Source organism: Platalea leucorodia, assembly GCF_965183815.1.
Source record: "Platalea leucorodia genome assembly, chromosome: 9".
In the NCBI taxonomy this organism is placed as follows: domain Eukaryota; kingdom Metazoa; phylum Chordata; class Aves; order Pelecaniformes; family Threskiornithidae; genus Platalea; species Platalea leucorodia.
This window is the reverse complement of record NC_138831.1, coordinates 23,837,493-23,909,581: the sequence shown is the minus strand read 5'-3', so window position 1 is coordinate 23,909,581 and position 72,089 is coordinate 23,837,493. Positions and strand designations below refer to the sequence as shown.

At 39.7% G+C, this 72,089-nt stretch overlaps 1 protein-coding gene across 2 annotated transcripts; it reads left to right on the top strand.

Moving 5' to 3' along the window:
• The first annotated feature begins 14,855 nt into the window (after positions 1–14,855).
• EFCC1 (EF-hand and coiled-coil domain containing 1) lies at positions 14,856–71,691 on the top strand. 2 transcript variants are annotated; one of them, XM_082322809.1, is made up of 8 exons: positions 14,856–15,573; positions 16,964–17,370; positions 55,943–56,088; positions 59,705–59,837; positions 60,139–60,304; positions 66,799–66,957; positions 69,273–69,342; positions 71,132–71,691. In XM_082322809.1, exons 1-8 carry the CDS (start codon positions 14,878–14,880, stop codon positions 71,263–71,265), a joined length of 1,911 nt encoding a protein of 636 aa, XP_082178935.1. In that variant the 5' UTR covers positions 14,856–14,877; the 3' UTR covers positions 71,266–71,691. The 2 variants fall into 2 exon arrangements, with proteins under 2 accessions (XP_082178935.1, XP_082178936.1); XM_082322810.1 differs by lacking the exons at positions 66,799–66,957; positions 69,273–69,342 and having other exon boundaries at positions 71,132–71,268.
• The last annotated feature ends 398 nt before the right edge of the window (positions 71,692–72,089 follow it).

The window sequence follows — 72,089 nt, the reverse complement described above, 5'->3', positions numbered from 1 at the left end:
CAGTAGTTAACCACTTCTGAAACCGCAGTATAATTATAAAATGTTAAAAAAACATAGATACTGAAAAACAATTACATATCTTCAACTGTATTTTTAACACATGAACATTTCCCAATGCAAGTGCAACATTCTTGCCTCACTGTGCATAAGTCATCTGTCCTTGATGGATGTGGCAAATCACAATTAGATGTTGCTAGTCCATTCAGATCAGTTTCTTCTGATGAATGAAAACACGCTCTACATGTGTTATTAAGTCTTTCTATGTTTTGGTAAATCCCATAAGACTAACAAAATGCATCTGTAAAGCTCTAGGAAAATGTGGTGAGAAGTCCTATGCAAGCTTTATTTGTAACTCAAAACCACAATCCATTTCATTTTTGTCCCTGTGTCAAGGATGAGTTTGAATAAGCCTAAAATGCATAAAATATTTTTTGAGGGACTTCGAGAGATCATGCAGAGAAACTAAAATATTATGAAGTCATACTTTATTTCCTAGAAAAATACGTTCCATGGTAATTATCATGCTGCAATTTAAAACAAAACTAGGAATTAACAAGTAATTTAAATGAAGTGAGAATACCCAAATAATATTTTAACACTGAATGTCCTATCTATACTTAAGTAGGTACTGAAGTCAATAACATATCTTAATGCATGAAAGACTGCATACATAAGAAGTAATACATTACTTTTGCTTATTTATTTTACTAAACTGTTCCAATTCCTACTCTAGTGAATACTCATTAAAAAAAGGTAATGTTAATACTGTCTAGCTCTCTTACACAATATGTAGAAAAGTCCAGACATTTAGTCAATGTTTTATATGTTCCCTAAGTATGGTATACTACACCTAACCATCTTCAAATGTCATTTAATTACAGAAAAGCACTCTACAGTCACAGATTTCAGTGTTAATTACTCAACACTTAGCTTCACAATGTATCAGCCTTAATTACAGTGAGATGTAGGTCTTAATTACAGTGAGATTAGAGCAAATCAACAGTGTACGAATGGCAGGGAGAATTTGCACTTGAATAGCTGAATATGTTCCACACAATAAAGAACAAAATTTGCCATTATCTGGAAGGAGGCAAAGATGAAGCAATGCAATATTATGTTTTCATCTGGCTATAAGCAGGATACTGACAAACTGTAACGACTTACCTGTTTTACAGAGCACAAGTACTGGTATACCCAATAGTGCACATGGTTTTTCAGAGTCAATGAAAAGAAACATAAGGAGACCTTCAGGACATTCCTTTCTTCCTTAACACAGAATGGGTTAGCATGTAGGCAAAACACTGGCATTTTTCCATTAATCTGAACTGGAAGCTGTGTTCCTGTCCTTTATCTCCTCAAGGAGTGTTCAACCACACTTTCTACCTTTTCAGGCTTCAATATTTGGTCCATCAATCCTCTCTGGGCCCATCACTAGATGGCACTACGACCTAAACACAGATGCATTCTGCCAGCCTAATTACACCAGGAATTCATCTACTCCTACTTCGATGGTGCATGTCATTAATCATTAGAAAAAATGAAAAAATTTTAAAAGATAACCAACCAAAGCTGGTGACACAGTGCTCCCTAACATCATGTAAGCAGCCCTGCATCAGATACTAATATAGGAGGAAATCACATTATCTGCTGAATCCCCAGTACCTTACTGCAGTAACAAGGTTTCCCTTCGGATAATTCTATCTAAATATTTGGCAAGTCCAAGATTTTTGTTTGCACATCTAATAAAATCACAGACATAACACAGAGGAAGGACCTAGCTGTTAGTTTTGTTTTCACCATAAAAATCTAAAATTAAGGAAAAAAAACAAACATTTTGTTTGCATTTTCACAAGATTACTGAAGTCAAAATATAGGGTTTCATAATAGTTACTTTCCAGTATTTTTTGGACATTTTTTATTCATAAAAACAACTGTTAAATTGTAAGGCCAACCACGTAAAAGCAGAAATTTTCAAAATAAAAGGTTTATGCTGCTTGAATTCAGCCCTTTGGTACATATATGCACCTGAGACTGCAGATGATGATTAAACACCTTTTGCCGTGGTCCTCTGCCCCAGGTAGCACACTATTGTTCATTGTGTTGCTCAATTAAAGAGTATTTCAAAAGTTAGCTTTTTTCTTACAATGCAGGTCTTGGTGTCAGTTCTTACAAAATATCCAAGCAGTAACCCTGCTGTAGCAAAAGAATTACCAAAGTCCTGAGTTCCATAACACTCATTGCTAGAGTATCTTTGTGCTTTCTCAACTTTAACATTTTCTGTAACATGTCAAATATTACCTCCATTGTGGAGACTGAAAATTGAAGTATGAAAAGAAAAAAAAAAAGACACAAGGTTTCCACTAACCTTGGTGGCCCAGCTGGAAAGCCAAGGACCTAATTTTTTAAGAATTCTTAGCATTATATATTTATTTTAATTTTCATTAATTAATTTTTCGTTCATTTGCTATTGACTTCAGTTGCTGTTGTGAGCTCTCAACCCCCATGATCTCCAGCCGGGCACTGTAACGTGGTGCCACGTGCTTTCTGAGCTCACAGCACAGCACTCCGCACGGCTGCTCTGTTCAACAGTGCCCAGGTGCAGCAAAATCCCTGCTTTCCAGTGAACAGACTTGAAAAGGGCTCCAGAAGGCACAAGGAACGCTGGGTTTAAGATGCAGCTACAAACACACTGCCGCTAGATGGAGAACTCATCGCAACGCCAGATTTTGTTGTTATTTGTGGCAGAATTCCAGCAAATTCTCAACGGGCACAAGGCAAGACCAGATTACAAAACTGCGTACAATTGGGATCCCACCAAAGTCGGAAACAAACTTTCATACTTCTCCATGAACTAGTAGTTCAAAGGAAATGTGACATTCTGCTACTGGTTTCCAGATATTTGCCAATAGCAGAGAAATGGCAGGAATCTGGGAGCTTATGTTCTAGTCATGGCTTTAGATGTTAATGCAATCACTTACAAACATGAAGCAGCAGAAAACCCCGATGCTTTTTTCCAGCATCCCTTAAAAACGTTCTGTGAGCCAGCTAAATCTCTTTTCTGTCCAATTCTATTCCAAAGCTATTAAAAACTTGTTCTAACTATAATACCCTCAGTCTTCCTGCAACACCTTTCTTTCTCAGTAGATTCTTCAGTCCTGTTCCTGCTTGCCAATTACTCAAGGTGCCATTGCACCACCACCCCCTTTTCACCCACAAGCTGGTTCCAGTTTTCATATTGTTATACCTTCAACAGGAAGGGCTGAAGACTTCTCCTGTGCCTTGGATTCCTTTGCTGCTTTGATTTTTGTAAAGCTGGGTGCTGGTTGACTCGCTTCAAAGAATTTTCTTCGCAATAGTACTGCGTATTTTACCCCATCTACCAGGAAAATAAAATAAAATAAACTCCGTGGTTTAGACTTCATTGCTTGGTCTGGTTGGGCCACTCAAATTTTGTGCAATGATTTTCCCATGGCACCTCTTCCACTTTTCCTACTATCTATAAGAAGCCACTCTCAGACTTCAATTCTGTTAGTCTGGAGATGAAAATCACCAGAGTTACCGAGATTTACCTCAAAACCCACAGAAGAATCTAGCATAAAATGTTCTCCCCGTGTAGTGTACAACAATATATATTCAGAAGAAAATATTAGGGCAGCTGAAGCTTGTGGGAACTCCCAGAATACTGAGCCTGCAGAGGAGGCAAACAGCCCTGGTAGTGAGCTGAGGGGACTTCTCTGTACAGACTCCTCTGAAAGCATACAACTTCAGGAGGGAAAGCTTTTAATCCTTTGATTTGCCTTCCTCCTGTTGCTAAAATGTAAGACTGCTTTTGAGAAAATACCAAACTACAAACAAGTTTCCATTCCTCAACAACAGCTACTTAGGTGCTCAACCTATCTTAAAGAGAAAAAACAAATGCTGTCAGAAATTTCCACCAATTGCAAAGCCTATTTGCTGATAAACCCCACCATATCTGAGCAAACATTTGATTTATTCATATCAGTTCAATCAAAAGAAACCCAACCCTGTATTAACTAGCATTTGAAATCTTATAACCTCACCAAATCTCTATCCACTGATGCACATGGGAAAGAGGGAACAATTACAGTATTTTACTAACGAATTATGCATATTTTAGTAGTAAAATTAAATTTAACAGTAGTTTCAGGCCATCAGAACTAAGGATACCTCATTTCCTATAGGTTTCATCTCATGCTTAGTTCTCTTGTATTTATTAAGGACAAAGATCTCATTTCGTACATGTCTGTAAGAGCCCTAACAGGGTCTCTCTCCTTTAATTAAATTAACTCAACTAGTAAAAATTAACTATAAATTATAAAATAACTGTCTTTGAAACCACTGACCTTCAAGCTAGTGTGTGGCCAAAATTTAGGCATAGATTCAAGTTATGGGGTTGTGGGAGACAATAAGGGGGAGAAAATGAAACAGAAGCATAACAATGTGGCTGTACAAGTTTTGCTTCCTCTCAGGACAACAAAAAAAAAAAAAAATCCATCTTTGAAAAATGAATACATTCATTACTAATGTTACTACCCAACAACCTCAAATAACTTGCTAGTTTTCAGAGGTTCAGACTATAAGCCTAATTTAATATTTTCCTGCCATCAAAATTTTCAGAAACTGACTCATGCATTCATTAAAACACAAACAAGCAGGAATTATTTTAGTGGGAATGACACACAAATGTCAAATAATCTCAACAATAACTTATCAATAGGTGCAGTCGACATTTTCAAGATATGTTTTATAATGAGCTTGTTTGCATTAGACTTATCAACAGCCTCTGCATCCCCTTCTAGTGAAGAAATAATGTTTGGTTTACCAAGCTTCACTTCTGAGGAAACTTAGTCCTTGGTATCCCAGATTTTTAAAATTATTTTGTGATCTCTTAGTTTTATTAGATATTCATTAGTGACACTGATATCAACACTATGGTTCCATGATATCCACATCTTGTCATTTTCAAACCACGATGTAACAGCCTGTTAAAACAAAAGATTAAAATCTTTACAGGAGCTGACCAGTACTGAAGACCTTGTATTCACATGCTGACCACTATCACCACTGCTTTCAAACTGTACATTTCTTATTTCTCCAGTTTGTGCTGGGTCTTACATGGCCTTCCCCTTGCTGTGTCAGAGCAGCATATTTTGTTGGATTCGGACAAAGTAGTCCTATCAAGCCAAGGTCTGATACGAAGACCCAAGGTAAGCACAAGCAGCAATTAAGCTGCTGTTCAGCATGAAATCATGGACTGAAGACCTAACAGAATACTGTAACAGCAAATACATACACTTTAAAATGCTGAATTGGTATTTACAAAATTAAAGCACCAGCACTAAACTTCGCACATACATGCTGGTAAACTGTAAGCACTCATCAGAGCTGCCAATATAACACATTTCAATCAGCAACTTTGCAAGTGCATTTTGTTTAACAAAAACATCAAGCTGATACTCAGAAAAAGTGCAAAGCAATCAAAGAGGGCCATTAGAAAGATTGTCGTGCAAAGACAAAACCTGAGAGTATACAGGTTGCTTTAAAACCAAGAGTCTCTCTCTCTCAAAAAAAAAATTTAATTATTTTAGCACTGACTTTTTAGAAATCATTTCTTAACAAGCCAAGGTGTATTCAAAACAATATATCCAATTTTTAGGTTCCTGGATTTAAATGCGCAGGATTCAGTTAAACACGTATCTGAACAAAATAAAATTTGCAAAATTTTTCAAGTACCTTAAATATCTTTTTCTCCTCAACAAAGATCAGAGGCCTACATTTCATTTTTTTCTTCATTGTTAATCAAATGGATATTTGCCTTCAAATTATTACATTATTATCTTGGTACTTGAATGATAAAAGTTATAATCCCGAGTAAACTGATAATCTAGAGGAAAATAAAAGTAAAATTCTCTGAAGTCCACCAGCCTCTTACTACAAATGTAAGAAGTTACTGCCGATCTGGACTAGCAGAGTCAAGTTCTATCCTTGATATTTGTTCTATATCTCTGTGTGCAGATAAGACCTAAGCAGCTGTTAAAACAATATGCAACTACATCGCACTGTACCTGAAAACATTCTCCCACTTTCTGTATATGACATTTTGGATTACTTAGTTTTATTATATCTTTTACCTTGGAATCAGATTCTGCAAATAGCTTTACAACCACCCCAGACAAACCAAATCCAGTTTTCTAGGTACAAGGTCATCTGGCAGAAGGAAGTACTCAATGCGATAGCAACGTTGAATTCTTGGAATAGCTCCCAATTTATCAACTTGAATTCTCTCTCCTCATGTATCAGGGGGATTGGATTTATTCTGCCTTTTTCCTAGAGAGAATATTAGAATTATTTGGAAGCATTAAATGCTATCAAAGATGATACCTTCAGGGGGAATTAATGCTCTCTGCAATGACCAAATGGTAACAGGCATTCCAGTGTGACAACAGAAAAATGATTGATTGAACACAGATGACCGCTGAACATGAAACTCTTATCCCAACCCCGCAATTCTCACCCAGGTTTAACTACTGTAATGGTCCATAAAGTTCCTGGAACTTCCCCCTTCATCCCCTCTTCCTGCAGCATGATGTCCAGTGATTGCAATTCCCAATGCACATGTGTCCTGTTACACAGATAACTTCCATAAAGCAGAGTTCCACACTGCTTAGGGGAAGGCTGAATGTACCTGCTGCTGCTATACCCAAACACCCCTATGCCACAGGAGAATCATACCTCATCTGTTGAACAGCTGCTACCTTCTCCTAAAATGACAATACCACCTTTAAAATCATAATTAGCCAAGTTGAGTATATATGCCAAAAAATTAACTTTATTTTCATTATTTACGTGTGTCAGGTACTTACCTGTAGGCAGTACAGGGACAGGTAGTGAGACTGCGAATCCGCAGGTCACAGTATGGGAGCCATCCAGTTCCACCCAACTTTTTTCAGACAGGAGAAGCCTGCTGTTTTCACCCTCTGGGGTCAGATGTCCACCACCCCCAAACACCTCTAGGTTTTCAGTTTCAAAAGTGTTTTCAGAGCAGATTGTGTTCAAGTCTGTCATCTCTTCTTTATCATCTTCCTCCAGCTCCTCTTCTTCCAATGCCTTTCAATTCTTATGCTTTTGCTTTGCCTTCTTGATGTGCAGTCAGACAACAGACTCAAAGGCTATGGAACAAGACAAACAGCTTTATTTTAGTGCTGAAATAAAAATCCCTACTAGAACAAAAGCAGGAGCAAGGAAGGATAGCATGAGGAGGTCCAAAAATTCCCATTTCAAAAATGCTTTCAAGGTACACAACAGATTAATTTTTGGGCGCAGGGACAATCCACACAGAAGTCTCCAAGCGACAAGCCAGGGTAACAGTGCATCAATGCGTTCAGCAAACAGCAACAAAATGCTCAAAAAAGTGAAAAGGGGGGATGTCATCTGAGGCTATAAACTATCAGTTTCTTGCCTACTGCAGAGGAAAGTTGAGGTTTTGTCCTGGTTTCGTCTGCCCCTGGTGCTCGGACTGATTGTCGCTACAGCAGCGAGCTGGCTGCTGATCTGCTGCCGCCTGGAGCTCCTTACAGCAGGCTTCTCACATTGGGGAGTTGGCTTTTTATAAAGCTGCGCTAAAGCTGAATACGCCGTAGTGCACACGGATGTTTCAAAAGCTGGCGTGCAGCTGCTAACTCCAGCAGCATCCCACTTGAGTAGTTTGCCCTAGAAACTTAAGTGAAAAGATCTCGCCAGAGCATCTGCACCTCTCAGTGCTGACTCTTCACATGCTTCAAACATTGCGGACTTTCCTTGCCAACATGCTTACACCTTACTTTCATTTTAAAATGTTTTTCTCCATTTCTATCATTTCTGAATAGATTGCATATCGTAACGAATAGGGGGAGCTACCTACTTGAACTAAACCCATGGAGAAGTAATTTCCTCCACGTCTTGCACACCCTGCCCAGCTCTGTGCCACCCACGCCTGACACAGCAAGGAGGAGGGTACGAGGATGGCGACAGCAGCGACCTTGCACCAGCAGCTCCAATGCCCAGCAGCGGGATGATGTCTTGCATCAGCACAGACAGCTGCATTATGGTCCATCTGCAGCCTAAGCAACAGCTGTCCAAATTACATCTGTACTTTTATGAATCTGAAAATTTAGTAAGCACTACCACATAAACCTACAATTAACCCCCCCCCCCCCCAAAATGCAATCACATTCCCTTTGAAACATTTGCAATTTTTTTTTCCACTGGATCAATTTGTCTTTATTGTCTTGAACATGGATGATATTTATGGTAGAGTGGGCAAAGGAATGAGACAATGATTGTCTACAATCGGTAGTAAGTAATTAATTATGCATGCAGCTAACAAATCAAGGAAATGTCTAAGCATGTTCACTTTTCAGTAATTTTGAAGAGCACGACCATCCAAATGACTCAGCAGAAATAAGAATAAACCAGACAGAAACAAATAGAGATATGTTTTTCGGAGACAGTAACACAGTATTATCTACGCACCGAATCACTGAGCAGCAAACCGTAGCGTGAATTCAGGCACATTAGTTATTCTTCACCAGCTCCCTTTTCAGAGACTCCAGCTGCCTAAACTATAACTAACATTCCATATATGCACAACTTACATATCAACTTCCCTGTTCCTCAGCAGCAAAACCTTTACAGGATTAGTTTGACAATTATAAACCACATAATAAATATTTTGTCTTCTTGCACAAACCACACATCATATGAACAGCTGAGTATTTAAGCCCACTTTAGTCCATTTAATTTGACAATATTTCACACAAGAGGGGTGAAAAAGGTTGGGGCGATTCATTTCACAGATTTTGATTCTCTGTGTTTTCCCACATGATTATGTCTCACAACCCATCATTAGGAACTCAGGCTGACATCTCAATTGTCTGAGAAAAAGCAGCTGAGTGAAAATTAAAATGCCAATGGAATAAAACATGATTGTCATGAAACACTTTCCTGATGGATAAAAACTTGAACATTTCAGGGAGTATTCTATGAGAGAAAAAATATACAGATTCCTGTACGCCATTCCTTTATCTGCCTTCATGCATGGGGTTTGGTAAATCTCTTTCAGACAAACCCAATGATAGCACCTGAATTTTTCATACAAAACTGAAAAGCACATAAAGCCCAGAAGGATCCAAATCTGAAAACGATTCAACAGTTTGGTGCTCCTTTCACACCTACGCTAGATCAAGACCCAAATCCTAGATGTCAGTCTTCCACTTCAGCCCTCAGTTCAAAAGTGCTGTAGATATATCTGCTGAGTACCTACCAGACTGAGCTACATCCAAACTGCAACACTTCCTTTTTAAACACAGCTGTGAGGAAATAAAAGGCTGTGGACAGTGTGTCATACCTTTCTCAGGACCACCAGTTCCACAGCCTGCACGCATACCCTGCAGGCAGGAGACCCATGTCTACTTCCCTTCCCTGAGGCCTTGCTGCACCTGCATCTTCTGACCACCAAGAGTGAGACCTAGCTAACCATCAGAGCTGTACGTTAGGCAGAGCAAAGGGACGTTTTCTGCTATTTCTGCTGAAGCTGTACCACTGTAAAAGGAGTTCAAGATTTGCTGAGCTCAATAGGAAAAGATCTACCATGGCTTATTGAGAGTGTGTGAAGAGTGTCAGCAAGCAGTGAATAGGACACACACACCCCGCTTCCTGGGAGAGCCCAAACCATCAGGCAGAAACTCATACTCACAACTCCTCTCAGGCAAAGGCTCAGGGCTGTGAATCCTCAGCAAAGCTCATAAAACCTCAGAATAACAAGCAATAGGGGACACCCATGTTCTTTGTATCATCTAACTCCATGCAGCACTCTGTCCAGCATGCCATTTTGGGGGACTGTACGCTAAGATGTCCAACTTACCCATAAGGAAACTGATTCTGATTTTCCAGGCATTCCAGGTCCTAGATGACTTGGGAATGGCCAGATGGACGCAAAATGGGTCTTAACACCAAGGCTGAAGCTTCTATCGCTCTCCTTGCATCTGCTCCTTACAGTCACTGTACCTCCATTCCCTCACCTGTACACACAAGACTTCGTAATCTCTGGCATTTAGGAATATCCAGGAGAAAAGGGGCTCTAAAAAGGCTACATCTAAATAATACACATTTATCCTGAGAATCTACAGTCTAATTTACAGCAGAAATTAAGACAGCATCAATGTTTTAGAAAGAAAATACTTTTCTGGAGTAATTTAGATACACACTCTTAACTGGACTCAAAACAGTGCAGCAGAGGCTCAGATCACGTCTGCTTCCTACAGCCTACACAGGAACTGCTGGCAAACTTATCAGCTAGAGAAACAGAAAGCCAGGAGTAATATTGACTGAAGCACTACAAGCCAAATTCTGAATTTCCAATTTTCCCTCTCCATTCACTCCAAAATTTGTTCATAAAAAAGAAACATTTACCCCATGAGCACCACTAAATAAAAGTTGAAAGCAGTAGATTTCTAATTACTGTAGAAGATCCTTAGAACTGTTCCAGATGCTGAATAGCTAAGAAATGTCAAATACAACACCTGGTTATTCAGAGAGCTGCAGCTGTTTCCTCTGCAGACTATATAACAAATAGTTTCTTCCCTTTAAATAGTTTATACCAAGAGAAAGACCACAATGTAATTAGTAATATCACTCAGGATAAAAACCAAATTGCAGTTAGGTAAGGTCTTCTGTTAACCCCAGTGGTTTCCCATTAGCTCCACAGCAAGACAGGCTCCAGACACCAGTTCTTGTCCATTTTTAACATAGACATTTTCCTTACATTCAGAAGCTTACTAAGGTGCCCTGTATTAGTTACTGAAACTCTTTCCTGTATCCACTCAATATGCTCTCCATGTCGCTAAACATGCAGAACATCTTCACAACCTTTTGCACAGTTTATCAGAATTACCTACACACTCCCTGGATACATACATCTAAAATCCTGTCTGTGTAAGCACTAAATGAAAACATGCTGCAGGCAGGAGCAGAACTACATGACAGATAGGGACGTTCAGCTACATTTCTCCTTCTTTGTCTTACTGTATACACAGAGCTGTCCCAATGCACTGGACCGAACAAAAAAAAAGACAATGCCCAACATTTTTGGAGTTGCAAGTAAGCTCAAGAACATGCCAAGAACAACACTGCACCACAAATATTATTTTAACTCATGTCTGAAGTTCCTTATGAAAGCAACTGCTTCAGAAACAACAATTTTAAAGTATCGGTAACACGACAGTATGACTTTGTTGGAAAGGGTTTGGAAAAAAAATTTAGGTACTTAGCACTACATTTTCACTTTTCTCCTTGGTAGTAGAAAGTCTGGAAGGAATAAAATATTTTTTTTTTTACTGTAATGAAGTGATCTTTTGGCAAGATGAGCATCTTCCGCAGCCCTGCAGTTCTGGCTGGCTTTGTGTACTGAACGACAACGCGCCACACAAATGAGACCTGACTACTGATATCCCAGAATGCCAGACATACATAAATGCAAACTGTGCTGATCCTCAGTCCTGCAACACATATGAACTGTGAAATAAAACTATAGTTAACTTAAGCTCAAACCCTTTTTTTTTTATAAAGCTAGTTTACATGTCTTAACTAATTGCACTGCTACCTAATAAAATTTAAATCAGTATTCCATCAATGATGTTGGCAAACAAGCTTAAGTCTGATCGTGGCACTTTTTAACCTCTTAAAATAAAAATATCCAGTTAAGTAATTTCAAAAGCAGTATTTTAATGTACTTCTCATTTCCAACTATTACCACCACAGCAGTGGTAATTGGTAATATATTACCACCAACAGCCATTCCATTCAGATCCTGCTTTCCCATCAGTTCTTTCTACAGTTGGGACTCTTTCAAGATTCTTTCATGCTGGAGTGCACTACCAGAACTGGGATCAACTTAGTAAAGAAAAAGTCCTTGAATACTTAATAAAATGTTGCCATCTCTCTGAGCAGGTTTAGAGAATAAGTCAAGGAACAGGCAAACCTTGTCTGGGTCAGGAGTAAAATCTTAGTATAGTCGAGAGCAAATAAAAGAGTCATTGTAATTGCACTGTGACAGGCTTTTCTGCACCTCTGGTATCAGAAGCACTGCACTGGAAAAAAGGTTAAGGGTGGAGTAATGCATGGTTTAGTTTTAAAGAAGAGCAGGCTGCAAAAGGAAAGTTCACTTCTACCAAACCCAACCCCCTTGTCACAGGGAGGCTACAGTGACACTTAAGATTTCGCTGGTCCAACTGTTTTTGCAGTTGTCTAGTGTTTAAAAGTCTTGGGTCAGGTGGTTGTTTTTTAAGAAAACATGATGCAAAACCCAACTACTCGGCAGTCAGAGCTTTTCCTGAAAAATCAAACAAAAGTCAATGGCCAAAGGTTTGGGGTATTTGGCTGGTATCAAGTATCTGCTTTGTTTCAGAGATGAAACTTTGGCGAATGTGAATTGACATCATTCTGACATTCTCATTTCCCTGTTACACTGATAACACAGAAAGCCGAAGATTTGTCATGCCATTTGTGTCCTTCACTCTTTCAAACCAGAAGCCCAGCAGATGGGCAACGAGGAATTCAACAGAGGCCCAAATGCTCCCCAGCGCTGCTCAGCATGCCTCCCTTCTACCCAGAGACACCACCAAGAAACCCAACTGGAAGCCGTAGGTGCTAAAGTACAATTTACGCTGACAGGTTTATAGCCTGGTAAAGATTCTGTCAGCCCTTAAATCAATTATTTCCACTTGATAAATATTTTTACAATTGAAACTAGCTAGACAACATGAAGTTTAGACTGTTGCATTGTCTAACTCCAGGGCCTTGATGCTTTAATTGGTGTTTGGGGTCAGTCAGCTTGGTGTGTGTGGGCAACAGATGTGGATTTACATAGTATCTGCTAAAAACATTCAAGGGTTTTTTTTTTGTCTTTCCTGTCTCTGGTGCTGCATTACAGGTACATTTTGACCCTAAGTCAATTTCTTGCATTAATAACATTATCAGACTAAGAAAAGCTTAAGTTTTATAGGTATACAGGGCTATGAGAGTGAATAAGGAATATATACACACGTTACCCATGGAAAAAAGACTCCTCAAGTCAATTAAAAATGTTACATGTTATGTATTACTTCAAACAAGAGGAAAATGGGAGTAATGCTCTTTAAGAGCGTACAAGAATACCTCAAAGAAAACCAAACAAACAAAAAACCAACAAAACCAAAACCAAACCAAACAGAAATAAATCCATGAGCTGGACAGGAGATTCCCAATGACTGCAAAATTAGAAAATATGCTACTATTTTGGATAATAAATAAACAGAAGATCACTGGTGGATAAAACTCAGCCCTTGAGAATAGGAAGGCCGATCCTGTGGAGCACTGAGAACCCTGGGGGAACGTGGATCTTTTAACATAAAAGCCAAAAGGAGACCTTCAGCAACACAGCCTTGTACGCTGCCAGTCCACCACAGACATAATCAGAAATCTGATTTTTAGTAAAGAGGAAGGTCAAAAGTCTTCTGAAGGATGCTTTTTCTTGACGAGGCACAACACACAGAAGTCAGTCAACATTCCTATTCAGCTGTGGGAAGTAAAAGCAGCATCTGGGCCCTGAGCGCACCAGCAGCCCTTACCTCAGGTGGGACCCCCACCCACACCCCTGCCCAAGAGCACCATTTGCACCCAGCGCTGAGCCCCCTGTCCTTCCCTGAGCAATGCTGTAGGTGCACCTATGTGGTCCTTGCCCAGGCTACTGGATGGACCTTCGACCTGCACTGCAGCCTTTTGACCAGCCCTGTGTCTGGCCCTATCTGCTGCTGCTCTTGACGGGACTTCTTGGATGGACCCCAGACCTGGTTCACCACCTTTCCTTGTCTGGGGCTGTTAATGGAGCCTGTTACCATCACCCCGACTTTGCCACCCTATTCAGACCTCAGGCACAGCTGGTCACCTCTGGCTCATGGCACATCCCTGCTGGTGGAGCAGCCCTGCTCTTGCTGCTCCCTGACCATAGCTGCATTCAACAAATATGGGTCGGATGCTGTGCACAGCCTCCCTCTGAAATTGGTGGGCTGCTAATACAGGAAAGGTAGCCAGTGTTCACAGGAAAGGTTTTTAAGCACTAACTGGTTAAGGCTGGGTACTCCTTTTGAATCACACCTAATTTTCAAAGACGTCCTACCCCATAGTCAAAGAGTGACAAAAATCACCGCTTTGGAAAGCTCACTCATTTGAACCAGTTTGACATTCATTCATCTCAATCACAGACAACAACTTACAAAATACATTCCAATACCATAAAGACATCACATCAACAGAGGTGAAAAAGCCTGAGTGAACAGAAAGATGACCAACTTTTAAGCATGTTAGTTTCATTAACTTAGCGGGACCACTCACTCGTTCATAAGCGTTACTTGTCAAACTGCATTCTCACGCTATCGTTTTGCTGATGTTAAAAACGAACCAGAGAGTAGTTAAGAAGTTAGAAATAAACTTGGAGCTCAGTCTTGGCCGAAACCCTTTTCCTGACAAACGCACGGCGCGGGGAGGCACCTGCCTGCTTTGACCGGCGAACCCCGCAGGGCCAGGGGGCCGCCGCCGCTGAGGGGGAAGCTTCAAGCTCCGTGTCGGGAAGGGCGCGGTGGGAAAAGAGACCCCGCCGCCGGGGGCCCCGCAGCCCCTCTCCGCCCCCGGGCCACCGCCCCGTCCCGCCCCGCCCGCGGGCGCAGCCGCCGAGGCCGAGCGGGGCGGGCAGCGAGGCGGGGCGGGGGCGCAGCCGGCGGGGCGGCCGCCCCGGGCGCAGGATGGTCGGGGAGCGCGGCCGGCGCGGCGGGGCAGGCGGGCGCGATGGAGCCGCCTGAGGGCTGGGACCCGTACGGGCGGCCGGCCCGGCGGACGCAGTGGCTGGTGAGCGCCCTGGCCTACCACTACGGGCTGGACCGCGGCGTGGAGAACGAGATCGTCGTCCTGGCCACCGGCCTGGACCAGTACCTGCAGGAGATCTTCCACCACCTGGACTGCGCCGGGGCGGGCAGGATCCCCGGCGAGGACTTCCGGACGCTCTGCCAGGTGCTGGGGCTGGAGGAGGCGGCGGAGGCGGCGGCCGACCCCGAGGAGTGCGCGGGGCTGTGGGAGGGCCTCTCGGCCGAGCTCACCTTCCGCCAGTTCCACGCCCGCCTCTGCGGCTACTTCAGCACCAAGGCGGGCAGCGCGCCGCGCCGCGCCGTGCCGCGCCTGCCGCTGGGCCGGGAGAGCGAGCACATCGAGACCCAGATCCGCCTGCGCAGCCCCCGCCGCCGCCGCCGCAGGGAGCCGGCCGGAGCCGGCGCGGCGGGGCGGCCCGGCGGCGGCGGGGGGGAGGCGGCGGCGGGGCGGCGGCCGGCCGGGCCCTGCTCGCGGGAGTGCTACGAGGAGATCGTGGCGCTGGAGCATGCCGAGGACCGCATCGCCAAGCTGGAGGAGGAGAACGGCAGCCTGCGGGAGCTGGTGGAGGACATGCGGGCCGCCCTGCAGAGCAGCGACGCCCGCTGCCTGGCCCTGCAGGTGAGTGCGCTGCCCGGCATCGCCCCGCGGCCTCTCAGCGGGTCTTCGGAGCCTGCCCGCTGCTCGTGGCTGCGGCCTACGTTATCCTTGAGTAACGTGTAGTTTAGAAAGGGTGCTGCTCTCAGAAAATCCGGTGATAACACCCTCTCCGGCCCCAGACTGATCTATAAAAGGAGAATGGCATAGACCTAGGCGGCTCTTTTGCTTTGGCATTAACTTTTTAGCAAAGTTAGCAGAGTTATGTAGAGTCTTTAAGAAGAAATGTTGTATTTTCACTAGTGTGACATTATATACATTTAAGGGATGCACTGAAAACCACCCTGCTAAAATAGTAGATGTCAGTTTAACAGATCTAAATGAATAATGCTGCTTTTTCTATTGCACATGCAGTCAGCTATATGCCAGTTATGCACCATTGCATTTTTGGTTTTTTTTCCAAAGTAAGAAAGAACTTTTGGATCCTTACCTGCAGAAGCACATGCAATTACTCAGTCATGAATGTAGAAACATTCTAACGTCAGAAACAACTAGAAGTGTGTTTTCTTCAGAGGGTGGTCATGAGAGTTCAGAGCTGGAGCCAGTTCTGCAAACGGGTTGATGAATAGTCTCTGGCTCCTCTGCAGACCCCATTAATTCTGAGGCTGGTTTCTGTTTCTGCCGTATTGGCTGAAGCGAAACACATACATACATAAGAGCAGTTAAATTACTCTGGCATGAAATAGCATAGAACAGGCAAAGCACTGAAGGGCTGAGTTCACCGGTTCTTCAGGCGGGTCTGATCAGGCTGGATTAATACTGACACAACGCTGACAGAACTCTGCTCCATGCATGACACTTCCGTTTGGCATTAGCTGGCTGTCCACCTTCACGACGTGCAGCATGGCAGGTGAAAGCCACTTTTACCATTTTCATTTGAAAGGTGAAAGGAAGTCAGAAGCAAACACGAAGTCATCAGTCAGAGGCCCCAGAAGGAATGAGAAGAAGGACAAAGACTAGAGGTCCAGAACACCAGCAGCTGCCCTCTGTTCACTTCTGCTGAACACGACTTAAAAAACATAACTGGAAATACTTTTTTCAGAATACTACTCGCCTTTTGAGGACAGACTAAAGTAGTGACATTAAAGCTATATAGAAACTTGTGCAATAACCTAATTTGCCACTTTAATGAGTAGTTTTAAAATTAAGTTTATAGATACATACTTAAAAACTACTTTGCAGAGATTATTTCCTTGTCTGTGTATTTCACAAAGGTAAGTAGTTGCTGATCAACTGTATGTCATTAAAAAAAAAAACAAGAAAAAACAATTCAGCCATTTTCAGTCTTGATTAAAACTTCAGTTGCTTTGAAACGCATTAATTTCTCCCTGCTTTCTGCCTCTGTTCATTATAGGTAGGACTGCGGAAAAGCCATGCTAACCATAAGGAAGAGGGGACCTGTTTTATAGGGAGTAAGAGACAGTTAATGCAGAACCACTCCCAGACCAAGTGCCTTCAAAGTGTCCTGAAGGAAGTGGAACTCATCCGGAGCTCCAGGGATGGGCAAATTGAAGAAGCAATTAGGTTCAATCAAGAGTTGGAAAGAGAGCTGAAGAGCTCTCAGGAAGCTCTGGTCAGTCTGGAGGACTGCAACCGTAACCTGAAGAGAGAACAAGCAGAAATGCGGAAGAAGGTTGAAGAGGCAAGACACGCTGTCCTTAACAGTCTTGGCAAAGTGAAGGAGCTCGAAGTGAAAGCTAATGAAGTGCCACATCTGCAAATGTACATTCAGCAGCTAGAATCGGAACTGCAGCACTATAGGTAAGTTTGAGTCCGTCAAAAAATGCCTATAAAATCACAGTATTTTGTGGTTGTAGCTTATTAAATGTCTCCAAATACATCTTCTAAAATGTAGCCAGAGGGAAATTAGAAGCTACTTAACAGTTTTCTTGGTAGGGATCCATAACAGAACTGGGCCTGTTCAGTGGGAGGCAGGCCAAAATAAGGATGCTTGATCTACAGAGAGCTGAACTTACTCTTCAAATCCACAGCAACTGGACACAACGTAGTAATACTTCAAGAAAGCCTCAAAAGAGATTGCTGAGAGTCTTTCAGAATCCATTTCCAACACGCTTATTTTTTCACCTTAACTAATATCAATTCAGACATTTCCTGCTAGTTAAGTCACACATACAGAGCCAGCTGTAATCAGATGGCTGATACTCCATTTCTTACGAAAGCTGTTGAACTTGTCATACAAATTGGAGAAAAACACACAAGGCCAACTTCTGGTCAGCAGTTTTAAACTACTCTGCTGGGACTTTATCACTTTTTCACTGACAGAATATGTAATACTCCAGAAGAGAAAAGTTAAAAAACACTTTCCTAAAACCACACAATAATATAGTGGGGGTCTCAAACAAAAAATACGCCATCCAACTAAACCCCGGTTTCATAATAGCATAAATAAATCAGTTTCCAAAACTCAGAAAGTTGGTCACAAATTTAATAGCTCGCTGCCTTTGTTGCTTCTTATCTCAGACAAAACTTGGACTGACTAGTGGTTACTAAGTGCCAGGCAATTCTGCCCAAGTTTCAAACTGACCTATGGAATGAAATGTTGTTTATATTTTTACTGACTCAAAGTGAAGATAATATTTAATATTTTTTTCCTAACTGTACTAAAACTAGCATTTGAATATATTGTCTATTCTGAACTCCTTGTCTCTTCCTAAATGTATACTTCCTTTGTTTGCTTATAAGAAGAATTCATAGGGAGTTATTTGTAGCATCATAGCTATTGTACTGTTTTATGAAGTGAGGAAATTCTAAAATAATCATTTTATCCGGTGTCTTCCTCTAAGCATTGTGTACATTAATATCTGTGTGGTGCAGAAGAGAAAAGCAAAAAGCATTTATTTAAACATCTATAGGATTTTAAAAACACTGTGAGGGCACATGATGTCCAAGATGATTGTCATTTACAGGGATATCTGGATGAATGATACAACTCTTAGTGCTGAGATAGATCACACTACTTGTCTAGTCTATCGAGGTCTCCTTGGCATGAGCACCAAAGACGTAAGATGAGTTCTTGTCCTGCAGAATTGCTTTTTCAAAGTATGATGAAGCATAAAAAAAAATCACCTTTAAGCAGGCAGAGATGAACTAGTTAAAGACAACAAGAGTTGTCAACTGGGCTTTGCAGAGCAGGAACTTTTATGGGTTACATCAAAACAAATAGGGTGAGTTTAAAAATGTAATTATATGTTCTTTGTAAGATAATCTGTAATATTTATTTTAAAATTGCATGCTAATTTAAAGTCAGTGTAAAGCTCAGGAATGGTGCTAGACTGACCATTTGGAAACAACACTCCTTTTTTAGCTCCACGGCACATTTAGCACAGGACCAGACCAGCTTCCACATGCAAGACCTTGTAATGGGTCTTGATTCTATGTTAGCCATAAAGCGCTTCCATCTCCCTGTCCATGTAATACAGCTCTTGGCTTAAACAGTTTAACAGCAGAGCTCCTTAATGACAATTGTGACTTGCATGCCTGTGGTCATGTTCCACAGTTCTGCAGTACATGGAATACCATAATTCCACATATTCCACAGTGTAGCACAGAGGTGCCCAAACTGGCAGAAAATAGGTAAGTTAAGCAGTGCAGAGCTCTGTGTTACTGTGATGAAAAAGCTTAACGCTAGCATGGCTATCTTTTCCCTATGCAGCCATTGGCATCATAGCTTGTCCCACTCACTTTACTTGCTTACGCTTGTGCTACAGATGGCAGAAACTTCTTCTGCTCATAGAGAGTCTTCTTCTCCTGTTGTGCAGAAGTCCAAAACCCATGGGCATAGCTTGGGTGAGGTTGTAGGAAGTACATGTTGAGGGAAAGATGATGAGTTGGCCAAAGTGTAGAGATGGAGGGACAGCTGTTATATCCTGCAGGTTTCTCAGTTAATTGGCAAGTATATTACTTGTAATGCTATTTAAGTCAGTATGTATTTAAGTTAGTCCTCCAGTGAGCAGTTTTCTCCATTTCCAAGTACCACAAAAAGTTTGTAAGCATGTAAGCATTATCTAGGTTTGGCAAGAATTATTAATGCTGCAAGGTAGCAGTGGAAAGAAATGGGTGGGGATTTGAGTATACTGCAGAAAGCATTTAAGGTTGCGGATTTGTCTCCTGAGAATTCACTTTAACTGGCTTGGTATGGCCACTGTTTTACTTCAGCCAAAGTCTAATTTCTTCCAGAGAGGACAATATTCAATAATGGGACTGCTCTATGAGTTTTTTAAGCTGCTCCTATTTATACTTTTGGATTTCTAAAGTAAGGAAGAAAATGCTTTCTTCTTTTAGGTTCAGATTTTCAAAGCTCTTTAAGCGTCTAAATCCCACTTCTAGACCTTAATCTTACACCAACTTGCTATCAGTTAGGCCTGGAATCACAACAATTACCTTAAATTATAATCCCTAACTCAGGAAACAACATAGTTTGCATCTATTCAGGAAAGTGTTTAAGTACCTGCAAGTGATTAAATGTTTTCCTCAATTGGGGTACCTAATTACAATTGCCTTTTCTGCCCACAGATTCATATTCCTGCAAATCTAATGCAAAATGTTGCTGTCAACATCTCTGGTAAATGTTTGCTAACTGTAGTTTGCATTACTTAAACATGAACTTTTTCTGAGTACCCAGGTTCCTGTATCAGGGTTTGAAATGTCCCTATCACGTTATTAGGTTCTGAAGCCAACCTAGTTGACCAAATAGTTTATAGATACTTCTTGTCTCAAGGTGCACACCCTATTCTTCCTACACTGGATGCATGCGTCAGGTTTTGGTTCCCTATTTTCTCCACCATTAGAATTTTGTACTATTTTTTATTTTTTAATCCCTGTCAATTTAATGAGTCAGCTCAGATACTTTAAAGGTAAATTTCAAGAAATTCCTTACTGAAAAGCATGAGTTAAATTCATTTCAGAGGAAAAAGACGTCACAAGAAATTGTATGATTTATCATTGCTATTATATCAAAAATGCGTAATTCATAATGTCAGTATAGGGAAGAGTTCAGGAAGTTATGCAAGCCCCATTTTTTATGCAGTGCTGCCCAGAGAGTTATTCTCATTTTATACTGGTGCACTTGATTTCATTTTCCCAGGTATAGGACTTTTCATTTGTTATTACTGAAGCTCAGCTTTTTGATTTTTGGACTACTTTTCCAGTTTCTCAAGATGATATTAGGACTAACCTTCAAATTGCTGTCCTTTCCTCCCAGCTTGGTGTCAATTGCACATTTGTAATTTCTCTTTCAAAAGTTGGAAGCCTAAATGAACATACTGGCTAGGTCCCAGGACAGATTCTGGTGACCTCCACTTGATGTACTAATTTTTTTTAGTAAGTTTTGCTCCAGCCCAAGGTGACACCATCCATGTATTCTAATATAGTCCTATGATTTATAAGTATTGTTTATAAGGATGCCAGATATAAAAATGTTACTACAATATAAATGTCACATCTACTGCTTCTCTTTATCCATTCAGCCATTGTCCCTGTCAGAGAAGGAAATTAGATTGGTTTGATGTGAATTGTTCTTGCCAAATATAAGCTGGCTCTGTTTCTATACTACATTGGAGGTGGCTTAGAAATTGATTACTTAAAAAAGCTTACAGATTTTTTTCTCTTTAATAGCATTGGAGGGAATAACAGAATTTAACAACCTTTTTTGATCCCACTGTAACAAATAAAAAGAAAGGTCATTTAGAATTGAAATAGACTTCATAATGGAGATGTTCACAGAGGTTTTATGTTACTGTGTTAGCCAGCAGCACAGTAATTACATAGGTCAGTGGAAGGGGTCATAAAATACCAAAAATGCTTCCCATATGCATGGTCTGTCTCCCAAATTACTTAATTATCCATCAGCATTTATATGTGTTAATGAGTAGGAATTCTTTTTGCATGGAGTGCAGAGAGGCTTGTTTCATCCCCTCATGTTCTCTTATAAATATGAAGGTGGAGGCCTCTAGCATGATTTCCCCCATTTATTTCTTTCATAAAGTCACCAGTGTTAATTTTTCTAAAAAGTTATGCTTTCAGTTATCCTATATCAGAAGTAGTTAAATTTTTCTTTTCTTTTAGGAGGCAGTGTCCTGATCTTTTAAATAATTTCTCAGGTTATCATTTACTCTGTAAAATATAACGAGATGGACCAAACAGATCCAAATCAATAATCCAAGAACAGGAGAGGAATATGGAAATATTCCTAACTGATACAGAGTCAGCTCTGTTAGGTGAAGAAACAAAAGCCCTAGGAAGGAAACACTAATCCACAAAAGAAGTTGTATATAGTAGGTTATTTCCAATCTGAATGATAATGCATGTTTTATATTTAGGCATTCTAGAACTGTTCTTCTATTTAAAAAATTAGACATCAAATAAAGAAAATCTGGACAACTTTCTGCTTGTCTAGTGTCATCAATATCAACTACTTGCTGGTTGTAAGGTGAAGGGCACCTTGGCAATTTATTTCAGATGGCACAAAATTTGAATGGAGACCGTGGGTGTATATGTGCTGGACTACAGAAAAGACTGGATAGAACTGCAGATGATAAGTACGTCCTTGGACGAGAGCAACAACAGGCAGGGAGCAGTGACTGATGGCAGTCAGTAAGAACAATGACAGTCAGGGAACTGAGCTCATGGAGGGTAAAATAAAATGTTACTTTGCAGACCCTCATCTGCAAGAGCACTCAAGCAGATTGTTCTGGATGAACTGATGTCATCTCATTTTATTTTCTAATTCAGCTTGTACCTGATATTTTCTTCTACTTAAGACTGTAAGAAGTTATATATTACATAGAAGTCTGCCAAAAACCACAGAACTTTTAAGTTTTTCAAGAAGTTAACAGTAATAGGTGAGTATGTTCCCATCATATGAAGCTTAGACTACTTTCGTGTTTCTAGTCATAGAATAATCATGAGCTAAGCAAGCAAATCAGATTACTACTCATTTGAAACACTTTAAAGGAACATTTTGATTTCACAAAAAGGGATAATGGAAGGTATTGTTATATATGGTAGAGAGACTTGTACAGAGCAATCTGAATACCTTAACTTGACATTGAAGAAAATGTATAGCATCTCTTTCTATGGAAGGGCTAGTTTTATTTCAAATACAAGAAGATTCTTTCAGTTCTTTTTAACATTAATAAGACTTGCTTCCCATAATAATAGCAAAACCTTTACTTCAAATTAATGCAAGTGCATTTATCCCCAAGGAAGCTTGTACTTAGGTGCTAATTCTGACATTGGAAATGTAGCCAGTTCTCTGGCCTTTTCAGTGCTGGGCTCTTAGTTACACAGCGTTTACTCTTGGGAGACTTTCCCTGGTTTCTCCCTAAATCCTCCTTTTCATCTGGCTTGCCTTATTTGCTGTGTTGGGAGTAAATCACTGTGAGCACAATAGCAATGCCACACATATGGACACTGCCCATTCACTGGGGTCGACGTGCTTTCGCCGCGTCCCAGGCTTCCTCCCACAGCTCTGCAGAGGCACCATTTGTTGAACGCGCTGTAGCTGTCACTTAGCAGACCCCATCACACATACTTTCCTGGGGACGGAGAGATTCAAGTATGCTACAAGCCCTGCTGTAGTCAGCAGTAACAAAAAGATAGTTCAAGCCAAAGGAGTTAGTTTTGTCATCTCATACACAGTATCTGACACATGCGGCTGCCTTTTAAAGCCGTCTCCCGCCCCTCTGTGCATAATTTGAATCGTGCTAACCCCTCCTATACCAGAGAGATTATTTTTTCCCCCAGAAGGTTTGCAGTCAGTGTTTCTGCAGCTACTCTCCCTTGAATGAGTGCCTGGAAATTCAGCCAGCAGCTTGGTGCACCCCCGCAGTGACAGCCGTGCGCCTCCCTCCCTCCCTCATCTGGCTGCCCTGACAAGCTATATCACACTGCTCTGGCCTTATAGTCTTCCCCCCCAGAAATGGACACCTTTTACTGCCCAAACTTTCTAGGTGATGCAGCATATTATCTATCTTGTCTTATGCCAGCAAAAATCAAAGATTAATTTCATACACAAAGATAACTTCAATTTAAAGGAAAAACCTACTCCCCCCACCCCTTTCAAATCCGTTCATAAGACTGGACTCCCTATCAGAGGCTACGCCACTTTGAAAGCATGCCTCCCAGAACAAAGTCACTTTCTTGCTGTCATTGCAAGAACGAAAATCAAACAGAAATGGTCCTAGCTCATAAATAGCCCTCAGTTGCAACCCTCTGGATTACTTGGGTGAGCTCCTGTACAGCACCTTTCTATATCAAATATTAGTAGTATGTCACTTGCTGCCATAAAGGCTTCCTAGGTACCTTCTGCCTGGTGGGCCTAGCTGTCTGGTGACAGGACATCACTGCCGTGTCCTGCTGTTGTGCTCAATTTATAGACCTTAGAATTGCATTAACCTTGATATTGTCCATCCGACAGATCCTGACACTTCAGATCCCACTGCATGCAGATACAAGCACAGAAGGCTCAATGCATTGGGGTTATTCTGGGAATGGAGTTATCAGCTTGACAAGGCTGGGATCTATGCACCTCTCTTGACCTAAAAGCCAACTAACATCAGTGTAGGAGAGCTGCATAAAAAGAACAATTATTTATTACCAAGAAAAACACATCTGTAAGCCAAGAGTTTGTAGTCTCCCGTCACAAAGTGTTACAGCTCATTACAGACCTCACTGGGGAGCCAGGAGGACCGTTACGTGTTGCCTACACAGTCACGCACCTGGCCTCTCATTTGTTTCTTAAGCAACCTGACAAGTTTGTAGCTGCTTCTATGCAAAAAAAGCACCTGCAGGAAAGGATGCTTGCTGTAGAGCTCCAGTTTTCCCCGCCTCACTAGAAGGTCTCTGTATGACTGCTCTCGTGCCACTCTCTGCTCATACCCTTGTGTGATCACACCTGTTGAATTCATTACCAGCATGCCTTTGTTACAGGAGTAACGAGAACATAACTAGGCAATAAATCTTTTACTGAATGGAAGTTTGCCAAACCTCCCTTATAGATGCTTTGAAGAGCTAGCAGTATTTTAAAAATTTACTTTTTCTTCAGGTCACTTCTGTAAGATAAAGTAGTAATATATAACCTCAAAGTGTAACCTGTGGCTTAAACACAGGGCTTCTATGTTTACCTCCCTGGATGTCAAAGATATTGACAAAAATCTGAAGCAAAAACACCAGGGGTGAGATCCTGAGAGGACCAGAGCATTGGAGAAACTGGCTGCTCAGGGCTTGGACGAGTATACTCTTCGCTGGGTAAACAACTGTCTGGATAGCCAGGCCCAAAGAGCTGTGGTGAATGGAGTTAAATCCAGTTGGCGGCCGGTCACAAGTGGTGTTTCCCAGGGCTCAGTATTGGGGCCAGTTCTGTTTAATATCTTTGTCAACGATCTGGACGAGGGCATCGAGTGCACCCTCAGTAAGTTTGAAGATGACACCAAGCTGGGTGGGAGTGTTGATCTGCTGGAGGGTAGGAAGGCCCTACAGAGGGATCTGGACAGGCTGGATCGATTGGCCAAGGCCAACTGTACGAGGTTCAACAAGGCTCAGTGCCGGGTCCCGCACTTGGGTCACAACAACCCCATGCAACGCTACAGGCTTGGGGAAGAGTGGCTGGAGAGCTGCCCAGCGGAAAAGGACCTGGGGGTGCTGGTCAACAGCCAGCTGAATATGAACTGGCAGTGTGCCCAGGTGGCCAAGAAGGCCAATGGCATCCTGGCTTGTATCAGAAATAGTGTGGCCAGCAGGACTAGGGCAATGATCATCCCCCTGTAATTGGCACTGGTGAGGCAGCACCTCGAATACTGTATTCAGTTCTGGGCCTCTCACTACCAGAAGGACATGGAGGTGCTGGAGCGTGTCCAAAGAAGGGCAACGAAGCTGGTGAAGGGTCTGGAGCACAAGTCTTATGAGGAGCAGCTGAGGGAGCTGTGGTTGTTCAGTCTGGAGAAGAGGAGGCTGAGGGCAGACCTTATAACTCTCTACAACTACCTGAAAGGAGGTTGTAGCGAGGTGGGGGTCAGTCTCTTCTCCCAAGTAACAAGCAATAGGACAAGAGGAAATGGCCTCAAGTTGTGCCAGTGCAGGTTTAGGTTGGATATTAGGAAAAATTTCTTCACTGAAAGGGTAGTCAGGCACTGGAACAGACTGCCCAGGGAAGTGGTTGGGTCCTTATCCCTGGAGGTATTTCAAAGACATGTAGATGTGGACATGGTTTAGTGGTGGACTTGGCAGTGCTAGGTTAACAGTTGGACTCGATGATCTTAAAGGTCTTTTCCAACCTAAACAATTCTATGATTGACAAGTGCTTCAGTCAGGTACTTAAACACACATGTAGTATAAAGTACTGGATGACTCTGCTGACCCCTCCAGAGATAAAATTAAAACAAACCAACGAAATGTATCTCAAGTGGGTTTAGCACATGTCATTTTTGTTGTCAATTCACAAAAGTTACTTTAAAAATCAAACACTGCTGATCATCTACACCTGGGCACAAGCAGAGAATTCCGCATACTTTTAAGCTTTTTATTCTGCTGGAGGAATAAAAAGGGAAGAAATTTTATTTTCTCTTTTCTTCATAAAACTTGAAAATTGCTTTGTGAAAATGAGGAGAGGAGGAGTTCTACTAAAGCAATAAGAAGCAATTATTTACTCTCTGCTCCTCATCTCACTTTCCTTCAGGACACAAAATAGACAAGGTAGTTTGTAAGATAGATGCTAATAACCCAAGTTTTCAAACAGATTAACCTGATTTGTTCTGCTAAAATAGACTGCTCTCAGCATATGGGAGGATTAATGATCTGCAGGGGAGGAGGCCTTATCTCTTGAATACATCCCCAAACTGACAATGATATGACAAGATGAGTGAAGTCACCCTAGAATAGTTCAAGGGAAATTTGTTTGTGTTATGCTTAAAAAATCAAGACGAAACTGAACAAAAAGCCTTTTTAATTTATGCACCAGAAAAAAGCATAGAATCAGGAAATCTGGAAATGCTAGAGGGACCAGCCCACTTAAATCTGTCCTTTGATTTGCAAGAAATATGTTCTGTTTCAGCAGCTTTCTTCAACCAGTTGTCTATTAGAGTTAGCCATCCAGAGAAAGAAATTAATCTAGCCTTTGAATAGATGCACAGGCAACCATTCTATTTCATCATTAACTCTCAAAAAGCTCCTCTATGTAATATAAATACTAAATTATCTGGAGACCTGGGGAAATATCTAGAAAGTAAAATTAGTTGACTCCATGACTTCACTGGGAACTTACCATAATGCAAACCCACAGCCAAACTAAGTTCTTAAACCCCATCCTTAGCATAGCACAGGCAAGATCAATAGATCATGTCACTTAGGACACTGCCAGGGATACTTGTATAGAGGTAGATATTCAATCTGTATTTAAAACTGCCTAGACTCTAAGCAGGTTGGAGGATAAGCTAATAAATGTCACTGATGTTAGGAAATACAATATCGGCAATTTCTGTATTTTCAATTACTCGAGACAGTTATTTAGCCGTACTGCAAATATTTGCTGGAGTTTGTTCTGTTTACCCATCTTCTCACTGTAGTCAGAATTCCTGTTGAATCACTGGCCATGTTTACTGTACTGTTCCCTTCATTCTACAGTACATTTTTTCAACTTTATCAGCATCTCATCTGCCTGTTTCACAGGATGATTAAAATCCAGACTGATATTTGCCTCTCTAGTGCTTGGCTTAGGGTATTCTCTTTGTGATACTCAGCATATTTTCCTATATTTGCCAGATTTGCCTGGCAATCTGAATCTTGACTATTCAGAACTGTAGCCACTGAAACAACCTAACAAAAACTGCAGTCACAACCTAAGAAAAATGCTGCCCTCAAACTAGAAAAAAAGCTAGAAAAGAATGCCCTGCACTATAAGTAAAACTTTGATTAAATGCATCTGATCTTAAAGCTTTACATTCTGAGATAATCCCAAACTGGAAACTCAAACACAGACTGAGATTTGGGCGGGGAGGGGAGGGGAAGAAGAAGGGCAAGAGGATCAGCTGGTCAAAGTATTTGCTTCAGTCCGTCATAGAGAAGAGATTTCCACAATTCCAGATGTGGAACCTATCTGAGTGCTCAAGTCAAGCAACTTGAAAGTTGTAAGATCAAGAGGCTGGTTTGAATTGTTATTTACAGAGACCATTCTTTATCTATGAAAAAAGGAATTTTTATGCATTTTTATAGCTTTTCATAATGCCCATCTAAAAATCTGGCAAATTCTGATAAAAATGAATAGATATGTGTGTCCTTAAAGGATCACAAACTTGCAGCTCAACTTCAAAGACTGAAAATGTAAAGCATGGAATGAAGCTTGATCATTATTGCAGGTATCTGTATCACAGGACGCTGACTGTATTCTCTTCACCAATGCCATTTGACATAAGAATGTACTTTATGGAAAAAAAAAAAAGGTTGGACAGTAAATGTCAAATGTAAGCTTTGAGCATGACATCTTTAGAAATTTACTTCTGTATAACAAGTAACTTAAGCCTTCGCAGCATCATTCTTAAAAGCACTTGAAAAATAAGGTGTAGAGGCTGTGATTGACTGTGTGTTGCAGTCCCTCCTTGTTTGTGGAAAAATATGTTCTCTGAAGGGCACCTGAGCTTCAAGTACTAATTGCCATTACATCACACATCGTCCATTTCAAGAAAAAAGGTGCCAAGTGTTAGGAATCAGATTACAGTGGAGAGACCCCCAAACCATTCAATAAATCTACAGAATAAAATTGGGCCCTGTGCTTTGTTTTGTGAAGTCTCTTTTCACAGCAGAATGTTTCAGGGAAGGTTCATGATGTCACATTAATCATAACACTGAAAAATATGGTATTGACAGCACATCTGCTCTGCTTTTATTCTCTGTACTTGACCTCATCACATGTCCTTGGCATTAATTCACATAACATGAAAGTATCTGGAACTGCATATGGTGAGGTCAGCCAAGTTTAAAGCAGAGCATTGTCAGGTTTAAGCTGAGTTCCGAGTATAGTGTTTTCACACTCCTGGACCTGGTAGGTCTAAGTAGTACTCTGCTTAGCAGAAAATTACACAAACAGAAATATGAGCAATCAAAGCAAAGCTGATGCTTATATGAAAATTGCAGAAAAGTAAGTTATCCTACTCATCTCTGTGTCAGCAAATATCCAAAGGTAGGATTTCTAACAGTATGTATGAAACTGGGGGTACACATATATTATGTGTTGACTCCCAGTGAGCCCGCTCTGGAGCTGAGGGTAGTGTAGCTGCATCAGCACAACATCCTGAGCACCCCACATCTCTGAGTGCTACAGAGCTGCACAGCACAAACACCAGCTATTGGGAATTAGTTCAAGTGATTTTACACTGCACAACATAGGCATACCCTTAAAAGCACAGGTCTCAGGTATTCTCTACTGCAGAACAAAGAGACATCAAGGGGGCTGTTTATAGTGGTTTAATTTGGTGGCCTGACAGATCTGGCATGAATGAGGTAAATAGATGGACCACTCTCACTCACAGCGACTGCTCTGATTTTATTTAGACGCAGGCAAAGTACTGAGGCTGAATAGTTCATCCTCCAAAAATATAGTTTGGAAACAGTTTAAACTAGTTGAATATTTAGGTTACATCAGGCAAGATTTCACATAGACAAAAATAAAAGGAAAAGCAGAAAAATTGTGGTCTTTTATTTGGATGTTTTCTTGCTGGAGTGTTTTGATTTTTCCTCTCTGAATGACTTGGTATCAGTGTAGCTAAATCAAATTCCAAAATTCCATTTTAAGACATAAAAAAGAAATTAAACCAAAATGAAATATTTCATTTCATGTTGAAGAGGCAGTTTCCTTAGATGCAAAACATTTTTTTCCTCAGATTCCTAATTGAATGAAACAAAAAAAAAAATTGAGCAGCTAAAAGCAAAAGTTAGGAGAGAAGCTGGTCCTTAGTCTGAAAAATCTGTGTTTCCATTAATGAATGTATATAGCTCTGCTTAATTTCCAATACTATCCACAGTCCCCATGGACAATTCCTTTAGCAGAGGAAAAAGAATAAGAAAACCAAAAAAAGAATGCTCTTAGCTTATATTGTCAGAAAGACTGTGTATCTCTGTACTGCTGGAGCCCTGGCTGTGATGTGACTCATTTTGCAGAAGTCGTCTTTGGCTGTGAAATATGAACACCACTGGCAGGATATTCCCGGGTGAATGCACTGACTTTGAATGAAAGACCTTTCAGTGTAGCCAGGGGGTTGGTATCTGTCAAAAAAGTTACGATTAATCTCTATACAGCAGAATTATATACTGGGTCTATTTTTGTGCTGCCAATATTTTTCTTCCTCTCCTGTTGTTACCTACCTGCTTTGCTCTCTTTGGTTTGGGGTGTTTTGTTCATCATGATTTACAGTTTCCGAATGATCTTCAGATGCATTTAAAGATAGGAAACTTTAAAAAGTAAAAATAAATTTAAACCTTTTTAGGTACATACTATGCAGTATATGAATGATCTAAGCTCTGAATTCTCATCAAATAATCATGATTAAAGATCTAAAATCCTGAGAGTTTTGAGGTGTTTAGAGCTGTACTTTATATAAATCAGAGAAACTGTCAATCCCTAAGGCTTGGCACTTGTGAAGTACTAAAAGTCATTTATACTTAAATTGCAGTTCTCCAGCCTTATCAGTTAAGGCTCTGTTTCTGCAAACAGCACTGTCTTGCATCAAACAAGTCTTTTCTTCTAGTTAGGATACAGGTTACTTATAATCTAAATTACCTCTTTATTAAATGATATTCTTTTTAGAACAGAAGATTATTAATGTTGGAAAGGTAGCAATTATTTCTTCCTCTTCCAAGCTAAGTGAGCTTTTCTGTGGCCAGCAGGCTCCCATGGACTAGCTAAATTAACGGAGCTCTGTTTCATGAACAAGCATAATGCACAGTACAGTAGTCACCAGGAAGTAACTGATGCTTTGCTGCCTCATGTACTCAAGTCAAACCTTTAATTCTATTAATCTGCATTTACCTATCATTATATACAGTAAACAAACGGAAAATAACCCCTAAACAAAGCAATGACTCCATAAGCAGAGCCCACAAAAGACACCCAGAGCCCTCCAGTTTGTCTAGTCAGTCCCTGGAAGGCAAAGCTGAACTGGCAATTTCTTCCCTTCATGTGGCTCTATGAAGAAAGAAAAGGCCATGGTGAACAGGAGCAGGGAAAGAAAGAGCAGTTCTGCTCATTACCGTGAAAAAGGAGCTGTCAAAGCATCACCTTCTTTCATCCTTCCTCCCTTGCCAGCCTTTTTTTGACCCAGGGAATGGAAGCTTAAATCAAACAGTCAGAATGAATGATGAAACTGCATAGTTTGTACAAAACAAAACAAGAGGCTGTTGAGAGCAGTAAAAAGGCAGCCCATCCGAAGGCAGCAGACAACACTCAGCTGTTGGTTTCCTTGATTTCATTATGACAGAGGCTGGTGCTTGAACGGCCATGGTGGGAAGACAGACCCCCTTCCTTTTACATCTATAAACACAGCCTGTAAAGCTCCTGCATGCATAAAATGAACTGTAATGCATGGATATTTATCTGGTCAAAGGGAACAGGATTAGCAGGACGACCAGTGTAACGAAATCTGAACTATCATCAGTCAGGCTTCACAAAGGGTCAGAGTACTGGTTCAAAATGAAGTTTTAATACTGGCAACAAGAATGGCTATTTTTAGTTAAGTTCTATGTTGGAGGAGGATGGTAATAACAGGTCACAATAGGCGAGATGAATGTGAACTGGGAGAGCTGTTGAAATACAGAAAGAAAACCACGTCCTGTATTGTTTTTAAAAGCAGGCTGTGAATTATCCATCAATTCAACATGCAGAGGCCCCAGTTCACTTTTGGGTGTTTATTATTTTTGGTGAAGTTAAGCAAACCAATGCTTTTGAATGTTTGTTTTGTGTTTTAACCAAGCTTAAAATAAAGCAACTTTTCAAAGACAAAAATCCTCCCCGGACCCTGGGAACATATGCTTCTTTGACCATGCTTACAAAAATGATAGATTTTTTCCATCACTCTATAAATGGAACTGTAAAACCATGATCTGGCCCAGAATATAATATACAAAGTGCCAGGTCAAAGGTGAGTGCTATAAAACAGGTGTAAAAAAGTTTATGATGTGGCTTAGATTGTGTATCCTTAAGTTTAAAGGGCTTTTTTCCCCCCTCAATTAAACAAATGCATACTGCATACATCATTAACATACTTAGTGGATGGTATGCATTATAGAGTTTATATTTTAAAAAGGTTAATTTGTGTTAAAAGAAAGGGTATTCTGTCATACATTAAAAAACATGATATATCAAGATGTTTCTATCTCATTAAAAACACTGCAGAAGATACCATACTTCAGAGGTGAGTCTGAATTAATCTCTGGAATTAAAAGCAGTAAAATTCCACCTCAGTAATTTGATTCATGTCTCAACTAAAAGTGCATCTGAATCACAAAGCTTAGATTCAGATCAAAATATCCACTGTCTGAGGGGGAGCTGGATACATAACTTCAGTTTTATCCTAATTCTAACCACGACTGGTAGTCTGCCTCGGTTAGTACTTGAAAACATGTTTTGTTTGGTCTGTATTTTAGTTAGAAAAATATGCTTTATGTATCATGTGGTGAGGAAAGCTACTATAACGTGATTATCATTTGATTTTTAGAGAAAAATAATAATGAAAAAAATTTTAAAATTACTCAGTTATTCAAGACGTTAAAAACAAGGACCAACTGTGAAGAACTGCAGAATGATCTTAGGATACTGAGTGACTGGATGATGGCAGGTGATACCTACCGTGTTAATGAAAACTGATGCACTTCAGGGAAAAAGAACCCAACCAAACAACAGTTCCAGCTTCATTGGAACAGATAGATTATAACTGCTCAGGGATGATATCTTTGAGCTTTATAACTCTATGGATGTATCTGTTGAGTTGCAGTAAGGAAAGCAAATATAATATTAAAATTTATTAGGAAAGGAATAGAGAACAAAACAAAGAAAACAATTATGCACATTCATTGAACACCTGTATAAGAAAAAGGAAATTATGATCCTTCCACCTAAACCAGAATAAACCTGGAAAATGCATAGAAAAGGCAACAAGCATGAAAAAAAGGCATGGAAACTATTTTAGCCACTTGCAGATGCGGAAAAGAGATAGCTAAGGAAAGATGTGAAAAAGGTCTATAAAATTTTCATTGAGATCAAGAAGATGAATAGGGAAAATTGTTCGGTCTCTTCCAATGCAAGAGTTATGAGTCATCACATGAAAGCAGGAGGCAGGTTGAAAGCAGACAAATAAAAGTCGTTCTTACCCAGTGGGTAAAGCAAGCTGTGGAGTACCTTCCTGCAAGATGCTTAGCTTGATGAAAGGTTACATGGATTAAGAAAGCAACTAAAATACTAATTTAAAAAAAACCCAACCAACGAACCAAAACCCCAAAACAAACCCTTAGCAGGTATTAAATAGAAAGATGACATCTCTACCTGAGTCACCAAGCAAATCACACATCCTGCAGAGTGAAAGGCCAGGGAAGGACTAAGGATAAAATAGGGCATATGAATGTGTAAGTATTCTCTTTGAACATTTAATATACATAAAATGACAAATTATAGTTCGATCGCAGGAGGTGTCATTACCTTGCCTTAATCTGCAAGAATCCTAGGTTATTGCTCTAAGAATCAAGCTTACCTCATGCACCTACAATTTAAGAGGACCCATGCTCTAACCTTAGCCCTGACTCAGACTTAAGACCATAGCTTTGGAAGAATCATTGACGTTTTTCCTTCACATTACTTTCCCCATCTGAAAAGTTAAGATTATAATCACCACAGAAGTAGGCAGCTATTACCGATAGTTAATGGTTCTACAATTACCTTTAAGATAGGAAAAGATGAACTACAAGCTTACAGATACTGTTTAATTCTTTGTGCACCTGGATGAGAGGTGGTTGCTACAAAATATCACTGATACCTGGAGATTAGCAGGATTTTAAATGCATGAACTATTACTCTGGTAAGAAGAATTTCTGAGTTACAGTGATAAATATTAGCTATAATTTTGGAAAAATCTCTGAACCCTCTATTTCAGTGTGAGAGCCAAACTCTGACTCTCAGCTTTAGATGAAACAGTAGAGGTGAATCAGTCACCAACAATACTGAAAAGGCAGAGGTTCTCAACACCTTCTTCACCTCTGTCTTTACCAACACTGTTGGATCCCAGGCATTGGGAACAAAAATCCAGGAGGATCCAAACACAGACCCACCATCAGTGATGAAGGAGTTAGTATGTGAATTATTACAGGAGCTTGACCCCTACAAATCGATGGGCCCTGACGCCATCCACCCGAGGGTGTTGAGAGAGCTGGCTGGTGTCATTGTGGGGCCACTCTCTATAATCTTCGAGAAGTCGTGGAGATTGGGGGATGTCCCAGAGGATTGGAGGAAGGCAAATGTTACCCCTATCTACAAGAAGGGCTCAAGGGAGGATCTGGGTAATTATAGGCCCATCAGTCTTACTTCAATCCCCAGGAAAGTCATGGAATGGATCCTCCTGGGGGCCATCGTGAGTCAAATGAAGCACGTGATTGGGAAAAGCCAACACAGCTTCACAAAAGGCAGATCATGCCTGACAAATCTGGTGGCCTTCTATGATAAAGTGACCTGCTCGGCTGATATGGGGCGAGCGGTCGACGTTGTCTACTTGGACTTCTCCAAGGCCCTCGATATGGTTCCCCACGGCCTCCTCCTGGAGAAACCGATGCGTTATGGCCTGGACAAGTGGTCTGTGCAGTGGATGAGGAATTGGCAGGCGGGCCGCACCCAAAGGGTGGTGGTAAATGGCTTTTTTTCAAACTCGCAACCTGTCACAAGTGGGGTCCCCCAGGGATCGATATTGGGCCCAACACTATTCAATATCTTCATAAGTGATCTGGATAACGGGATCAAGTGTAGCCTGATGAAGTTCGCAGATGACACCAAATTGAGTGGGGAAGTAGACACTCTGGAAGGGAGAGCCACCCTGCAGGAAGATCTGGATAGGCTGGAAGAGTGGGCTAACAAGAACCTTATGAAGTTTAACAAAGACAAATGTAAGGTCTTGCACCTGGGAAAACATAATCCAGGAGTGCAGCTCAGACTGGGATCCACCTGGCTAGAGAGCAGCTCTGTGGAAAGGGACCTGGGGGTCCTGGTGAACAGGAAGCTCAACCTGAGTGAACAGTGTGCTGCTGCAGCCAAGAAGGCCAATAGGATGCAGGGTTGCATCAACAAGGGCATCAGCAGCAGAGATAAAGAAGTCATTATTCCACCCTACTCAGTGCTTCTCAGGCCACACCTGGAATACTGTGTACAGTTCTGGTCCCCATTATACAAAAAAGATGTGGACAGGCTGGAGGGGGTCCAGAGAAGGGCCACCAAGATGATCAAGGGTCTGGGAAGCCTGCCATGTGAGGACAGGCTGAGAGAGCTGGGTTTGTTCAGCCTTGAGAAAAGAAGGCTTAGAGGTGATTTCATCACCATGTACCAGTACTTAAAGGGGAGCTACAAAGCAGATGAAGACTCCCTTTTTACAAGGGGTCACATGGTGAGGACAAGGGGTAATGGGTACAAGTTACTCCCAGGGAGATTCCCATTGGACACGAGAGGTAAATTTTTCACAATGAGAACAGTCAATCATGGGAATAATCTCCCCAGGGAAGTGGTTGACTCCACTACACTGAACACGTTTAAGCCTCAGCTGGACATGGTGCTGGGCCATCTCATCTAGATTGTGCTAGAAAGGATGAACCAGATGATCCCTGAGGTCCCTTCCAACCTGGTATTCTATGATTCTATGAAACTTGCCCCTGTTAACAATCTATCACAGGACTTCTTGCACACTCCTCATAAGCATCTGCTTGTGGGACATAATGAGTAGGATACAGGATTAGATAGCTGAAGAGTCCAACCAAAATCTAGTATGACAAAACCCTGCACAAGTCCCTGCCTTTAGGTCATGCTTTCACATTCTAGACTCTGCTTGACAGATGCCTATTGTCCAGTCTCAAATCACTTAATTAATTTCCATTCAAATCACCAAAGTTCCCTGCTGAGCTGGAAACCAGCACACACTATTCAATGTAGATGTCAGGTTTTGTGTAAGAGACAGCCATACTAATATTGCAAAGATCCTTTTTATCCATTCATGCCTACAGCAAAATTTAATCTGAAAAGCTAGGCTTAGAGTTTCTGACATGCTGGCACAGCAAATATTTTTCGACATAATTGAAAAAGATCATTTGTAAGAGTGTTGGCCCAGTGGTTATTGACACAGGCTGAGATCTGGGGGCAAGGAGAGCATTTTCAAAATACTGTATGTTTATCAGAAATAAAATATGTACTTTAACATTTACATTTATTTGGCCTTCATGCTGTTTGCAGCTGTCACGGACATATGCTGGTATTTCTCTGTTCACATTTTCTCACTTCACCCCAAGTTGCTTGCTATGTGCATATATATATATGCAATATTAAAGATTCTGTTCAATAATTTAGAGGGCTGTGTGATACCTTACATTCACCATGCATATGCAAGTACCTTACCTATATCTGCCCGTAAATGCATGTCTAACTTGGTTTCTCACACTCTGTCAGGGCTGTCAGGGAGAGAAAATGGTGTTACAGAACACCATTTTCTCATATATTTTTTTCTCTATAATTTTTCTCATTTCTAGTCCAGGTAGTCCTGAGATAGAAATACAACATTATATCTCATTGAAAAAAGGAGTGAAGAGGCTCTAAAATGTATTAATGGGGAATCCTCTTTTCCTTTAAAACGCCTACAAGGGTATAAGAATAGCCTGACTATACAAATGGAAGAGAATCAGACTGAGATAGCTGTCCTGTAAAACACAAAGCTTAAGCAGATTACATGAAACAAATTATTAAATATATGGCACACATTCAAACGACTTGCATTATTCACTTAATATTCATGAGCAAAGCAGTCATTCCAAACTTAGACCAACAGCATTGCTTAGGAGTACGAAGAATCTGATTTTAAATGGTACTGCTGCTCCCATAGCAGTAAGCTTTTATTAATAAATATACTACGATGACTCAAACTGTACTATTAGTCTTATTTCAACCATTGTAATAATTCATGTCACCAGAATAATAACTATTCTGTTTTGAATGGTAAGATGAGAAAGTAATTTTGCATAATAGATCTTATTACTTTGTTCTGTGCAAGTGTGGCCAAGGCCCTATGTATATTTTGAACTCTGACATTAATGTTTATTATCTCAGAAATCTACATTATAGAGGTTACTGTGTACTTGCCAGAACCGAAGATATAAAATACAGGCCGTATCCTGAATATTTTAGTCCTAGATAAGCATATATGTGATAAAGGAGCATGATGAAATTATCTGTTCAGATTATTAAGAAAAATCTCATTTAAAATCTATTCACATCAATGTATGCCTTGGAGAAGACATCATGCTGTGAATTCTAGAGAACTCCATCATGAATATCAAATACAGACAATTAAAAAGCAAACAATAATTTAGAAGAGTTACACTTAGACTAGATGATCACTGTAGGTTCTTTCCAGCTGAACTATTCTATTCTATAAGGAGAATTCATCAGTTTTGTAAACACTGCATTGTTGTTTTCCCCTTCGGGAAATTTAATTTTTAAAAATAAACCATGTTTTATAAGATTACAAAGTTGCAGGTCTAATCCCCCCAAAGTTTTCCATTATGGATTGGTTTATGCTTTTAACTTTGGGAACTTTTTTCCATTGTTATAGGTGCTGTCCTGGCAAATAAGTATAAATACCTAACAGCATATGCAGCTCTGCTAAAACTTATATATGTTTTTTTGGTAGGTTTTGTATATGATGCTAAAAATCGATCTCTAGAGCACTTTCCAATTGGCCACAGACCCACAAGGAATGAAAAAGCATTTAATTAAAGTAACGTAAATTTGGATTCCAGAGTCGTTGCTCAGGAAGTGAACCCATGCACTAGATGAGATAGGTTTGATGGCAGTTTGAGATCTGTACTGGCATTACACTTGAAGTCTGTAAGTTTTTATTTTGGTTTTATACATCTTGTAGAAGAAAATTCACATGTGTTGCCTCAAAATGACATTACTTTGATTTCAGCATTTCTTATATAGTGTTAGAGAATCTCTTAGAGAACATCAGGTATAGTTTGGAGACGTGCTAATCATTCCCAGGTCGTGCATCAGTCATGCTGATGCTTGCAGTCCACTGACCGTAGAAAGAAGGAGTAAATCTCGCCTCTGCCAGCCATATCAGCCATATGAAGTGAGGCAATCCAAACGGTTCCACAGAAGGTGCAGTTGCTAGAGACAATGCAATCATTATGCTTATTATTTTAAAATAAACAAATAAAACCTAAAAATTGTAAAGAATTACAGGCACTGAATCTTTAGGAGGTTTTTAAGGAGCAGAAAGTATCTTTCAAGCTGGCATCTCATGAATGTGTTAAGATTTTTCAGCTTATGTTTTCTTCTATAATAACGTAATGACATGAGAAGTCAATAACAAGAGCAGCACTGAACAGGGCAGCATGATAACTACAGTGCAAAATCCAGTTTTCCTCATAGAAACAAAAAAAAAAACCTGTCAACTAATCCCATCCTTGGAAAAAAGGCTATTCTGCAAGCAAAACTTTGTCTGCTCAGATGCAGTCTTTACAATTCAGTGGGACCATAGCAATAGAGAGAGCTTGGAAATAGTAAACGTGATTTCTTTCTTAAATCCTGTACGAGACCTTTGGGGCATCTCAATGCACTGTACCATAAACATAGTCTGGTTTTATCATACTGCAAGAAGTGGAGGTGTTCTGTCTATTCCGCATGAATTACTGTCAGCTGTTTGTCTACTGCTGTGGAGTCCCTTAAAGTAATAGGCTCTAACCCACGCCAGGCTCGTTTTAGAGTGTGCAAAGAGAGCCAACATTGAGAGAAAATGGGCACTCCGCACAATTTAACCACAACAGTATCATTCTCAATGGGGAGGAATAACACTGTCAAAATTAATTATATGATTCTGTGAAATTGTGAAACTGTTTAAATACTCAGACAAGCTTTTACATGTCTATAAGGGTAAGCTTTTATGTGTCCATTAAAACACCGCAGAAGTCTATATGCACGCTCTGTGTGTGGAAATTTCAAAATGCTGATTATTGGAACCTGGGAAAAGATTGCTCTAGATTTCCTCTGTGCCTGTATTTCTTTTTTGAAGCATCCACTACAGCTCCCTGTCAGCGACAGGACAGTGGACAAGATGAAACTCTTAAGTGTAGTGTGGTTGTTCCTAAGCTCTTATCTTCTTATATCCATTTAAAGATCAACACATTCTTGTAAGCCTTACATTTTGTTTGGATTTCTGTAACTTGTTATCATATGGAATGGTGATGTAACATCATGAATCATACTCAAATCAGGCTCTGAGAGGCTGAAATCGAGCCACTGATATAATTTTCATTATATCAAATTTGGGTTCTACATGATGAAGCTCCAACTTGTGGGCTTATCTCTGTTTAAGAAGGTATGGAAATTTGATTACCATTTTTATTACAGGAGTAACTGAAAACCCAATAATTGCGTCCTCATTCAACTTTATAAACAATCTCTGCTTCGAGTCACTTCTAAAATTCAAATCAAGTCTTTCAGAAAACTGTCTTTGCTATTTTAGAATGCAATAAAAACCAGACCAAGGTGAATGTCATTCACTTGTCATTCACAATTCATTTGATCACTGAATTTAACTTTCACACAAGGTTGTATCTGCTTGTACAAGTTCAGGGAGTGGTTACATCACATTACAGTTGTGTCTCTAGGCTTAGAATTGTACAGGGAAATCCTCAGTCCTTCTGCAACGTAGACTAACTTCCTTTTTTTTTTTTTTTATATAGGCAGTGTGAAATACAGGAAAACAATAAATTTCTTTGAAGTAGTAGCACTAGCAGAATGGAGATAAAACCCTATTTGTTCTCCCAAGTTTTGAGCCAGAAGAATATGACAGCAGCAGAATTCAATTACAATTTCCCAAGCACAGAGGTATCAGTTCCCCCTTTGAGTTATCAAGGAAATCACATAAATCCTGTCTACACCAGTAGCACACGTCTCAGACGGGGAAGTGCTGGCACAGCCTCATTATTTCATGAGCGAGTGTCACTGTGGACTCTCTTCCCTGGTTTTGAAAACAAGTACAGTTAGTTGCAGAAGTAACAGACCCCACAATTTCAAATGTGATGGCTATGGCTCTGCTGAGTTACCAGGTATGTACTGGGAAGGTAAGAGACAGTGAACAATATGCCAGTTGTCTCCATCTATAAACATGGGTTAGTCACAATCAACAGTGCGATGTGCACAAAGCAAACACATTGACCATGCAGCTCTTGTTTTAACAGCCCAGCTATCAGAGTCCTTCATCTAGGTATCATTTGCAACAGAAAAGTTATAATATACATTCAGCTGAATAAGAGTAGACTGTCAGTGTCAAATTGCACATGGCCAGAAAAAACTACGTCCTAGAATCTTGCACAGTCTAGGTTGGAAAATACAGCAATCGAAACATTTCCACAGAATCAAATTGCCTGGACCTGATTAAAAGGCTGCATACAAGAAACTCTTTTGAAATAAAGGAAGGCATTGAAGTTCTGCTGTAGGTCAAGATTTTTCTAAGCCCTTTACTAAACAGTAATGATAGGTTACCCTGAAATAACCTTTGATCCTACATGGCCTGTCTAATAACTGAAGTAAACAGTGGTCTTAAGGGATACTGGGAACTTGTATGCATGCCATCATGTCTTTCCTACACTGCTATGGACCCAAGAGCCTAAATTCCCATTATTCTGATAAGTGTATTTAAATAACAGTTTTTAAAGTTACTGCCAGAAATCTCACCACAAGATATTCTCTGTCATCACCGGTACAGACACTTGAAGGCTGCTTGAGGCAGTTGCGCATGACGTGGTTTTAAAGCCATCTGAACTAGATCTGCATGTGATCTGCATGTGATCTGCATCTCCTTTTTTTCTGTTACTAATGGTGTGTTTGGGTTTTAACTAGAGATCTGGGAATGATCTGGCATTTTAAACAAATGCTTCTGCTAGAAAATGAAATTTATGCACCAGTTGGTTTTTTTTGGTTTTGTTTGTTTGTTTGTTTTGGGGTTTTTTTTGTTGTTTTTTTTTTTTTTTACCAGATTAGACCCTTCATCAAATCTGGAGCCTGTCACTTCTCAAACAAGCATTACTAGTGGCTCTTACATCTGAAACTAAGGTCATTTCTATTCCCAGTAGGATGGGGACCTGAAAATAAGCAGCATTTATCCTAAATATCCAAGTTCTGGCCAGGATGAATGCAATTCAATGAGCCTTTACTAATGCAAACCAGACTTCTGCATGCTCATGGGATGCTGTCATTAATCCTGCGAGGACATAAATGTACAGCTGGCTTAGTTTACTGCCAGCATCTTTTTTTTAATGACCCTCCAGATATATGACATTTAATGTACTCATGCCCTGTTTCAAGGAATTTACAATCAAAAATTCAGGCAGAGCATGTTAAATCCTACCTTTAGCTGTTGTTGTCAGCGTAATCACTATAGTGTATAAAAATTCACTCATAGAGGATTATTGGAGTCTCTCTCAGTTGCTGAACAATATGGCACACTACAGAGCGGCAAATGATCATGTAATAAAAGATTGTGGTGAGTAATAAGTACAATCAAGATCATTTTGAGAACCATAAACTGATGGTTTGGAGGGGGAACGGTTCTCTACCGATAAATATCAGGCTTAATGATACAACAGTGTTGCACTTTGAACAGCTTATATTGATTTTTTTTCCCCACTGTACTATCTATAGAAAACAAAATCAAGAAAAATCTGCATTCACTACAAAGACCTACTACTGTTTTTTTCAGTCCATCATCTCAGATAAAACAGTATCTTTAGATTCTGTGTGAGATATATAGACAAACTCCAGTCTATTCAATAGTTTTAACTCAAGCAACAAACAAAACCCATCAGGCGTTATTGTGGGACTAAGCTGAAAGAAACCCAGAAACACTATGGCATCTCAGTCCTGTTTCTGCTCTGATTTCAATGGGACTACTTCAGATCTACAAAGCCTTTTACACTTGCTCTAATGGAAACTTCAAAACGTAGAATATGCCACACCTGAAACATTTCCATGAAATTCTGGTATGTAGCTAGTACAGCTTTAAAAACTAAAATAGCAGCATTGCCAGGCAAGTAGCATGGATAAAAGGGGTTCTGTTTTACATGCTTTTGGATTGTGAGGATTTTGAATTTTTTATTTCACATATCTCTTGAAACATAATGTTGCTAATTTGTAAAAACCTGGCAGTAAAACTCAGGAACATATTCTGCTTTCATTTTTTAACCATTTCTGTATTGGAAATGAGCACAGAATATATTATCCCTAACATTCTCAAATACAAACAACATACTGTGAAGGCCAAATTAATCTTCCTGACATTTGGCTTTATTAAATATAGAAAGTGATGGTAAAATTGGGCTCAAATTTCTTCTTAAGGATTTACAAATTTAAGGGTTTCTTCCTTAAAAGTCATCCCACATGCCATATCCCCATTTTCTAATGGGCCGCCTCCACCTACCTAAGCCTACCTAGGCTAATAAGCTTCCTAATGCAGCCAGCAGTCAACTGGAACATTTTCCTAGTGTGACTATACTTGCTTTTAAGGTGGAGAGTTACAAACTTCCCCACCCCTTTTCAGCGCTTGCAGTGAAAGTTAGAACAACTTCTCCATGACATGTAGAACTTTATGGGAGTGTGAAGGTGGATCAGAAAGGAACTTCAATGTGAAATTTCTAGAAGGTCTTCATTAACAAGTATTCTGCATGTCAAATTTTATCCTAACCCATCTTCCTTCTTCTAATACATAAATATCATTATTTGAAACTATTGTAGAATGTCAAAAAGCCAAAGGAAAAGATTAAGTCTCATATTGGATGCAAGAGGAATGGATCAGCATTAGAAAGTTTGGGATCTCATCCAAGGCTGAGGCAGATGAGTTTTCCAAGAGAGCTGCCCAGCGCAATAAAGTGGAAATAGAAAATACTGTGTAAAAAGCTAGTTGCAGAAGTTTAAATATTAGTCACCTACTGTGAACTAAAATGAAAGCCTAAATATATTTTTATTAATACCTGAGGTTTCTAATTCTACTATAGCCCTCTGATGTTAAATGTAATCATTGTTTTTACAGTAAGATAATACAACTGGTATCACCTACTGTTTCAAACAACCGCATTTATTTTAAGTCTTCCTCCTAGTGCTATGTTACAGAGAACTTTTGAGAACTGCTTCCTGTTTTTCATACAGATTTCCCTCTTTTCCTGTGGAAATCTGTTGAGGAGACTATGAAAACAATAGGAAGTATCTGTTCCTAAATACTTTTAAGATTGTCCAAAAGAATCGTCTTTACCCACTGTTGAGGGTGGGGGCTGCACGTGACGTGAGTAGCGCCGTGTCCTGAGGAGGTAACCGCAAGCCCTCACACAAGCTGCATGCAGCTCAGATGCAGCAAGGCTGCTGCATGGAGGGGAGTCCTTTGTTAGAATAATTTAGAATAATGTTGATTGAGAAAACATGAATCCCAGTTACCCAACCTTCCTATGTAGAATTTTCCTAGTAACAACTTCCATCTGCCCCCCTCTCCTTCACCTCATTTATTAGCTCTCCACCTTGAGAGGAACCATAGGGCTGCACTAGAGTCTGTGATGTCCACATATGACCAGCCATTATTCAGGGAGTAAGACACTAGCACTGAGCCACATATGATTAAAGATCTTACCTACAAATGTACCTTTTCTAATAACCTAATGTTAGTAAGTTCTGTAATACCTTAAATATACAGCAGCTGAAACAGAATCGCTCTCAGAAGTGTTTTTTACACCAATTCAATTACCTTTAAGGTAGCTCTGATTTGCTTTAGACATCTAAGTTTCTAGACTGTGGAGCTAGAAAATCCAAAACAAAAGTAGAAAATGTACTTAATGTATTTCAACATAATTTAGCGTCTGTTTCTGGTTCCTGACAGCCTGCTAGGCTCCACAGAATCTGGATGAAATTTACTCCCCAAGTACTGCAGTTCTACTGGATGGCTGAGCATTTCAAAAAGAAACTGAGCCGCAGGCATTGTTAAAGGATGGAAGGTGGTTTTGTTTCAATTTTTCATACCCTTGTTAAATAATCTATATGCAATTTCCAGGGCAGTTACTACTTGCTCAATCAAGTTTTCTGCTTGTTCAGTTAAAATGTAGTTGAAAAAATTAGGGGTGGAGGTGGGGCAGGGGGGAGGAATGAGAGTTATTTTAAGTTACTAATAAAATATACTTGCTCCTTTGTCCTGCAAAAAGAAGTCCTATTATCACTTATAGTTCTTTTCAAGGGGTCCTATCAGGATTTCATTGTTCCATTGTGCTAATTAATAGGGAACACACCTCACCCTGGGTGGCCCTGAAGGGTCTACGTACATGCAATTTTAGAACATTATCCCAGCTGTACAATGTCAGCGCTGGGTAAATTACAACAACGCTAGGTCTAATAGAGACCATTATTGATCTTGTTTTTATCCCACTAATACCTACTAATTTCAAACAGGTTATGTCATGGTTCCCTTACACTGGCACAGTATACATTTATGGTAAGTTACATCATTTACATCCTACACCAACGGTCCTGTGGTCTAAAAACAGCCACATTTTATAAAAATACATGCACATGAAGAAGGTATCAGAAAACTGGCCTTAATAGTGCAATAATATTTCAAGAAATAGGAAACCATCAAGATCTGGTCAATAATCCATTAGTATCGAGCAACACTGTCCAGGTAATGCCAATATGACTGTGATTACAATTTTAGTCTCTGTCTTTGCTGGCCTGCTGTGTTACACTTCTTAAATGCCTTTTAATGTGTGCTTATTCCCATAGTCTTATTTGCTTAACCATTTTAGCTTATAGTGCCTTAACTTATAGCGCCTATATACCATATTGGGTCTACTGGAAGTCATACGTAAAACCTGCAGGTTTTATGTACATTCATATATTAACCTACATTAGTTTTTCATAAAGAGACAGAAACAAGTTAGTCATACCTTTTTTTCTCCACTAAATATTTGTATTAATTTATGTTGACTTTCTACAAATGTTCAATGATGTTGCATATGGCCACCCTGCAAATTCCAGATGATTCTAAATGACAGAAGAGAGGGGGAGTGCTAACGATTGCCTAAGCCCCATATGAATCACAATTTTACGCTATTGAACATCATGGAAATTATTATAGTATAATCATATTACAGAAACTGAAAAATGGCTTATAAAGCAAAAGCTTAAGGAAAGCTGTTAAATGAACTTGTATAAACCATAACCTGAACTTGGATCAAGTCAGTTATTTGAAAACGGTAATACTGAAATCTTTACTTAGTAAAATATTTAAGGAGGTGTGTAGCTTTATTTAGGTAAGGATTGCAACTGATACAAGGAAACTGAAATGTAATTAAACTGGTTTTATGTCAATGAGACTACATATATGGTTAAAATTATGCACCTGCTTAAGTATTCTGCTGTAGTAGGAAAGATATTATGTAAAGTTTAAACTTAGATGAAGTTTAAGTAAATTTGGTGATAAATACCATGCAAACCTGCTTGGACTGAGGCTCATGAGATAAAGAAATTAGAGGTACTGCTAAGACAAGCAGAGGTGTACCCGTGGAGAAAGCAGATGAGCCAGAGTGCTAAACATACAGTGTTAGAAATCAGTTCTTACATGCAGGGAGCAGCTATGTATAGTCATATTACATTTCTGTCACTGGCTTTTTGACCTCCAAATAATGTTTCTTATTCAACCTTATAATCAATAAAAGACTAAATAGAAGCTGCTATATTTGCTGTCAAAATATACCTAGGACCCTAATAAATGCAGGAATACCAGGCAATCTTTTCTGATCTCTGTGAACTGGAAAATAACTTATAAACATTTGGGAAGGAAAGTAATTCATTTGGGATTAGTATAAAGGCAGTGTTATTTTTCACAACTCACCTACCAGAACAATAAAGGCTTCAAGAAAGCAAAGGACATGCTACTTTCGGGAAACTTAAAACTATTTCAAAAAAGCACTGGAATAGCAGGCACAGAGCTTAAATATGAAAGAGCTTGCAAAATTATACAGTATCTAATGGAGAAATAGCACTCTCTAAAGATCTAAGGATGTTTTTATAAACATCAGTGAAACAGAAAACACAACAGTATGAGGTAATTGTTATTCTTGTTTCCTGATACAGGATCTGAGGAACATGGAAGTTGCGACTTCCCCACATTCACAGCAGACAGTTGCTGGCACTGACACTTCAGGCTCAGGTCTTGCAGTAACTACGTGTTCCCTTTGCACTCTGAGCTTCTGGGCCCAGCAATAACCGCGGGACAGCTCTCGTATGTGGAGCCCTTGGGAACTTGCAGGGACCAAACCACTAGACAGGGCTTTACGCAATTGTCCTGCGAGAGCTTAAGAAATATCTGACTTTGATGCAAAACTGATGGTTGCAGCCCCTCCTGTTAACAAACATTAATGTCATACTTTCTCAAATGCTTAGTAAGAGCTGGTCAGAAATAACTTGCAGGCATCTTAAGGCACAATGTTGCTGTTAAGTGAGCCACGTTCCTTTACTGTCACTCCAAATCCATGAGGTTCTAAATCTATGAAGTTCTGAGATAATTCCTAAAGGCATTTACACACCAGTAAATAGGTACTTTCAGAGTTTATGCCACGTTCGGCGATATCTGCACTTTTGCATACATCAAACAGAGAACTGAAAAACAGTGTTTTTTCAGACGTTTTAAGAGTTGAAACCAGTAGGGTGGAGATCCTACTGGTAAGTACTCCCTGACTGTTTAGGAAGAACACTTTTCTTTATCTAGGAGACATTAAAAGGATCACTGGACATTTGATCTTTACTGACATACATTCTAGCACGCAGGAGATAACAGAAGGATTCCTTGGGATTAAATAGCACACATCTACGTGAAGGAATACATGAGGGGTTTTGTTTGTTATACAAGCAATGACAGAAGGAAATTATCTACATGACCACAGCTCTGCTGCTCTTCTTTATCTGGCTTATATGCCGCCTTTCAAACTATCTTGGTTATACGTGTCAGTGTTTTCAAATTTCATGGTATTTTGCTTACTAGTTTTTTTGGTTTAGGCTTTCAAGCACCTTTCTGTAAAATACAAGACAGGACACAAGGAGAGAGACAACTGTAAAAATAAAAGTTTGGAGATCAGGAAGGACAAACAGGAGAATACATACACACAACTCATGCATACGTAGCTGGGGTGGTGGTGGTGGTGGTTGTCTTCACATGCCTCAGTTGCTTTTCCTTATGGGCTGGGCTGAAAGGAGATAATCAAAAACTGTCTAGAGAGAGGTTTTGCCAATGGGACTGCCCACCTGACTAGAAGCAAGGAGGGCTGGAAATCTTGAGTGGGAACTTGTTCTTATATGAGCTTCAGCCTTATTTCAGACCCACACTTCCTGATAAGCTGGAGAAGTAAATTTTTTTGCACTGCTTCTCTGAAATGGACTTGTTAACGTATTGCCAATAGAGAGTCTTCAGCAAACTCCAGGCAAAAGGATCTATGTCTTGTCTTAGAGTGGGGTTGGAGGATGTTGACCTGAGGAAGGGCATCCACAAGGTGTAAAGTATCTTGTGGAAAGCAGCCTGGCTCAGACCCAAGTGCTGAAGTGGCAGCCAGCAGGCTGGATCCAGGCCACTGGCAATACCATCTGTCCCTCTCTTCTCCTGTAGCTGGGAAAGAGCTGTTACAGAAGACAGCTGAAATGGCTGTTATGGCATGGTGTGAGGACCAACAGCAGAAGTCTTCTTAACTCACCTGCACATAGCCAGGTACTCTGAATTACTGCTGCACCCACCAAGGGGTATTTGGCTCTCTGGGCTGAAAAGGTTTAGCCATATTGGTGTAACAGGGAAATGCTGTTATTTAACCAACAGTTAGTCAGTGGTTCAGTACAATAAAAGAATAAAGCCCTTCTGGTCCTTCAGCTGTCCCTCAGTATTGTCTCTTAAGACACAGACTGGTGTGCTGCTTAGCATTATCGTGGGGTCTGGCACCAGTCCCATGTCCACATAAACTCTGTTGAGTCCTGTGGGCTTTTGGAATAATTCTGACATTGCCAGCTTAACACAAATGTCAATTTATACTAAATTAAAATATTTGTTCCAATATGCAAGGAAGGGAAGCTCAAGAGCAGAGCTGTGTTAACAGATGAGGGAGTAATGGACCTGTGACTTCCATTTCCATGACTAGGAGGAAAGCCGAATCCAGGTTTTTAATTCAGACTTCCAAGAAATCTTGTGCAAGCTTTAGCAGATAGCTTTTGTGCTCATAGTTCAATCAAGAACAAGTGATACTTAAATTTTTCTAGCTTTATTTAGGTCTGCATTTTGTGCATCCAAACTCTAGACTTTCAGTGCAAATATCTGAATTTCTAGCTAGCAGGGTGTGGCAATAGAGTTCTTTATTCCAGTGGAACAACATCTGGAAATCATTTCCTTTATTTTGTCACAAAAGAATTCATTAAGAGGCAGGAATATCTGAATGACATAATTCCAAAGTGATGTATGTTTCTCCTGGATAGTGCAGTGACTGTTAACCATAAAATACCTCACACAGAGCAAAAAGCAGTCTGATTCACGAAGAATATACTCAAGAATTACTGCCATGCAATATAATCCCTTGCTAGCTACAGGATTTATAAAAGCACTATAATTACCTCATCTGTTTAGCCTAATTATCAAATGTTATCTTCCATGGAGCAGCTCAAATACTAATAGTTTATTACTAATGGTAAGCTAAAGTTTCAAGGCCAAAAACAGTTAAGGAAAACACCAAACAGTGAGACTCAGAGATCTTGAGCTGCATTTCAGAGCTGAATGTATTCTGTAATTCACAGAATGAAACCTGCCCATGCAGTTTTAATTCAGCTTCCTTATTCATTTATTTGTAATAAATTTATGTATGTATGAGTGTGTGTATCCATGCATAAGAGCACCTATTTTGTACTTAGGTGGGTCTTGCTTAATGCATTGATATTTATCTTAACTGTAAATGTGGCCTTAACTGTTACATTGGAAATGAATGATTAGGTTTTTAGTATACTCTTCATCACAGTATAATATACTAGACTAAAAAGATTACCATCAACATTTTCTGCTAATTTTAGGTGCCCACTCTGACTTATCTAAATGTTCACAGTGCCTAGTATTTCAGAGCAAACCACACATATCATAAGTTCCATGATCCCGTGCTTCAGCTGCAGTTCTCATGCCCCATGGTCTCAAATTCCACGACAAAAAAAGCAATCAGGACCCAATAATTATCTGTACACATGTAACATGGTAATTATGTGTAGAAAGCCTAACTAAAGTAATTTGCCTAGCATTATGCAGGGTCACTGGCAGAGACAGGAGTAGAATCTACTTCCTCAAAGGAGCATTTAGTTGCTTTAACAAGGACACTATCCGTTCTGTTCTGTGTCTCATCTGACTTGCTACTTACAGCTTCTGCAGTAGATGAGAAAGGAACCTCCTGGCAGAAGTTTCCTTCTCTCTAAAGTTGTTGTCCATCCACAGAAATCATTCATCCCTGCCTTGAATGAGGCAAAGGTCACACAGAAAAAACAGACTGCAATTTTACAAATAATAACTATATTGTAATGCATGTGCTTCAGGGGTTAAGGCAACCTCCTGACATCTTGTAAGTTGAGAACCTGAAAAAACCAAATACACTTAAAACACAAGAATTTGTATCAGGTAGCATCATCGTGACATCTGTGTTTTCTACCAAGAGGGTCAGATTCTCTACATTCTCTGCATAGATTTCTGCTCTGAGTTAATTGAGCAACTGACAGCACAGTAAATCATCATCCTCCATGTGGACCTCCAGAGGGGGAGGGAGGAGAAACTAGTTTGTGGATGGTTTTCCCAAACATTTACTGATAGGAGAGTAATGGCAAGACTTCAAGAACTTGGATAGCATCCCAAATTTTATCAGGGAGTGTGTTTGGCCCTTAAGCACTTTTTTCTGCATATTTCATCTTCTGTCCCTTTATCTCTACCCCAATCCTGTCTCCTTTCTCCATGTTCAAGTCTGCTGTTGCTGTAATTCTCATTCTCACTTTAACCACAGTACCCATTCAGGGTGTAATTCAATCGCATGTTTCCATCAGTGATAAAACCCCATCGAAAGGTCTCTCCATCTGCTCACTCCTGTCACAGCCCTGCATTTTGCCATCCCCTGAAAGATGCAACTCTTAGGGCTATGCACTGATCCACATTTTAAACTTCGCTCCAAAAATAGGAGAGGGATGAGATATTTCAAACACACCTCATTTAATAAATCCAGTTCATTGCAGTGCAAGCACTTGTGCAACTCAGAGCATATAGGATCAAGTATGAGAATATGCAGAATGGGAGCAAGGTGTTAAAGGAGAGAGATGGTAAGAAAGAGGGAGTTTTTCTTCCAAATTTATTTGGAACTACTTTTTCAGGCCTAAAAAGCTCCTCTGGTCTTTCCTATATGTCAAAGGCACCACTCCCTGCCCTAGTGTCCTTGCCAGGGAGAGCACTGAGAGTGCAGAAGGGAAAATCTTCCTGACCCCATTCTTGGTTGTCAGTGCCAGCTTGCCTAGCATAAACAGAGATTCCAATTGTTGGCAAAGTTTTATGTATTTCTTCGTGGCCATGGACTGGAGCATGTTCAGTACTTCAAAGCTCTTAAAAACAGTCAGTGCTCCAGACAAAGGAGACAGAAGGCTTTTTAGAAATGCATTTACTTCTGTCATTCTTGCATACCTGAAACCTAAACATCAGCCTAAGAAACATTTGGATTGTGAGAAATTCAATCCAAATGGCATGGGAAAGCAATATGCAATAGAAGATCTTTGCATCTAAATCTTTAAGAATCAAAAGCACCAGGAACACCAATGTACCACTCAGGAAATATGTTTTTCTAATCTGATCTCAGATTTTAAGAAGTGGAGTAACAACAAAGCAGTTGACAAATGAACAATAAAGACGTGTACTACAAGTAGCTAATTTCTGAAAAACAATTTCCCCCAAACAGTCTGAGCTTATAAAAGTCGCTCTTTGGAATGCGACAGTGTGGACAATAAAAGGCCCATGTCTATTCTGTAATTTCACTATGTCTGCACAAAGGTTTGTGTTGTCTGAAAAATGCTCAAAATCATCATAGGAAGAGCACTGCATGACAGCAAGGCATAACTCTGCTACTCTCTGCTATGGTGACAGTACCATTGCAAAATTTGTCTGTTTATATATAATGTGCAGAAAGATGGAAAGATTCTGCAAGAAAACACATTGACATCAGCAAAATTATTTATTTCTAGAGGACGGTGATTTTGGCAAGAAAATAAAAATCATCAGCCAATAACAGGAAACCTCCCAGAACTGTAACCAGTACTATAGAGGCTCTTTAGCTACAAACTTCTCCTTATTTCAGTATAAATCCAGGATATTTAGTCATCTTTATTATAACTACTAAAAATTCATACTTTAAAAATTTATATTTAATGCTTTACAGATCAAGCAATTTAAAACCTGAGATAAAGCAATTTAAAATCTGAATTGATTATAGAAAGTTTATTCATACGATTTCTGTTGGAGAGGGGTTCACAGCTTACAGCACCAACCAAAGACAGATGTATTCAGAAAACCTACACAGACACTTAGCTCCAGTGTGAAAACATATTTGATCTGAACGTTAAACAAAAAGTCATAAATAAGTAAAAAATACGCACACTTTCTAAACTCTCTAATTCCCTGTAGAGGATAAGCCAAAACTGAAACGATTCTGAGTTCCCTGAACTCTGACAATTTGGGTAAAATAGTACAAAAGTAAAAATCACACCTCATCTTGATTAAAAACCACAAGTCATACACTTCTAAAACAAAGTGTAGCTTAGTTTGTATACCTATACTTAGGGCAATGTACATATTCACATGGCTGTTTGATCTGCTCCAAATACATCTCTAAAAGAGACTAGTTAAAGGTCTGTGAATGTGAAGCTAAGTAATTCCTCAGAGTTATTTTATGATTAGTCAGGAATTATTTAAGTTAAAGATTTGTTTAGTGCCAGAAACAGGTGGTTTTTGCTGCAGTTAGAAGTTTCCGTAACAATAACAGGAGTGCCAATTAAAAGCCAATTAGTCATGGACATTACTTTAAGGTCCAGTACTTTGCAAACTCTCCCCTCTTCAATTTTCCTTCTCTTGAGCTGCCCATTATCCTCAGTACAAAGACTTTAAAATGAATGTGGACTGTTCCTGTCTCCATGGAAGCCTTGCCACACTGCACCGTACACAAATGCTTCCCAGGCATCTTCAGCACTACTTTCTCCTCTGATCTTTGCCCTAAACAAATGTGCTGTTTAGTCACTCTTCTTCTCATTTATGAAGACCCATTTGATGCTGTATGAATACTAATGAGAAAAGAATTAAACCTATGTTTAAGAATGAGTGAAGATTCCTCCTTTTAGCATTTGCCATGACAACAAAAGCATACCAGTTGGCCTCTTTCGTTGTGCTCTTCTTTAAATCCTGAAACCTCTGCCAGTTTAAAATTAAGAGTGCAGATTTGGCATTAAAGTCAATTAAAAGCTCCCCGATAGGAAAAAATGACCTAGTGGTTAAATTGCATGATGAGAAATCAGGAGATCATGGTGTTTCATTGTTCTGCTACCAAAGAGCACCACCACGACTCCATTCATGCCTCCATCACCTCACTTGAGAACGAGGATGAAATGCTGTGTACTCCAACAATGTGAACTAAGGAGCATGCAGCAACCCTATGGATTAACACCTTCTGTACTGTTTGGTTGCGTCTTCTCTAAAGTTCAAAAACCAGAGACAATCCAGTCAGAAATTTGAAATATTCTCTGAAGTCAATGTAGGATCCCATACCGATGGCAAACTTAAAGGAAGGAAACAGTCCCTTTCTTCCAATAGACGGCAAAGATTCATTAGTATCCCTAATGCTATTCTTCTAGTTCTGTGCAACATTTCTGATGAGAACCTTCTTCAACCCATCTCATGTTTAGTTTCTACTTATAGTTTAAAGGAATGGTAGGTGTGCCCTTGCAGCTACATGAGCAGTATTAGCAGCCCCCTTCCCCACCCTCACAACTTCTGTATAGCCAAAAATATCTCTAGCTCTGTCTCCCAATCTTTGGCACCAGACTTGGCAGATTATTGCTTTAAAATGTTTTTGGATGACATGAATCGAAAGGAACCGTGTTTATACATCCCTTCTTTGGCCCTCTATTGCACCGGACATCCCCCCTCCCTTTACCTCTGTCACTAGGCTGTTGGTCCTGTCCTTTCCTGTCCCCTTCCCTGATCACTGCTGTGGATAAAGCAGTGCCTGGCATCACATTACACTGGACTCCTGGCAAGACGTACCAAAACAACAAATTTCCAGTTTCATTATTTCCAATGGATCCTTGACATTATGTATTAGCTGATCAAATATAAAATCTCTTGGTTTTTTTTTTCAGCTAGCATATCTACTCATGCTGCTGCTTGCTTTTTTTCTTCATTTTTATCTGGCATGGACAAGCTCTGAAATTCCAGCTTGTCTGGCCACATGTTCCCTCACGCACATTTAAAATCTGCCCCTTTCCTAAACACCTAGAAATAATTTCCATGCATGGTTCTAGAAAACAAGGCTGTTTCTCCATCTGTGCTGCCTTTTTATTTAGGGCATAAGGTACACTATCTTTGCTATGTTTCTTCGCTGGAGAAACTAAGGCACAATGTGATTTGATGCAAATGATAGAGCCTGTGCCAGAACCAAGATTTAAATTCTGGAGCACCTGGGTCTGAAAACCTTGTATTTCTTTCTAGTTTCCCAGATGACCATCTCCAGAGAAGACAGACATGGCTGTCTTTAATCAATATATTGGGCAGAAAGACCTAACAAAACATGCCATCTGTATGGCTCCCTGAATTTTTCCACATCAAGAGAGAGTTGATAAAGTCCTCTCAAGAAAATTACTATAGAATAATCAGAGTTTGTGCTTCGTATTTCATCAACTAATTGTAAGTCCCCTTACAAAAACTACAGAGAAGTGAAAGCTATTATTCAGGTCTGTCTTGAATCTCAACTAAGTGGAGGGAGTCTGCTATTCTAAGTCCTGAATTTTATGGGAAGGATTGTTTTTTTTCCACCAAACTTCTTAATGTTCCTTGGACTACAAGCTAAATTGAAACCAGGCTGCCAGATGCAAAAAGTTAATACCACCAGCAGATCTCCCATTAAACATCACAGCATTTACCCACTTTTGCTAGAAAAGATTTTCATGATACTTGAACATTCTCAATGTTTTCTGGGTTAAAATCTTAACCAACTTTGAGACTACAGCGAATATTCACTGAAATGTCAATATCTCTGTATTATGTGAATTAACTCTAGCAATCTCTGAAATCCAAACAGATTTAAATTATCCTGCAGCTCAAAACTAAGAGAACAACCTGTGCAATACCAGCTACAGTCATCAAGAGATTGTAAAGGATTCTTATTGAGTACCAGACCCCAAAAATTCTTTGTCTTAAAATGAAGGAAACTAGCACATTTCAAAAAAACAAAATGTAACATTGCTGTGAAAGGAAGTACTATTATATTCCACAGTAACTCTCCAGAACACCGAAGCTCTGTGATGCTTCCAGGAGCCCCTGTTTTGAATGCCCAAGCTTAATAGTGCTTGCTATTTGTGCACTACTTCATAATTATTTTTTCCAAAGCTAATGAAGCTAAATGACGAGCCAGGCTCCATTCTGGAGACTGCTATTTCCCTTGACTTTACAGGAAATCCAATTGTTGCTAAGCTAAATAATACCATAAATTGTAAGTGAAATATGTTATTAGTTTTTATGCAGTCAGCTCTTCTCGAGGGGGTAAAAGAAGTGCTGGTTCCTAAGCATGGTTTACCTCAGCTTCTGTCCCTACAGATATTTTGAAATACTGACTGTTGTTGTTGTCAAATTCATGATCTTGTTTACTTAGTATACTTTCACAAGCAACAAGGGAACTAATATTGGTGTGGTTCTTCAGGAACTGACAGCAGCTGTGTTAGGTTAAACAAAAGCTCTCTGCAATACTCATCTCTAACTTGGCATCAGCTTTTCTATTGCTACATCTAAAGTCCTGTTTCTAGCAGTAGTTCAATTTACGGGCAGGAAGAACTTAGAAGATTTGTACAAAAAGAGCATGTTTACAACTTGTTTCAGTAGGACCAATTTGCTAAGTGTTTTAACTCTCACTTTTTGTTAATGAATATTTAATGTGTTAAGTACAATGAATATTCAATATTCACCAGACCAAAACTGAGAAAGAATTTGGAGGGAGCATAATTTAGTGTAAAGCTCCTGAATTTCATTTGCTTTCTTCTGCATATAGATTCTTTGTGAACTACATGACAGCTCCTACTGGGAGAAGTATAACCACGTTATTATATGGTCTAAATAGGAAAATATCCTGATGCAACTATTGAAAGTAAACTGTTTTCTAAATAGTAAAAAAGGAAGCAATGGAAATGTACACTATATGAAATGTATAATATTGCATTACACAACATACACATGTAACATACACAAGCTTGTAATGGACTGGACTTGGTGTTCGTTTAGCTCCATACCCAGAGGTAGTTTATTCCTACCTCAGAGAATGTTTGATATAAACCTTATATATGTGGATGGATATGCCAAATTTCCATTTATCCAATGTAACTATGAGTTTCTTACTGGTAAGAGTCCCCGTGCTAAAAATTAAGCATGCTGTCAGTGGAGAAGGGAGAGTTTATGGCCAGAGTAGACTCTTTCCATATATATTTTCTAGATGTCTTTGACCTGAACTAAAAGCTGTAAGTAAGATTTAGTTCTTATTACCTAAATCTAAGAATAGCTGAAATACTCCTTCCTTCGATTCTTAGTGAAGAAACCGAATGCAGCCCTTGGGGGTTCAATTTTACAGGCACTGAAGGCAGATAGCCCTATTCTTCTATAGCAAGTCTGAACAATTTCATTTGATCATTCATGTGCTACACTGTGCACATTCACCTTGTTTTTTCAGATTTCCTACAAGTCCACTTTATTTTGCCCTCCTTTTCCAGGTCGAAAATTGTGAGACTTCAGCTTCCCTCAAGAAGCACCCCAGAGCAGAAAGAGGGAGCCGCCTTACCAGAAGGAAGATACTGCCTATCTGTTGTGCAACAAGATCGACGATCTCCCACTGGTGGAGCTGGGATTTCCGAGAACGGTATCAAAACCACTACCCAATTACTTTATTTCCTCACTGATTTGTAAGATCCTCAGGAGAAAAACTAATATAGATATTACACCACAAAAGCCACAAACCAATCCTAATGAATCTTGAAATCCTAGACCTAAATAAAAGGTAGTATCTCAACTTTTTACTCCCCACATAATTTTATGTTTAATAAAAGACTGGACGTATCACTTAGAGCTATGATTTAAAACTGCTTTTTTCCATACAATTCACCTCACCAAAACCTTTTTCCTGGTTTAAAAGTATGAAGTTTTTATTTCTTTGTAAATAAAAACTCAGAACTTCAGCTAAAATCATTTCCAAGGAAGCCATTTGCAGTTAATATTCTGTACAGGCACACTCTTCGGAAACATCCTGGCCACTTCAGTAACTCTGAAAAGGTCCAACCTGTTTAGCACACGTAGCGCTAACTACTGCCATAACATTGCATACTTGTGATTTCTCATGGGACTGCATGAAGCATTCTTTGAAAGCCTTCTAAAATCACTGGGTTTGCCAAGGCTGGCTCTCACTATCAATGACCCCAACTAGGCTTTTGTAGAGCAGACAGTTACAAGGGCTCTCAAAGAGATGGCAGTTTTGGGGGGGGTCATTTAGCTGCTGTAATGATGAGACATTTATCATAGCCATCTTAGCAGCCAAAGTTCCACCCCCTGGTAGTGGTTTATATGCCAAGTAGACAGCAAATGGAAAGTTTGGTAAGTTTGACTTACCTTCAGTGACTTTTTTTTTTTGGACACATCTAGTTCAAAGAAGACAAAAGCACTTACCTGACATGAACTGTAAGTAACAAGGCATCTCTACTGCAAACTGCAGAGCTGTATGTAGTGACAAAAAATTAGATTTTAGGTATGTATTGAATGGAGCTGGCAAGCAGTTGCTTGGGAATGTGAAAAATAATGACATGTAAATACAATTAACATTCTAGCATGTACTCCATGTGGTTAGACTTATAAAATAAACCTGGTTTTACAAATAATTTTGTCAAATCAGACACTTTGCCAGCTCACAGCTTCCATGTCTAACCTACACTACCCATATTTCAAATACAAACAGCTATCAAACAAAAGCTTTTCAAACAAATAAATCATGTGTTTATAGATTTAAAAACATGAAAAAGTGTTCCATCAAATAAAAAAGGATTAGTTAGGCAGAAAAGAAAAAAAATTGTGTGAACATCTGGGATAAACCTAGATATACTAGATAAATAAATCTAGATGCAGAATTCTTTAAATTTTTTTATATATATACTTTAATAAATATTGATTTCTTAGAGCAGAAAAGGAATTGCATCAATCAAATTGGGTAAGTTATTCTACATTAGCTAATTTACAAATTAATGCCTAAATATCACAATAATAAAGTGCTCTATGATTCTGGCAGAATGTTCCCTTTAAATATTAGCTTAGTAGAAAAATTTTAATAAAATACTGGCTTTATGTTAAAAGAGATGCATAAGAAGTTTTGCTTTTCCTCTCTGGTTTCCAGTCCTGCTCATCATAACCTACAAGGCAGATGTAAAAGATAGTGTCCTTTGCATACACATTCAATCAGAGCAGAGGACATTCCAGGGGGGAGGGGAGGAGGGGGGTGGGGTGGGGGGAGAAAGCATTACAAGTGTTTTAGATATCTTAGCATGAAGACAGCTTGAGATTCACATGCCTTTTCCTCCATTTTTAAGAACCTAATCTGAGTGTCTGCTATGCCAGATGCTGCAATTAATTTACTGGATTAAACATACCAGTTTGAAGCTCTTCAAGGAATCCATAGTGTTGGGCGTTCAGTTCTCATGGCTGCCACAACAGTTGTAAACTCTGATTGTTATCCCTTTGAACTCCTATGGCAAGAAAATAAATGATGCTAGAAAAAGTTCGCTACTAATGTATCACAGACTGAAAACAGAAAGTTTTGGGTTGGGTTTTTTTTGTTTGGGGGGGGGGGAGGTTGTTTTGTTTTTTGGGTTTGTTTGTTTATTTTGGCCACGCACAGCCTCATGGAAAGAAAGCATTTCTAATAAAGGAATTTGTACCAGTGTAAGGATTGCCATGAAAATGCAGACATTCATTCTCTAATTAAAGAGCAATACTGCATGCAACTGATCTTTGTTCCTGCTTAGGCAATAAATTATTGAACATGATAACCTATAAATTAGGCACATTGAATGCTACCGGAATGAAAATTGCATTAACAAATATATGCCGAGTGTTAACCAAAAGAAAACAAACAAACAAACAAACCAGACCATTTTTCCTTTGAAAATAGACCTGAGGGACGATTAGACACACCGTAGGCTGGCAGTCGGGCAGGGAAGGACTTCTGCAGAGGTGTAACACGACTGCCCTCTGAAGGGGATCCTGCCAAACAGCACGGGTGTGAGTGCCCGCTCACTGCCTGCGGGCAGGGGGCTGGGGACTGCGTTAGAAGTCCTTCTAATAGTGACAACTGAAATGGTATTTTAGCTTGAGCTGCAGATGTTTGTATCCTTGACATGAGACAGAAAATCATTTACCTGAGAGTCTCTGCTGGGTGACTCATCTCCTTGAACCCACTTTTCCTGTGCTGAATGAAGAAAATATGCACAACACTTGTAATGCTAACTAAGGTCAAATGTGTTTCAATATTGAAGAAATAACAGCACTTGACTTGATCACTCTGTTAGAATTCATTAAACCTGTTTAATTAACTGTCAGTGATTAAGGGAAATAATTATAAAATTTAAAATCATGTTGACATTGGTTGAACCTGATGTCAACTCAAAATAAATGTTCAGAATAAAGATGTGCCCAGGGCTTTTCATGTACTCAATGTTTCATAAGACTGCCAGTAAGTTACAAGGATCATAATAATCCTCTAAGTCCCAGTAAATATCTTCTTGTGATAAAAAGGAGTTAAATGCAATAGCTTTTATAAGATACAGCTTTAAAAGTATTGAAATATTACTGTAATGGTACATGTATATTTACATGTATTGTAGAGAGTTCATTTATAATTTATTTGGCATGTGAGGAGACATTAGGTTTACATAAAAAAATATAACTAAACATTAGATAGCTATGAGTCTAATATTACATTTATTAAAATCACTGTCCCTACAAAACACAGTAAGGGAATGAATTAGAGAACATTTATATCAAATTCCTGCACTAGGAATATGTGCTCAGTTGGTACAATGACTGCGCAAAAAAATCTTACACAGTACAATGGTTTCTCATTCCTCTTGAAAAGTGCATATTCAGTTACATGCGTGAACAGTAATTACCCCCCCAATAATGCACTGATCCTTCACACTTATCCTTATATTATCGTTATTTAAAGGAAAGAAGAGAACTGAAGTGAAATAGCTACAAGCTACTTGCAAGAGAGTGCTGAAGCATTCAAGGCTCTTAAAATAATGATCTTTGCTGAGGCTCCCTTGCCTTAGCCTAAAGCCCCTTTCCATGAGCGCTGAAGAACCCTGTATTGTGTTTCACTGGGGTTTTTAAAATCTCACTTCTTTCTGTCTCAGTCTCAGGAGTTTAGATTGCCACGGCTGCAGCACATCGGGGTTGTTGGTTTGTTGCTAAGTGGTTGTTGGTTTCTCAAGCAGAGGATCAGCTGTTCCGCTCTGTGGAGGGCCAGGCTGCCTCTGACGAAGAGGAGGAGAAGTGGCCAGGAGACCAGCCATCCCAGGTGGACCAAATGAAGAAAATACTGGCCAAGCTCCCTTGCTGTGGCAGTGGGTAGGTTTCCGAGATTAATGCTATTTGAGCCCTTTGCAAAGATTATTTTGTGACCGGAAACCACCACAGCTTTAGTAAGCAGTGATACTACATAGAAAAATCAGCAGGCCCCTTTACCCATCCTTTACAGCTCATGGGAAACAGCATGCTGGATATTCCCACCTAACCCTAGTCAGTGTCAGCTAGGATACTCATTTGTGATCTGTGCTGCCAAGAGTTTTGCAGGAAAGCTGGCTTTTACAAATATAGACCTTCATCATGAGGTTTCACTAACCTTTTTTTTTTTTTAATGTATATATAGATGTGATGAAAAAATGTGGAAAAAGCTAATGGCTTACTTGGAGACCACCAATACTGATGGCTACGAAACAGCCCCTGCAGAGCTCGCAGAGAGAATCACACAGCTAACTGAACAGCTTGAGCTTAAAGGGCATGAAGTGAAAAAACTGGAAACAAATATGGAAGAGGTAACAGGTGCCAAGCAGAGTGTGAAAGAGTTATTTATGTATCTTGAAGTAGCTGCACTTACACACATAGGCATTTATATTTTATTCTGGCCATTCCGCTCTCTGTTGCTGATGCTTCTCACTGTGCCATTAGTTTGTCAGCTCAAACATCTCCTGCTTTCCTGTAACACCTGTATTTCTAGTCTGGTTCCTACCTGAAACTCCATTTGTTTGGAGGATGACATGTATACCAGCCACAGTCAGACACAGGCTCTTCAAATACTATCCCGCATGTAAATGGTTTAAGATGTTCACTGATGCTATGCTTGGGACTGATACCACTGCAGACCAAAGAGCTACACATTAACCATAGAGCTACTATAGGCAGCTTTCAGGAGTTCCTCAGCTGTGGATGAAACACTCCTCATGTCCTAAGACATCCAGCCCCTCTGAGAGCACAATAACTTTTCAAGAAATCCCTCCAGCTGACTGAGATGCAGGGGCTCACTGTTTTAGTATCCTTCAGAGGAAATCATCCAGTTTACTCTGGCTGGTTCTCAGGCTTAGACCAATATATTTAAAAATAAAAAAAAAAAATTAGTTCTCAGGCTTAGCAGCATGTTCAACTTCCTTCAGCAGAGGTTATAACCACAGTAGTTAAAAGCCCCAGTGCAGTATCCTAGCAGTCCCATGTGATCTTACTATTTATACTGCAAACTTCAGCCATTGATGGGCATAGATTTAAATGCTAGCAATCTTTCTGTGAAGCAAAAATAGCGCATCATATGCATTGCTTTGGCCTGCTTTGTCTTAAGGTTCAGTTACTGCTTGTTCAGTATTTTATACCCCTTCTTTTATAGGAGCATAAAGATTTCAGTAGTTCTGCAAGGATTATACTAATCAGTAAACTATTTAAAGAATAAAATATCCAGCTTCTTTACATGTTGCCATCCTTTGGTTTTTATCAGTATTTCATATCATTTTCCCCCTTGACTAAATTAAATGAAGGAGTTTACTTGTGAGGAAAAAATTTCAAAACAGAATAAAATCATACTTGCGTCTTACACAATTTGCAGTATTCAATGACAATTTATTCCTGTAATACTCCTTAGAGCAACACAAAGCTTCCTTCTGTACTGCTTAACATCAGCCCACATAAAAAAAACTACAGTTATTCTTTTACCTACAGGGAGGAACTACTTTCCTGTAGGTAGTGCCAATTTTCTTCTTTTTTTTCCATTCAGAGGTACTCATCTTCTTCTGCGGTATCATATTGCCTTCTTTTTAATCTCTGCTGATGGATATTAATTCTGTGCACCTTGTTCAGAAAAGTACCATTATCGATAGATTAATACAAAATTCCAGGACAAAAATGGAATCTGTTTCTCTTGATTTAAGGACAAGCAGGGAGGTGAATAAGACATAGTGCTAACTCACTGCGACATGAATTTAAATTCAGTAGGATGAATCATTTTGAGCCTGTTTGTTAGAAATTTATCCTTAAACCCTCTTACTTTTATTTAGCCAGCATTTGCATCTTGTGTGCAGCTATAGGTATTTTTTTTTGATGCTACAAAACAGCCAGACAAGTAACAAGTAATTCCTTTCAAAAAGGTAACTGTTCCTGTAATCAACACAAAGCAAATTGGAAGACCGAGAAATACTGTCTCTCATCTAACTTGCAAATAAATATATTGGCTTAATAAATAAACTACCAAGAACACTTTCTCTGATGACCTGACAAAACTATTGCTCTATATACTTCTATTTGGACCTGCTCAATGCTGAAAATTAGACAAATAACAACAAAGCTAACAAGTAACAAACTCAGCAGGCAAGTGAAGAGCAACACTCTCAAATACTGATTAATAATTGCTTCAGTCTACGACTTGTAAATCCAGGGGATAAAAGAGTTCTGAAATTTATCATGTCTAGAAAGTTCTGCTTTCCAACAACCAAATGTGTAAAAATAGTTTCTACTGAAGACAGGGTGATGAAGGTGTCAGGACCTAGGGATAATAGATGGAGAAAACATGAGTGAATTCTAAAAATAAAGTGATATGCTGCCAAGTGTAGTGTTGCAAAAAAATGCCAATTATTTTCTATAGAAGCCTGCATACAAACTGCCAGCTTAATTTAAAAGACAATTAGTTTATGACCTGCCATACAGAGTCAAATGAAAAGTTCATCCTAATATCACACGCCTGATGGCAAGCAGCAGTTGCTTAGAGAAAAGCAATGAGAAACAGTACAGAGGATTTTCCTCTCGGTATTACTCACCTGGTTCCCAATACACTAGGGGTAGACACATCTTGAACTGGATGTTGCATGGAGTATCATGTTTAATGGCCAGTATTGGAGCTATTTACCATGAATTTACCTTCCCTTTCTTTAAAGCTAGTGATGCTTTTGGTATCTCAGGGCAAGGGCTCCCACATACCAGTTAGAAACGAACAGGTTTTGAAGATTTGTTTTTGTTAGCTTTAAATCTGCTGCCTGATCATCCACTGTCACATTGTTTTTGTGCTTGGGAATCAGCTAATGTTCTTTCCCTCAAAATTCTACAGACTTTTACTACGAGAAATACTGTCTCTGTTATCACCATTCCTAGTCTGCCTCAGCTCTCTTGGTATAGAAACCATTACTTACTTCTGTTATTCTATTTTATTCTTCCATGTACTTTTCAAGCTCTATTACCCTTTTTGAATGAGAAGAACTGAAAATGCGCTTAGTATTCAAATGCAAGCCCTCCATGGCATAATCATAGCTTCTGTTTTGTCCCTAGTTCCTTTCCTAATAGCTCCTAGAATGTATGCTTTTGATCTCTGCTGACCAGTGAGTTATGCTCAGATCACAGCTCTTCTAGATCTCCTTCTTGAGTGGCAGTCATCATCACTGCAAACATAGAACATTGTGTACTTTTCCTACATGCCTTACTTTGCATTATTGACACTGAATTTCATCTGATCTTTTATTGCCCATAGCTATTCAATATCACAAACTCCTGCTGTAATTCTTCACAGGCAACTTTAGTTTTGATTACCCCCAAGAAATTGTATTGAGAGCAAACTTAAACACTTTGACATTCACCTTTTTTAAAAATGATTTATGAATACAGCTCAGGTCTTAACCCAGCTCCTTGTGAGACCCTAAGGATTATCTCCCTCCATTGTGAAACCTTCAGTCCTGGTCTGGTCTGTCACTCTGTGCTCTAGCACCGTCTTTTAATCAGCTGTAAGTCTTTTTTTTGAGTCTTTCATGATGAATTTTATCGAAAACTTTTTGCAGATTCAAAATAACACTCTATATCAACTGATTCATCAACATTATTCATATATATTCATAGACCCTTTCAAAGAAATCTAATAGATCCTTCACTATGTTCATCTATGTATTCACCAAGTCCCTCCTGCATTACAGTTCCTGTCAATTTGCCTGACAGAATTACTGATACTCTTGAGGTGATTTGCTGTTCCTCAGATTATCTCTGCAGCCTCTCTTAAAAACTGGTGCTCCATTTGCCACCCTCCAGTCCTTTGAGGGTGAAATTATTTAAAAGATAAATTGTACAGCACAGTTCAGCACTTCATTCTGCCATTCTGTTACTGTTTTCTCCCCATTTTGAAGATGTTTCTCAGGTTCACTGCTTATACAAATGCCTCTAATATGAGAGCCTCCTTAAGTTCTGTGCAAAATACAATAGAATTATTTTCTCTTACATTCCTTAAGGGATTTTTGCATATTAATTATGCATTGTCCCAGATGTATTTGTACTACTCCAGAGCTCAGATTTTCCACATGGCATTCTCCCCCTTTTATAAGAGGGTCAGATATCAGCAGCTGACTTCTTCTCAAAACTGGTGTTTGGCAAGGTAGTATTTCCATTTCACAAAGAAGGCACAGATCCAAAAATCAGTCTCTGCTGGGGGACTTTGACAGAGCTAAGAACGAAACCCAGTCCTCTGAGCCCTGTGACTTAACCATCCCTCCTCAGTATCTAGGTCTTAAAAATAGCTTATGCTTAACTATAGTCATTATCTTATTGCAAATGTTAAGGTAACAACAGGTGCTAAGTGTAACCTAGCTAGGGAAAACAATTTGGGAGAATGTTTTAATGGTACACTGAGCCACTGTCTTCAAGCACAACAAGAAGACAAAAAATGCATACCCATACGTATAAATGAAACAAAGGTATTGGGAAACTAGCATCCTTATAGACAACAAGGAGGCTGCTAAGGTATAACTGCTGTAGAAAACAGTTTACTAGCTAGAGCATAGGAAATACAAGCAAAAAGAGCTTTGTAGGAGCAGTCAACGTGAAGAGGAGAAAGAGGCAGCAGTAGCAACAAACGCTGTGTCCAAATATCACTAGTGGCACTTTTGGCTAAGCATATTGCCTGTGCTGTCTATACAAACTAAGCAGCTGGTCATGACGCTAGATGACTATGGAGAACTCAAGTGGCATGCATACTAAAGAGAAGTTTGTACTTCTCCTATTCATGTCTGTCTGTGAGACCCACTGCACAGCTACAGCCTTTCAGTAACAGCCAGCAGAGGACAGAGGAGTCTCTGTGCACAAGAACAGCAGTTCTGCCAGCATGGCTAAAGCAGCAGCTAAAAGCAGCAGACAAGTGATGTTAGGGGTGCAGGGGCCTGAAAGGGTGCAGGACCAGGATAGGTGGGCACCCGTTATGAATTTCCGTGAGCATCTGTCTAATTGCATATTGGGAAAGTCTATTTTACACTTAAAAATAATGACCTTTTTACCTCTCTGTTATTTGATAGGACACTGCTTCAGCTATACAGGGGAACACAACTCCTTCATGTGTTTAGTACATATCTATGCCAGGTGGTATTTCCAATGTGGAGGCAATCTGCAGCATAATAATGGAAACCACATGTTTCATTCATTGAAGACCTCCCACAGCCTCTAGAGTATTTGTTATGTCTCAGTTGGACTGCTGCCACATTGGTGGTAACAAAGTTGGCTCTCCATACAGGAAAATGTTAGTCTATTCATCTAAAAGGGGTGTTCAGGCAGGGATGCTGAAATCATTGTTTGGCAGATGGACCAGATTAAGTGATCCAAACTTGTCTAGCTGTTGTATAGCTCAGAGGAGCTGGAGTGCCTCACAGGGCAAAGCTCATGGAGAGCTAATGGAATAGGACGATTTCCATCTGATGGGGGAATAGGCGTGAACTAAGACATATTATTAGCACTGTCAGAAACTAAAATGACCTTCTAGAAGACTCAGTGTGGATCAGGGATTGTTTTCTTTTTTCACTGTAATGACATTTGTGTTTTAGGGAACTGAAGTTCCTTCCCATCTATTAAAATGCATTAGGAAACAAATTTCCACAAAATATGCACACTATTTAATAGATTTTTTTTTTAAGGCCTTTCAACTATATCCTTAGCTATTTCTAAAACTGCAATAAAGATAACAGATGACAACAAAAAGGGATTAACAGAGCCAGCAAATTTGGCATTTAGCATGATTTTTTTTCTCACAATACCACATGATTTTGTTTCTCAGTGTAATATTAATACAGATATTTAGATTGTCTTTGCAACAAGAAATTGCAAAAAATGGTAATATTTCAGAATGCTGGGCACAGTAATGATTGAGAAATAAGTTTACTTTTATTAATAAACCTGAAATCTCTCAGTGCTCTCAAAGGTCCAAAATTAATATTTAAGTGACATATTTTCCATGGAATGTTCTTCAGGCTCTTTTTAGCAACTTGGCCATGTATCTACAACAGGCCTGGGTCTGTCACAAAGAAAGATATTTACTCTTGTAAATGGTGTGGCAGCTTTGTCACATAGATTCTGCATTGAAACAAAAGCAACATTTCAAACCCTGACCATTTTTTCACAGGGAGGTCTGAGACAACTGACAGGTCAGCTCAGCTTTGGAAGGTCCAGGTCTGAGGAGACACCTCCTGCCCAGGATTTCTGTAGTGTTCAAAAGTCTTGCTGAACCTGGACTTTTCTGTGCTTAGCTGCAAACCAGTGCTTCACCAAGCACACATGCCAGTGTTTTGCAGAACAAGAATCTTAATTTTTTTTCCTTAAGACATTTTTTTTTTTAACCAAACTACTTAAAAGAAATTAGGTAATTACCTTCTTGTTTGACTGATATGTAGGAGTTGCAAGACAAAGATATGATTACATTGATGAGGGCACACAAATTAGTTATGCTTTATAGAGGACAACAGGGATGCAAAAGATTAGAAAACTGAAATAGTAATGCTAGTATTCAAAATTTCTGAATGATCTGTTTGCATCCAGTGTTGAATGAACTGCCATTATGCACAAGAGCAAAGCATGCATTTCCTAGCAACTATTGATTCTTCGCTTTATGTAGTATGTTAAAGAAATGCAGTTCCTTTCAAGATAATCTTCTGGAGTGAACTGACATTTACTAGTAAGGGGGAAAACTTAGCTTTGCAATTATTGGGCAAGAAAGTGAAAAGCTCCAGTGCTTTTAATTTCCTGTGTCATTGTCCAGATGAAAGGCCCATTGCTAGGTGAACTGCAGCAAAAGGTGGAGGAGACCGAATTGTTGAAGATGGAGCTGCAGATGTTGGAGACTGAGAGAGTTAGGCTGTCACTGGTGGAAGAAAAGCTCATGGATGTTTTACAGCTTCTTCAACAACTTCGAGACTTGGTATGGCAAGAAAGCAGTCCAGAGACTTAAAACTGGTTTTGATAGTGTCCTTTCCAAACTAAAAAGGATGTTCATACCTTCTATTAAGTACAAAGTCCTTTACACCAGGACACATTTTTACATGTGTTTGCCCTGGAAACTGCCCAGTGATTGCAGAAAACTTTTAGACCCCTATGGCTGACTTTCTAAAAGAAGCCTAGAGGTCTCCTTGGATCTAGATCTCCAAGCTCTCATTATCCTCTAAACAAAAAATTAGAGGAAACAAGGAAAACAAAAATGCTAGTAATCAGAAAGATTCTGGAAGATTATTTTTCCTTCTAGAAAAGGACCTTTGTTTAACTGCATCCTAACATGACACTGAGTCAGTATTAAAGGGATAAAATCCTTTCCTATATACCAATAAGGTATTTTTTGTAAGAACTTTCTTACCCAATTAATAATCCAAACATGGACTTAAAAAAGCTGATGCAATAACACCCCAGAGTTACATGGACAGTATGGCAGTTCAGTCCTTTAGAAAAGAAATGTAAATCTCCTGCTTGGGAATGATAATGGTAAGGGCTGGCCAAAAGATGGGCAAATTGGATAATCTGCAGAACATGGAGTACGCTGGGAGCGGCACTAGACTGCTAGGAACTAATTTCTTTGATAATGACTGAGGGTTCTCCTCAATTTTCAGCAAAGCTCTGCCTAATCTGTGTGAGATGAGAATGCTTCCTCAGATGATCACTTTACTTTGTTTGAAGTACGCTCATGTTCCACTGCTGACTCTAGGGAACAAGTGCAATATCTCATAATTTGGTAACTTATTTTAGCACTTGACATAGAAATGCTACTTTCATATTGCAAGTCAGACACATGCATAAATAACAATCCAGTGAAGGATTAAACTAGTGAAGACTATGACTGGCAACAAGTATAATAACCTTTTGTGTCAAGACTTCAACATGTCATTCACTGGTCAGTTGTATTATTGCAAATCATTTCTGCTTAGGAGACAGTCCATCACACAATGCGCCATATCTCAGTGATAATAGCACTTAATGCTAATCGTTGCTGGAAACGTGCCACCGCGTGTTGCCAACTCCCATAGCACCAATACAGGCAACGATGCTGTCAGCGAACAAGATAATTTACAGCATTCCCAGTAGAGTTTAGGAAGGATCCCCTAAATCCCTGATGGGATATACTTCAGACAAAAGAAAGCTTATTCATCAGATACTGTGGGTTTAGGTGTCACTTCCCTAGCATATTCACATTCATGTTTTAAATACCCCAAGCATCTCATTTGCAACAGAATCTGCTATGACCCAATGACTGTCCAAAGGCAAATGGATGCTCTGTTAGGACTATTAAAACCTCACACTGTGTTGCAGAGGTCATGTGTAATCCCAGCCTGCTGCAAACTGCTTTCCACCATGCCCCAGTCCCCACTGGGGCAGACAAGCAGAAGTTAGATAACCAGCATCAGTAAGCAAGGCCAGTATTGCCTAGGCTGCTGGCAGGTACATCATCTTTCTTCCAGAATAGCTTCCATCTATTTTCAGTTCTTGAAGTTTTAACAAGAACAACCTGTCCCTGCAGATACGGGCGCTTTAAGTGCTAATTAAACTGATTGCAAGACAATCTCCCAGAAAGTATGCATTAGTGTCTCGACAGCAAATTAAGAGAGTTTGTTTTTCCAGACACATTATGTAATGTCCCAACAGATTTCTAATATAAAACTACCACTGAAAAAGACCATCTAAATCCTAAGTAGTTTTTACAATCCTCTCACTTTGGCTAATGTTTATTACATCTCAATATATAACTAACAGTGGGCCTGCCACATGACACACACAATCTCTTCTAATTTGTTTATACCTAAAGTGGTTCCCAATGATTCCTAGAACAGCTGGGTCTGAGAAGCCTCTTTCTGAAATTACACCACAAAATCTGTCCATTCACCTTTCAACACAGGCCTAGCAGAGGACTGAACAAGCTTTTGTTGTGCATGCCCTGCTTACACTCCTTGCCATCTAGATTTGTTTAGGCACACACTCTGGAAAATTCTGTGGTTTTCCTCTGAATAACTGCTATTTGTCTTTCTACAAACATACTAAGGAACTGGATCCCTCCACAAACTGCTATTATTTGACCAGTATCTAAGATAAAATGCTTGAAAAATAAAGCCAATATTAGGTCTTGTGTTATCAGGATTCAGTTTCATTTTGTTTTAATTTTCAAATGCAAATACACTGCGCATAGATTTTGCTGCATACATTTAAACTGGTGAAGGACATACTTGTGCCATAATATTATTTTGTTTTTTAAAGAACATATCTAAGCGAGCCCTGGGGAAAATCTTGCTGAGCACTTTGGAATCCTGCCATGACCCCCAACCTGGTAAGAAAATATATCATGTATAAAGACCAAGAAGCATGAAAAGTGTCCTTTTGGGAAAAACAGTACATTATGAACAGATGAGTAGGAAAAAAATATTTCAAATACTGGGGGACAGGCGAGGGAGAAAGAAGTACTATGCAAGAAGATTACCTATAGAAAGTGATGCTTTCTAGTCTGTGACACATCAGAAACAGGAACACATCCAGGGGTTTTTTTAGCCAAATTTTAATTAGAATTTGGCCTTAGGGAACAATTCAGTATCCCACTAATGTCTGTAGGGCTTCATTGGTATAAGAAAGTGGAAAACATGACCAAGTATGTAAGGCACCTATTTATCAGGTTTGCTATCCCACTGTGTGTTGTATTCCTTTGCTGCAACACAAATATACAAAACAGAATATTTCTCTAAAGAAACCAGATCAAACCTGCACTCCTCTAATAATAGCCTTTTGTGTTCCTCTTATGAAAATTAAACTTGCAAACTCCTCTCCCTTGACAATGGTCCAGCGTGCCAGAGCTGCCTTTGTAGGAACCATGCAGGGATCACAGCCTGGAGGTTTAGATTTGATTACTTTGTTCCTATTAGCAGAGCATTTGAACTTACCTTCAAGAAATGAACATCTTGTACCAAGCCTAAGAACATGGCTTGGAGGTGCTTTTAATAGGCAGCCAGTAGTCAAAGACAAGATTATAAAAGACTAGATGTGGCCTGAGGGTTTAATTTTGGATAATATTATTAACAGTGATTCAGGGCCAATAACATACAAACCATTCTGGGTTTTGCAGTTTCAAAGCCTTTTTGTTACTAGTGTCCAGCAATTCAGGGTTCAGGCAACCCAGAGCCAAGCTGTGCTGTTCCAGCCTGGCTGCAGAGGAAGCAGAGAAAAGAAGGCAAAGACAGACCTTTGTTGGCTCCAGGACACCAACAAAGAGAGAAACCATATCTGAGCCATAGAATCATAGAATCATTTAGGTTGGAAAAGACCTTTAAGATCATCAAGTCCAACCGTTAACCTAGCACTGCCAAGTCCACCACTGAACCATGTCCCTAAGCACCACATCCACCCGTCTTTTAAATACCTCCAGGGATGGGGACTCAACCACTTCCCTGGGCAGCCTGTTCCAACGTTTGACATAGGTCAGATATTCTCCTGGTGAGAACAAGAGAAGAGGAGACTGTTATTATTCACAGCACACAAGTGTCCAGAAGGTACTACTACTTATCCTGCAGAGGAACACTGACTCCAAGTGATGCTGCTGAAACAAAGTACCTCCCTCTGTAATGGCAGCACAGCTCAGCTTCCTAAAATGACACCAAGAAGTGAAGTAACCTTGTGAAGCTCTCTGTCCATTCTGCATCACCATTGCCATAAACGGTTCATCTTCTCTGCTTTTGATTTTCTGGCTGTGCACTTGATATGACTTAAGCAGCTTTCCTAAGTCTTTGTAATCAAACTTCTTCTTCCTCTTTGACAAGACTAAGTGGATGGTTGGATTAGCAACTCTTTACTGTGACATGAAATAGTCTTTGTTCACACAAGTCTGCAAGAACTCAGGGAATGGGCAGTGAATGAAGCAAGAAAACCAGTAGAGAAAACAAGAGTCCTTGAACCCAGTTCTACTCTCATTTTTATAGGGACAGGACTTCATTATTTGGTCTCAAAATTTAGACATTTTATGTTAATTACCTGAAATGGCACCTATGGAGAAGAGAGCTTGTGTTATGATTGTTAAACTGCAACTTTCTGTCTTTGTTCAAATTATAATGTTTGCAATTTTCTTTTAAAAGGAAAAGCCCACCTATTTGAAGTCCTAGATACTCTTTACCGTGAGCTGACAGCCTGTGAACTCTTACAAAGCCAGCCTCTGGAGAAGGCGCAGAGTTGCCAGTCCTTGTCTAATGCACTGGTCATCTCATGCTGAGCAGCAGTGCCAACTGCAGCCCGCACGACCAGCCGAACAACAGCCCTCGTTCATTCAAACACATGATGAATGAATAAGATTTGTCCAATTCAACAGAGCTCAGTAATGGAGAAGAGCAATAGAATAATTCCGCTATGAAATCAAAGGTATGCCGCTTCTGGGAAGAGCACCAGTTCCTCAGCTAACGTCAAAGCCCTCCCTTACGTGAATGAGCATTCACATGATGTGAGGGTTACGTAGCAATGACTGTCTCTGATGGAAGCCTAACCATCCTTGTATGATGGCCCAGTAACTGTACCAGTTAATAAAATAAAAACTATTCCAAATACACTGACCTGAGCTATTTAGATTTACAGCCCTGGTTACACACTGGCTGGGCACAGTTTCTAGTTTTTGTGATAACTCAATTCAAAAGCAAAAGGCAGCCTATGTTATCACTGGCAAGTAAACTGCTTCCTTAACGTACAAGTGACAAAATGACTGTATTATAAACATACACACGAGTGTATGCCAGTAGTGCAAGTTTTAAGTGCTCATGTATAAAAAGTGTTTGTGTGTGTCTGTGATTCAATTATTCACCTTATTTAATTCTGAAGTTAGATTTGTTATTGCTCTGCTGAATTTTATATTTGCAATTATAGAGATGCCTTAGAAATCTGCAACAGTCTTTCCTGATGGTAGTCTTAGATTTTACATTAAAATTTACATTTAACTGCTTGAAAAAGGTACAAAGCAATCTTGTTCCCAGGTTCTCAGGGAAAGGAAGGGCTGAAAAATTCACTTTGCAACAGCTGCCGTTGTCACATTAGCAAACAACACGTGCA

What these genes read in the sequence shown, in the direction of transcription:
- EFCC1 (XM_082322809.1), top strand. Translation starts at nt 14,878, where the DNA reads ATGGAGCCGCCTGAGGGCTGGGACCCGTACGGGCGGCCGGCCCGGCGG. An exon ending in AGCTGGGATTTCCGAGAACG is followed by an intron (nt 56,089 to 59,704) that starts GTATCAAAACCA and finishes TTTCTCAAGCAG; the next exon opens with AGGATCAGCTGTTCCGCTCT. An exon ending in CTGCCATGACCCCCAACCTG is followed by an intron (nt 69,343 to 71,131) that starts GTAAGAAAATAT and finishes TTCTTTTAAAAG; the next exon opens with GAAAAGCCCACCTATTTGAA.